This window comes from Coenobita brevimanus, chromosome 51 (genome assembly GCF_032717465.1).
Source record: "Coenobita brevimanus isolate Jiangsu-jjx chromosome 51, ASM3271746v2, whole genome shotgun sequence".
NCBI lineage: Eukaryota > Metazoa > Arthropoda > Malacostraca > Decapoda > Coenobitidae > Coenobita > Coenobita brevimanus.
In genome coordinates, this window is record NC_137004.1 from 38,828,125 (window position 1) to 38,900,213 (window position 72,089).

The 72,089-nt window shown below is 42.6% G+C and overlaps 3 protein-coding genes, 4 non-coding genes and 1 pseudogene across 7 annotated transcripts in view; 5 read left to right on the forward strand and 3 right to left on the reverse strand.

Annotated features, from left to right (window-relative positions):
- Positions 1-11,724: 11,724 nt before the first annotated feature.
- Positions 11,725-11,796, reverse strand: TRNAG-UCC (transfer RNA glycine (anticodon UCC)). The gene has a single exon. It is a non-coding gene; the product is annotated as a tRNA-Gly (tRNA).
- A 15,465-nt stretch (positions 11,797-27,261) lies between these two features.
- On the reverse strand, positions 27,262-27,333 carry TRNAG-UCC (transfer RNA glycine (anticodon UCC)). Its single transcript has one exon. It is a non-coding gene; the product is annotated as a tRNA-Gly (tRNA).
- Positions 27,334-29,518: 2,185 nt separating this feature from the next.
- Positions 29,519-29,590, forward strand: TRNAG-UCC (transfer RNA glycine (anticodon UCC)). The gene has a single exon. It is a non-coding gene; the product is annotated as a tRNA-Gly (tRNA).
- A 1,748-nt stretch (positions 29,591-31,338) lies between these two features.
- Positions 31,339-31,410, forward strand: TRNAG-UCC (transfer RNA glycine (anticodon UCC)). The gene has a single exon. It is a non-coding gene; the product is annotated as a tRNA-Gly (tRNA).
- A 9,707-nt stretch (positions 31,411-41,117) lies between these two features.
- LOC145400225 (uncharacterized) lies at positions 41,118-43,063 on the forward strand (annotated as a pseudogene).
- Positions 43,064-57,506: 14,443 nt separating this feature from the next.
- LOC145400226 (uncharacterized) lies at positions 57,507-61,276 on the reverse strand. Its single transcript, XM_080272740.1, has 6 exons — positions 61,240-61,276; positions 60,716-60,887; positions 59,590-59,700; positions 58,678-58,927; positions 57,726-58,097; positions 57,507-57,587 (listed from the first exon to the last, which is right to left on the reverse strand). Exons 1-6 carry the CDS (start codon positions 61,274-61,276, stop codon positions 57,507-57,509), a joined length of 1,023 nt encoding a protein of 340 aa, XP_080128866.1.
- Positions 61,277-63,754: 2,478 nt separating this feature from the next.
- Positions 63,755-65,353, forward strand: LOC145400227 (uncharacterized). The gene is made up of 3 exons (XM_080272741.1): positions 63,755-63,956; positions 64,511-64,626; positions 64,847-65,353. The coding sequence occupies exons 1-3, from the start codon at positions 63,755-63,757 to the stop codon at positions 65,351-65,353; spliced, it is 825 nt and encodes a 274-aa protein (XP_080128867.1).
- Positions 65,354-68,392: 3,039 nt separating this feature from the next.
- Positions 68,393-72,089, forward strand: part of LOC145400228 (golgin subfamily A member 7) — an 11,121-nt gene continuing 7,424 nt past the window's right edge. The window contains exons 1-2 of the mRNA XM_080272742.1: positions 68,393-68,407; positions 71,681-71,815. Of these exons, the coding sequence (XP_080128868.1) occupies positions 68,393-68,407; positions 71,681-71,815 (150 nt within the window). The remainder of the gene's footprint in view (positions 68,408-71,680; positions 71,816-72,089) is intronic.

Below are 72,089 nucleotides of genomic sequence, written 5' to 3' on the forward strand. Positions count from 1 at the left end.
TTGAGTTGCTTATTTTTTTAAAAGTAAGAGTGTGACTTTTCCACCCATGGCAAAATACACTCAGTTGGCAGAACACCAGATTTCTATTGCTATTGTTATTATTATTATTTTTATTATTATTATTATTATTATTATTACCATTTTGCTACATATAGCAACTGAGGCATTTCTCTTCTGCTCTCATTTTACAAACTGCCACCTCTCCCTGACCATACAGTAAGACCTCACTATAATGGTCTAATTGGGGCCCAAGCCACTCCGAAAAATGCGAAATTCCGATAAAAGCAGCATCCGGACTTCCCCCTGCCCACTCGGACTTTTTCCAATATATCAGACATTAGTCTGGATAGCATGAATGGTTTTTAAACTGTTTTGACTATCATTGTGGTACTGTACTGTGTTATAACTTCACTACATTAGTCAAATAGTATAATATATATTATAATACTGTACTGTACACTGACAAACATGTCTTTTATTTGCCTTATTGTGGTGAACATAGCTGGAGAGGTCAGGCAGTCTGGACTGCTTCTGACTATATCAGACTCTTTCCGATATATAGGAATTTAGTCCGGTAGCTCCTCGATTCTGATAAAAGCGAATTCCGGTCTATCGAAGTCCGTTATATCGACATTTTACTGTATTTTGTAGTTATGCATTACCTCAGTTATGTGGTGCACTGCTGATTGTATACATCAGTCATTTCAAGACCTTGATATAATCCCGTCCTATACTCAAATGTAATCGCACATATCTGTAATCATGAATGTATGTTTAGTGTATGTGAACTGCACTAGTGATTTTAAAAGAACCTTTCTAACTGATGCCTGCTTTGTAAACTAAATAAGATGCAATATTCACCATAGCCCTGTGTGATTATCACAGCAACTGTCACTTGATATCAGACTGGCAGTCATGGATTGTGTTTGAGCTGGTATAGTAGTGAATGTTAATATGAAAAGTTTTTCCCGATTGGTAAAAATGTTTGTGTAGGTAAAATACTGCATATTATTAATGGTAAAGGAAAAAAAAGATCAGTTCCTTGTTATTCCTTGGGTGCCTCGGAGGGCAGGCCATGGGAAGACCTGAGGTGAGACTACTAAATTTTAGGTCATTGAAACTGTAGGAAACTACATACCTGGCAGTGTTTTGCATGTTAGCAAAATATCCAGCCACAGTTTAGATTCAAAACTTGGTGCATTACTGCTGCCTATAATCACATCCATTAAGCAGTAGAATAGATACTGATGCATCACATAGTGGTTTTAAGAGTGCAAGGGAATTCAGCGCATGACATATAGATAAAGCCAAACCTTAGGAGCTTGGGGCTGTCATCCCAGTTTTTTCTTCATAGTATAATGGACCTGAATTAATTCATTAGCCTGTACATAGGTCTAGATAACAGATAATATAAGCAGTATTTTTGTATATTGCGAGCACATAAGTTGTTATAAATATATAACTTAAGTGTCTTTGAGAAATGTGAGGTTTTGTAGCCACAGCAGCTATTTGGCACTGTTTGAGTTGTTTGTGTAGTAAGTATACTGTATGTATCATTTCTTGTTTATTACCATACATCTTTGTTTTGTTTTGGATGTTTTACCAACAGTTGGTGTACATATGTGTGTGCTTTTAGTTTTAATTTAATCCTTAACCCATGTGACCCAGTGATGTATTTTCTTACTGTTTTCATGCCATTACCTGATTATTTTTATCCAGTTTAGGACAGACCTGTCATTCAACAGTGATGGGACTTTTTCAGTTGAAAAGTCTCTCCAGAGCTGAATATAATTGCCTGGTGGTCTCTGTCTCTTTTTGTTTATCATTCAGCCAATCCTGTATTTTCCACCAGAAGCATAGGGCCTGAGGCGTGATGAAGAATACATCACTGGAGTGAAAGGGTTAATGATTTATTTTTTGGTGGGGCTTAAACCTAGGCCCTGCACTCCTCAGGCAAGCAGCCATGAATCCATTTTTTTTTTTTTTTTTTTTTTTTTTTGTTTAAATACTGCAGAGACACTACAGTATATCCATTTGTTTTATGTATGATCATATACAAGATAACTTTGTGCAGTCATGGCCTATTATGTTTATTGGCAGTTTTGAATGTCACTAGCAGATGTAGGCAGGTTTTCTACAATAAATTTATCATCATTAGATATGCATTAGGAATATCAGTCTTCCAGTAATAGCCTGTTATAAGAGTTGATGTTTTAGGCGCCTGGTGGTTTAGTGAGTAATTATGGCGCTCCAGTCGGATTGAACTGGTGAAGGTTTATATCCAAGGGGTGGTTGGAGTTTATTGCTCACGTAATGCCATTCAGGGATGAGTGAAGCTGGTCACTCTCATCTTAAATGTCAGGACCAACTTGCCTAGCCCCGGGCTCCTACGCTCCCCATGAGGCAGCGTAAGATTGGTGATGGATGGTTGGATGGAGATGATAATACTGGTAGTTTTTTTTTTTTTTTTTTTTTTTTTTTTTTTTTAAAGATATGCAGACTTGTATCTTGCAAAGAAAATAGAATTCACATTATATACATTGGCAAAAGTAAATGAATATAAGAAATAGGTGATAGTATAACTGTGATATGATCATGCAGTATTTACAGTTTTCATGTAGCAAAGTGGCCAGTGATGCAGATGTATTGTAGTATTTTAGTATAGGAGAGTGAAAATACTAAAAGGGAATGTATATACTACAGTGACTTGTTTTGCATTGCCTTAATATGTGAAAGGCATTTAGTTGCCATCTGTGTCTTTATGTTGTTAACTGTTCATGTGCATATTAATAAGAAAGCTTTCATGACTTGGCCATTTTTAGATTGTGTGATGAGGAGCAGAGTTCGGAAAAGGTTATAAGAGGACAACTGTAAGAGGGAAGAAGGATAATGTAAGTGCTTTACAGCTGTCAACCATTTTTCATCGTCATTATCTTAATGCAGTTTCCTGTGTGAATTGTAGGGTGGGTAGATTTAGAGCATGAGAATTTCAAGTAAAATTTCCCCTCTTGTGTTGTATGAGCATCCAGGCTGTTTTTAACTCAAGTGCTAGGCAGGAAGGTCACCCTTGTCATGGAGAATACAGTAAGGAAAGGTGTCCAGCCACACTCCATGCTCCCCTCTCCTCAGTGTTAATCCCTTCAGTCTGTTGATGTACAGTATTTGTAATTGCTGATACAGTATATCTCTGGGACTAGACTTTTTTGTCTGTCACTAATGTTTTTCATAAATGAGGTGTGTTTCACTCCTGTAAATTTTAGATACTTGGAGAAAACCCATATTAGGGCCTTGAAGCTCTTGCGTCAGTCTAGTAATTTTGCACTTGTTTCACTTTATCCTTGCTACTTACAGATAGTATTATTCAGCTTAGGAAATGCTTTTTGAAATGGGATTACTTAAGTACAGGATCCAATATCTTTTTCACCTGACGGGCACTCTCCCTAACTGAATAAAATTGCTTGGAAACAAGAAGAACAAAGTACAGTATACAATATGTCATTAGATGGAAGAGGTAAAAACATTCTGTGTACCCTCAGTCCAATCGAGTCATTCCATAGTTTGATGGGTTGGCTGGTGTTTAAACCTGTTCTTTTCAGTTATGCTCAGGTATGCAACACCTGTACAGTTATTGTAGTCCTCTTTTAAACTTGTTTTACTTAAAGTTGTTTCATTATAAAGTTGCCAGTGAAGTAATACTTTATCTTCTCTTCACTTAAGTTGCCAGAGATTCAATATAAAGTGGTTTTGATGTTAGAAATGAGTTTCTTTGTGTCTGTTTGGCTTAATCCCTCATTTGTGAAACAGAAAATTCACTTTAAGTTTTTTGACATAAAGTAATGTTTGGCCTGTCATCAGATATTTTAAGTGAGGACACTGTACGTAGAATGTTTTAGGTTTTGTTGATATTAGTAGCGTTATGATTGTGTGGATTTTATAGTGGAGTACTGTCAGATATGGATGTACTGAAATATATCCTTTTAGAAGTGTTTCCAACTAGCTTGTGGTGGTTGTTGTCCCTCCACGAATGTTCTTTTTTCAGTGCTGCAAGTATGTTATGCATATGTAATTTCCATGCAGTGATAAAATTTTGATATAGTACATGCTTTTAAGTGTTATGATCTTATTATTTTTTCTGATTTATTTGTAAATAAGGTAAAGAGCAGTAATTTGTGTAGTAGCTTATGGTATTCAGCAAGTCCTTTTATGTGATTACACTGTATGGCAACTATTTTTGTAAGACAAACAGAACAGCTGCTAGGTGAGTATTGTATACAATCACCAGAACTTCAGGAGGATGGTTGTGGTTTTAGAATTTTTTTTATGGTTGCCAGAAGATTATTATTTTCATATGATGAGAACACCTTGGCTGTTAAGATAATGTTCTAAAGAATTTCTGTGTTAAGAAATCCTTTTAGGTCTTGGCAATGTATATGGAGTATTTACTGTATAGGTACAACTATTGTACATTTGATTTACATTGGACTTCATTATTTTATAAAATGTCTAGTTGTTTCCCTGGGGATTGGTGAGCAAGAGAGCTACCTGTGTATTCTTATATAATGGGAGTATGGTTAGAAACTCTCATCTTTGTATTGGCATCAGGATGTGGTGACTCAGTTGTGAAGCACCTGTGTTGCAAGGATCTTATGACAGTGACAAAAAGGGATTCACTTGATACTTTCTTCTTTTATGGCATTCTTCCTAACACATGTTAACACAAGAAGATAGGTCAGGATGGTAATGGTGATAATTAAATTGTACCCACCATCTTATTAAGATATAATATTACATATCCCTTCATTGCATTTCTGGCAAATGTAGACAGAGTGAGGTGGAGGGACAGAGTGGAAGAGTGAAGAAGGGAGAATTGGTATATCATGAGAGGGAGAGTCATAATGGAATGGACATATATGCATAGAAATCCATTTGTCAAGGCAACCACTCCCAGAATGCTGTCTATATTTGGCTGTAAAAAGTTATATGAATGGAGCTACTTCCTAATGTATTTTCATCTTACAGATTAGCACTGTACAAAACAGAGATGAAGGAAAATATCACAAAGGAAATGATAAATCTTTTAAATGGAAAAATGAACTCAATAGATTTGAGAAATGTTTATTTAGATTAGGGAAAATGAACACAAAGGAAATGATAAATCTTTTTAGTAAGTTGCCCTATTTTTATATTTAATGTACTTTTATTTGTCTTGCATATATATAAATGTATATATTGAAAATAAATAAATATATATATATATATATATATATATATATAATATACAACATATATCCCACTTGTTAGTAATATTAGAAGTGTGTTTAGCAAGTTTCCCTAATTAAATGGAGTGTGCAGCTATTGTAAATGAAATATTAGGCATTGTATATATTGACAGGAAATAAATATAGTGCAGTGACATGTCATGGCCCATGGTTACAAACATTTTAAGCACTGTATTGATAAAATTTAGTTACAAAGCTACTCCCCAGCTATAGTAAGGTAAAAGTATTAATAAGAAATGCACCACATGGAAGTGATGTATGTATTTTATATTTTTTTGTACTGTTTAATGTATTGTGTCAGTATTTAACAAAACAGAGGACAAGAATCTGCATGCTAAGAGGGCATCGTTCTCCCTCAGTGGGCTCCTGTGTCGGCAGGCCAACTCGCTGTGAATAAGTACCAGACAGTTTATTTATTACTTCAGTTCATCATTGTACCATCATTGTTCTTATCTTGTTTACTTAAATTGTCAGCACTTTTAGTTTTCGTTCTTAATTATATCTTTTACACAGTTTCTTTGAGATCTTGGTTATTATTATTATTATTATTAATGCTCCTCATGGGGCAATGTAGGATTGGATGATGGATGGATGGATTATTATTATTATTATTATTATTATTATTATTATTACAGTATTTTTATTGTTTCTTACAGTCCCAATTCTTCATTTAGCATTTTTTTTTTTTTTTTAAGCACAGTGACATTTTATGCACTACTTAGGAAAAGTCCAGTAATTTGGGTATTTAAATATCATAGTATCTGTTTCATACTTAATTTACTTTATTATGTGATAAACTAGAGATTTATTAGATAAAGGTCATTTGAAGGAGATCACTTTTGGTGTGTAAAGTTTGTAAAGTACTTTGGAAAAAATTACCTGGCACTAAGTAATGTTTCTGATCAGTCCAAATCTTTCCCTCTTGTATTTGATTTTCATATCTCCTTCATATTATCTGTCTGTCAGTCTGTTGCCTGATATCTTAATCTCAAATTTCCTTCACATCATCATGTCCTCTTCCATTTGGCTGCATCTTTTTAAAATTCTTGATTAGTTTGATAGCATTTTCCCTCTTCTCGTCCCATGCTATTTTTTTTTTTTTTTCTTAGTCCCATATGGCTGTAGATGCTCGAAGCTAAGAGTTCATTCTTCAGTTCATTTAACATCTTGCCTAATAGTAGCAAGTGGCCTTTGTTGCTTGGCATTAGGAGCATATTCTTTGATTCAGTCTGGTACTAAGTTGTAGAAGTTGGTCCTGCATTAAATGTTGTGTTATGAGTGATGGTTGTTGTGAAAGAGATGGTTTGGAATCTCTGATGTATATGGGTTTACTTTGGGTAGATATTTTAAATGAGATTTTAAGTTTTTAGTGCTTGTATTGTGTTTTCTATTCAGTAATTTTGTTAGTAGTTATAATATTTTTATTAAATCTTTATATAGTAATTTTAAACTATGATTTATATATACATCTGGCATCATGCAGCAGTGTAGTTTTAATGGTAATTGTATATTCGTTGTCATCACATACCTTACCAGCATGTGTATATGTGATATCAGTTTGGTATTGTGTATCTGTTTCAGGGAATAAACCTGACAATCCATTCCCTAAGACCGAGTAGCCATCTTACATGCTGTACACCTTCACTTGGCACCTGCAAGAAGTATTTTGATTAGACTTGTAATCTATACGAATACAGTAGTGTCCTTCATGATTTTATGGAGTTTCAGTAATGTGTGGTAAAGTATCATATGTTTATGATAGGCTACTGTTAGTACAGTATTGTTCTTATGCTTCTTGGAAGTTGTGGGCATATTCTTGGTTTATGCTAGTGCTGTTGCCTTTATCACTTTGTTGTTGTTGTTGCTTAAAAACCTCAATCTATCTGACTGAGCAGACCCATCAACTGCAGGAAAGCAGCTATCCCTGCAGGGCCATCCCATACAGTGAACCAATGTTTCCTTGTGGTTGACAGTGCCTTGCCACAGTGAGGCACAGGGGAAACTTTGGAGGTTTGGTTCCTGGATGGATGCCACATTTGTGTCCCCATGCATTTAGCAGGGGCACCATAGGAGGCTCCACTTACCCAGGAATGAGGTTAAATTGTTACCATCTAGAGCTGTAATTGGTTTCCTGAGCCACAGGAAATCATGAGGCTTGTCATTTACTGTACAGACACTTGAAGTGGAAAGGAGAGTAATACAGTGACAGGAAGGAAAGAGAGAAGTAGGAAGAGAGGAGGGCAGACACAGAGATATTGTAGAATGAGAAAGGGGAAGTAAGAAGCAGGCAGCACTTCATCAAGTGAGTGGATGATTTTTTGAAAAGTAGCCAAAATGTTAATGCCTTCTGGAAAAAAAAAAAAAAAAAGTTTGGTGGTGTTAAAATGATTGCATAGTCCAACAGGTCTTTGTGTAAAAGGTAATAAAGGTCAATACAGGTGTAGTACTGTATATGCCTGCCTGGTGGTGAATCCACATCATAAATTGTTGATAAATCACACGAATGTGCTTTTTTCTTTACTTCAATAAATGTGTTGAATGCTGCAACAGCCTCAGTTTTTAAAATTAGTTCATTGTACCATTGCATCATTGATATTTTGTTTTTATAATGTTCTTCCTGTCAGAAGTAAAATATTGTACCAGGGTGCCAGTACAAGATAGTTTCAATTCTGGAAGCTTAATCTTTTTAAGTTCTTTGCAGCAACTGTTTTTTTCTTATTCTTTTTATTCAACTCTAGTCATAGACTAGATAGTCCATTCCATAGGGCCCACACACCTGTAATCACTTTGGTGCTAACATGAATAGTCCTTATTGAAGCAAATTAGGGCTATCCTATCCAGGACAGGTGTGATGGAATTAGCAGATTTTTTTTTTAAATCCTCAGGTGAGAAAAAAAGCCAGGATAATGATATTTTTATGACATATTAGTGGGTCCTGTGGAAGGTGGGTAAATATATATTTATATATATTAATAAAAGTTTAAATTCAAGCCCTTGAATTGTTCCATGCCACAGTCGAGGATTGAAATCTGATCTTGCAATCAGCTTTCCATTCCTCTTCCACTTGACCACAAACCTCCCCTTAAGTTGATCTACTGTTGAAGTATTTATATTCTGAGAGTATGAAATCTATTAGTATATGTAGTGTATATACCTGCTTATGCACTTGTAGTGTAAATATAAAACATAAGTACATATACCATGCAATCGTTGAATCTACTGAAGACTACACTCTGTATTATGACATGTAAATATGTTTAATAATAAAAAATAAATAAAATTTAGTAGAGATGAACAGTGGTTTCTTTCTTTGTGCTTTATGAAGTTGTTCCAAAATTTTTATTTCAAAATGAAATTGTGTGCATGTGGAAAGGAGGGAGATGTGGAGTGCAAAGTTTGGAAATCAAATGGTAGTGTGCTAGGAGATCAGGAAGATAAGCCAAGAAATGGAGAAAATATGTTACTGGTAGCAAACAAAAGAAAGGTTGAAATTGTTTTTGGGGGATGTAGAAGAGGGTTACAGTAGGCATACAATGCAGGGACCAGTTGACAAAAAAAGAGGTTGGTCTGCAGTTACTATGCTGGTGACTAAAGCATAGCCAGGATTCTTGTTTAAGTGGCCAATCCAAAGATAATTTAGTTGATACTCATGCCCAGGCGACACAATAGGTGGGATACTAAAGTAAGGCACCTAAGCTATACTGTAGGTATAGAGTGAGTGGTAGCTCCCTACCTAGGTTTCTGGATGGATTCCTGGGCATGGAATGCTTTTAGCATTTAAGAGACATTTCAAACATTCTGAGGCAGTTTACATCTTCATAATACTTTGAACTGTTATCCAATAAGGAAACTTATCTTTTTGCTAACAATAGGTCACAGAACAAGGTCAAATTTGACCTTGACCTTTGACCTATTCTAAAAAACTGCAGGTTTTTATTAGAGGTTTCCCCCTCAACTTTTCCTTTTAATCTGGTTAAACTCGGATAAAAACTATGAGTTATCTCATTCCCGGAATGATTCTCAAGGGTGTTTATCACAGGCGAATCATTATAGGCATGAGATTACTCAAGTTTTTTTTTCCCATTTTAACCAAATTTGTTGCAAGGGTTAAGGAGACCATGACAAAATCAAATATTTTCTCGTACAATAGGCTAAAGGTCAAGGTATCTGAGCAGGGTTAACTTTAACCTTCCTTTGTGACCTTGACCTCTGACGTGTTTTCAAAAGCGAGAGGTATGCCCATTGGATTACCTTCAACTCTTCCATCAAGTTTGGCTGAAATTGTGATAAAAACTTTGAGTTATCTCATGGCTGGTATTACTTTCACGGAAATTCCAGCTGTGAGATAGCTCTTAGTTTTTATCCGATTTTAACCAAACTTGGTGAATGGGTATACGGTCATCCAATGAGAAAACCTGTTGATTTTTAGAAAAATAAAGGACAAGGTCAATATTGACCTTTTCCTGTGACCGTTTCCTGTGATCTTGACGTTTAACCTATTCTTAAAAAAAAAAAAAAAAAGAAAAAAAAGGGAATGGATGTGTCTCAGGTATTCCAACAAATCTGGTTCGAGGTATCTCACCGTTGGAAGTACCGTGAGAATAGATCCAGTAGTGAGATAAACAGTATTTATAAGACTTTAATCAAAATTGGACGAGGGGTTCAGGGGTCACCCAGTGAGGAAGATTTTTTTTTTTTTTTTTTTTAGGTCAAACGAAGGTTACAGGGGCAAGGTTTGAGCCAGTCCGGAGACCTTGACCTTTAACCTATTGCCCAAAAAGAAGCAGTAGCATATTTCAGGGGCTACCATTAACCCTTTGGCCAAATTTGGTTAAAATAAGAGAAAAACTGCTTGAGTATCTCGTGCCTGGAAAGATTTTCAAGGGCGCGCCTCCTGTGAGAATCGTTCTGGACATGAGACGAATAAAGCAATTTTTACCCATTTTTAACCAAATTTGTTGGAAGAGTTGTGGAGCAGAACATGAAACATTTTTTTTTTTTTTTTTTTTTTAACTAGGATAAAGGGCAAGGTCTTTGGACAGGGTTAACTTCGACCTTACCCCATAACCTTGACCTTTAACCTACTTTTCTCAAAAGCGATTAGTTTCCTTATTGGAAGACCCTCAACCCTTTCACCAAGTTTGGTTAAAAGTCAGATAAAAACTGTTCGAGTTTACCTCACAGCCGGAACTGTTCTCAGGGTCTTTCCAACGGCGAGATAGCTAAAAGCCTTTATTCGATCTGAACCGAAGTTGAGGGAATTGTTGAGGGACATCCAGTGAGGTAACATGCCCTTTTGAGAATATTGGGTCAAACGTCAAGGTCACGGGTCAAGGTTAACATTGACCTTACCCTGTGACCTTGACATTTTTTTTTTTCGAAAAATCGACAGGTCTCCTTATTAGATGACCCTCAACCTTACACCAAGCTTGGTTAAAATCGATGAAAACTTCGAATTATCTCTGAACTACCGTGAGAATAGTTCCTGGAGTGAGATAACCCGAACAGTTTTTATTCGATTTTTCTAAACTTTGTGGAAATGTAGAAGGTCATCCAGTAAAGGCACCTTCCATTTTTTAGAACAAAAGGTCAAAGGGAAAGATCAAAGCTGACTGCCCTGTGACCTTGACCTTTAACCTATCCTAAAAAAAAAAAAGTAGGCTCTATTCGAGGCTTTCCCTCAGTACCTCCACTAAATTTGCTTGAATTATTCCCTGAACGATTCTCGTGAGATAGGTCAAACAGTTTTTATGTAGTTTTAACTTACTGAAAACTGTTTTTGAAATAATTAAAGTATTAATGTAAATAATGTATTTTAGGGTAACCCTGAATTTATTTTTGCAGTTCTCCTCGACTGCCCTGACCTGGGGGGGGGGGGAGTGAAAACATAGGACATCCCTTCCGACCCAGGTGGAGGGGGTGATACCCCATCCCTCCCAGATCTACCACCCTGGTGACAACCAACCATCTGTAAGACGGCTGAACTTGCTTATTTGTCTCTCTTAACCTTGTAATGGCTGGTTCTTCCTCCACCACCAACTCAGATAATGTCAAGTAAAGGTAATCTCGCTCTGTTGATGTCCCAGTCCTTAGTTCATGTAACTCATATCATTCTCTACCGCCATTGCCCCACAGTCTGTTTCCTGCCAAGGTCTAATCACGTGTTTCCAACATGGCGGCCAAGCTGACGCATGTTTTGCCTCCCCGTGCGGCATCTAGGTTTCTCTACAGTGCCTCCCTTGACAGGAAATCCTTCATTTTTATTAACAGCAATATATTTACGCACTTTAATTCATATTTCAATATTGCATTATTAGATTGCTTCATGCAGAATTATTATTATCATTATTATTATTATCATCATCTTGAGCATTATTTGAATGGATCGTGAGATCAGCTATTGTTATGTATACAGACTTCACAACTGCTGTAAAAATTGATTTTCTGCGATGGCCGGGAATCGAACCCGGGTCAACTGCTTGGAAGGCAGCTATGCTCACCACTATACCACCATCGCAGAGAATGAACTAGAGTAGCTAATCTCCTTTCTCTTTCACACTACAAGAGTTTGGGAAAGAAGAAAACAGATATTTATTTTATCTATTGACTACACGAGGGTCACTAAGGCATTTTTTTTCCCTATGTCTCAGTCTTCCCCAAGATCATGACACGTAACCGTCAAATGAACAATCCAGGTCCCTATTTCAGTTCTCGGTGCAAACAGTTTGGATGCTTCGCCGTAGCTCCCCTCTGCCAAGGAAGGTGTCATCCTCTCTCACAAGCCTAAAACAGTGACAATGGTTGAATTATGTCAACTGTGATCATCCTGCATATTGATTTAACTATACTTTTCGCAATGTAATTTGGGCCAAAATTGCCATCTCTTCATCTTCAATGCAAGTAACAAAATGGATGGACAACAACAATAACAACAACAGCAACAACAACAACAACAACAACAACAACTACTACTACTACTACTACTTTTTCCTACCTACGGACGATTTTATTGGGTTTGGGAGAGCGTCCCTGCCGCGAAAGAGATAACAGAAGCTATACACAACCTCTACAGTTCAAAAATTCTCTCCTAAGCTGAACAAAGTTGTCTGCGAGGAGCGAGAATAAAGTGGAAAAATGTGTAATTGGTCTGAAGAGGCCAAATTTGAAAATAGTCCAAGGAAGAGGGCTATAATTCGTGATGCATTTTGTACTCTCACCCAAATTCCACATATTAGGCCAAAACACACACACACACACACACACACACACACACACACACACACACACACACACACAGAAACTGCTGGTTATTTTGGATGTTCAGATCTACAGGGGGGGACTTCGATTAGTCAGGACAGATTCTCAAGCTTGCAATAAATTAACTCTCGCAACTAGCATTTGTTTCTGCGAGAAGGACAAAAAAAGGAGAGTTCAGAATCATCTTATGTCTCTTGTTTCTCCTGCCAAAAGCAAGTAATAGTTACGACAGGGATTTAACTAGATAATTGTTCGTGAATCTTAGATCAGATGCGTTGCTCGAGACTCCTGTTCATTTTTGTTTTTACTCACATAGCTACTGAACACTTAACCAAAATGACGTGAATATTAATGTGAAAGATACGGAAAAAACTGACAATAATTAATCTTCACGAAGACCAGCTGGTTTAATATAGGCTCAAATCGTTTATGAAGATTTGCATGAGTTCCACAGATGCCATGACCCCGCTGCGCACCACCGCCATGCGGCCGCAGCTTCACACACTCACACCCCGCTGCTTCTCAGAGCACTTGCACGCGTGCCACCACTTTTCTGCGTTTTGGTGAGAAATTGTTACACTCAGTTCATAGTACCTTTGCCTAAAATTACCATCGCTCCACCCTGAATGCTGAGATTTAAGAGATTATCGTAAAATTAGTTAATGTTACGAAGAGTGCTACAAGTTGAATGTAGATGGTTTTGCCTGTCACCCGTCCTTGACTGTACTGTATATCTGCTAAGCATATTCTAGTGTATGTGTAACTGGTAGTGAATGTCGAGGATGTATGGTGCGCTTCTCCATAATTAACCTGTATTGACTGTCTTAACGTATATCTCTTCTCAGTCCACCGAAAAGTAACTTAAGGATTTCTCACTGGCTCAGCATTCATGTTATTTTCCATTCCTATTCAGAATTTCAAATGTCCTGGGTATACAATAACTTGGTAATTCAGACATCGTATTTTGGTATTTCCTGATATCTTTGAGTTTTATGGTGGGAATGTCAACCATGATGCCGTTGCTTGGGCTTGGCCATGAAATACTCTATTCCTGTTGGATCAATAGCTTTTTACAAAAGTACGGAACCGCATAAACTGTCATAACAATTTGAAATCTCTGGGCCTGCTTGCTTACGAACACTTTGAAATATCATCTATGATTTGCATAGTTAAATCCAGTTTCTTAAAAAAGTAAGGAGCCATCTTTTCCTTAGCGACGAACCTGCATTGTATGATTAACCCGTCAGCCATAGCTTAAACCATTAGCAGGCCGTGTGTGGGATTTTACCGGATGGGCACTTACCGGTACCATACCGCCGCCTGTCGGCTCATAGTTTTTCTGTATTTCTTCCCTATGTGAGAAGCGTTTTGCAATAAAAATATAAATCTGTCTATCCATCTGTCTCTGAGTGTGACCTGATTGTGCTGACCACTTTCTCTACAGGTAAGCTCTTTACTCTTCGCATCGTCTTAACATCATGGTTCTGCAGTATCGCCTTGGGTCATCTCTGAATAACCTCCACAGCGTTGCAGGTGGTGAGTGTTATCTTTTCAGTTCCTTAAATGCCGGAATGTTAGGGCAGCTAGGATGTTGGAAAGAATTTTTTGAACAAATAAAAAACCCTTACTTCTTTGTAGGTTCTTCGCCCCAGACAGGCAGCAGCAGACTTTTGGGTTATTGATCAAGAGGTGAGTTGTTGCAGTGTGTGACGGGTACTTTGAGGTGGAGGGCGAGAGGGGGAGGGTAGGAGTGGGGCAGCGCGAGGTGGAAGTGGTGAGGGAGAGAGGGATGGGACGGTATGATGGAGAGATGGGTGGTGTAGTGGAGGAGAAAGATGGATGGTACGGTACTCGTATGGCGGTGGGGAGATGGATAGTAGCATTAAGAGACAGAGTGAGATATAAAAAGGATATGGTGACGGTGGAAGAGGTGGGGTGATGGAATTAGGAAAAAAAGAAAAAAACTAGGAAACATGAGGGTGGAGGGAGGTAAAAGTTGGGAAGGGACAGGACGGGGATGGCAGAGTGAAAAGGACAGGGAAGGTGGAGGGAGTGGAGGAAGAATCGGGGAGAGGAAAGGATGGGGATGGAAGGGGAGCACGGGGAGAGTTGTGGATGGGGAAGAGGAGGACAGGGAGAGTTGAGAATGGGGAGAGGGGAACGAGGATAGATGGGGATAGGGATGGGGGAGAGGGAGGACGGAGAGAGTCGGGGAAGGGAGGATGACGGGGAGAGTCGGGGGAGGGAGAAGGGCAGAGGCTGGGGAAAGAGAACAGGAAGAGTTGGAGAAAAAGGAGGAGTGGGGGAAAAAGGAGGACAGGAAGAGTGAGATAAGGAGGAGGACAGGAAGAGTGGGGAAAAGGAACAGAAGAGTCAGGGAAGGAGAACAGTAAGAAACAGGATAACAGGAAGAGTGGGGGAAGGAGGATGGCAGGAAGAGTGGGGGAGGGAGGATGGCAGGAAGAGCGGGGGAGGTGAGGACAGTAAATGTTGGGGATGGCGGAGGGGAAGGAAGAGGAGGAAGAGTCAGAGAAGGTGGAGGACGGGGATCGTTGGAGAGGGGAAATTGGAGAAGTATCCCACACTCCGGCAGGACAGAGGAAGGGCAAGATAGAATAGGAGGGAATGGACAAAATGAAATGATAAGATGTAGTTGCGGTAATTACTCTACGGAGCTTCAAGTAATGCATTTCTGTTTGAAGGGCAAAAGTATATCTCTGTTTAGAAAATTTTTGACGTGTAAGGTTTTTGCGATCGGATACTCTTCTTAGCGTCAAGTAATTATCCTTCGGTGCTATCATATGCCAAATCCCTCAGTCGACAGCAAGAGTTCTAACCCACTAGGCCCGACAGTTACAAAAATATGATTGATTTTTGTTTTTTGTTTTGATTTGTTTTGTTTAGGTTACAGTATATAAGCATCTTTGTTGCGGAGTTTCATTGCGTATAATGTAAGCATGATAGAAAGCTTAACTACAGTATAGAAAACTAAAGCGGAAAACGGCGTGGTTGAGCGTGACAAACTGTAGGTAAAGAAAATCTGATAATTATGCCAGTCTGCAGTCTGGTGTGAGGGCCAATGCAGCACCGTATCTTCTCGGGGGAAGCGATAGCCAGAATTACTGTATTCACCAAATACAGACCAGTAAGAGACTTTGTAGTGAGAATGCATACGAAAGTAGAAGAGTTACATTTCATATCTATAACAGCTATTAAGTGGAAATGAACACATTATTGCATCCTTCACAGCATTACTTTATTGTCTTTACATCAGGGCAGGGAAGGGCGGACAAAGCTACATTCGCTCTTCTCAGAAACACCTTCATTTGCAATCTGTAGGGAGAGTTGATTGAATTACTACATATATCTAGTTAATAGTAGCTAGAGTATACATATTTGATATAGGGAGCTACGTAGAATAAGAGTAACAATTCTAGCGAAATGCGTGAGCTCAGATCTATAGACTTCAAATTCTAAATCTGCATTCAGGACAACCTATGCAGTAAATTAATACCGTATTATGTAAGTTATTACTTTTTTCCGCTAAGGTATTAACTGTTATATTTCACGGTTAAAATATGCTCTACTGATGGGTGCTTTATTTATTAGTCTGTGAAACAGTGGAGCTTCATAGCTTGTGTAATGCACAATTTTCTAAAGTAACTGGCCTGATAAAATGTTGTAGAATAGAACTGAATTACTGATATTCATCTTACCGGAAAAATAGCTGAAGGAACGATTTCAGGCCGCGATAGTGTCCGTGAGGGGTGCGGCAGAGGAGGGCCGTGAGGTAAGGCTCGAGGACAGGAACAGGCGGGGATCTCCGTCTGCGGTGGCGGGGACGACACTCGCATACCAAACTCTTGCCCTGTACGCCTGACTGAGCTGCTGAATGAGTCTGATTGGAGAGATTGTGTGTTGCTGCAGTGTTCTTTTGTAGCGATGGTGCTGAATCAGTGAGTGGAGGTCCTATAGTGTTGGTACTGTGATTAAATGTTTGATATACACGCTCACTTCCATGCTTTGGTATTTTGCTGTACCCACTGTCTTCAGTGATAGGTTTCCTGTGGACTGCGTAAATGTGAGTGATGTTTTGATTCGTTGGTGTTTCATTGACGGTCTTACTCTCATTTACTAGAATCATGCTGTAAATACTTGGATCACGGAGTATTTTGTGGACTGGGTGTGCGTGTGCGTCTCGGCGTGAATATAGGTGCCTTCTCTCTCTGACATAGGGTTGGTGGTGATGGGTAAGGCGCCTTCCTGTCATCACCATTATGTTGCCCATCCCTCCAGCGTTGTTCTCCTGGTTGTTCATGGTCACGATGTCATTGGTGTTCACGTTGTTGTTGTTATTGTTATTATCATTGTTGTTGTTATTATTGTTGTTGTTATTATTATTGTTGTTGATGATAGTGACGACGTTGACTATACCCTGGGCGACAAGGATGACGAAGGAAGCGAAGGTGAAGGCGGTGGATTCAGGGGTGGAGGTGGTAGGGCAGGAAGAGGGAGAGCGAGGTGTTCTGTTGCCGGAATTAAATCTGTTATAAGCGGTCTCTCCAAACAAGGTGTCTCCATACACGGTCACTCCACCCGTGATCTCTCCATACGTATTGCTTGTGACTTCTTGGGTAGTATTATCTCCACTAAAGCAGCCGTGGTACCCTTTACAGTCAGGGTTAGGAAGCGGTGCAGGACGTGTCTTGCGATTAGAGTGCAGTATTTTCCTTAGACTGTCATTGTTTTTGTGAGGACGGTTTGTGGTGAGATGTGGACGTGATGATGGAGTGTGAGGTGAACTGGTGTGAGGCGCTTGGTGGGGTATAGTGAGATCTAAGGCTGGTGAAAGAGTGTGAGGTGCTTGGAGTCCGGGCCAGGAGGGATGCGTGACGAGCGAGAGATGAGGGGCGGGTGAGAGATCAGATAGGTGAGAAAGGGATGAAGGGTGAGGGGGTGAGAGGAGAGGGAGAGATGAAGGGTAGGGGGATGGGTGGTGAGGGCGAGGTGATGAATGAAGCAGCATCACGATGGGAGAAACCAATCATAACATCCGCAGCTGTAAACACTGTAGGTGTCACCCAGTTACTGATGGCATCTCACTACGGACCTTAAATTAGGGGCTTTAATGTATGAAACGCCTATTTTTAGACCGGTGACTAGCCTGTGTAGCTTCAGTAGCATCTGTCTCTGCCACTGGATGGTCAATAGTGCCTTCCCTCCCTCTCACCTGCCGTGGTACAATACTTCCAAATATTCTGTCTACCTACACCTGAAGATGCCTAAGGTTGGACCGAAACTGTTGTATTCACATGATGACTCAAATTTATCTATTGTGGATGTTCTTATTACTTTTCACCATGAACCTTGTTTAGTTTTTTTTCCCTTGATGAATCCCTGTAGGTTGTAGATGGCTTGCTACCATCGACCAAGGAAGGTACTGCCTTGAATGAAATGTGATTCCTAGCGAGACATCATATTTCTTAGTCAGGAAACTTTGCCAGAAATATAGCCAAAATCCAAGCCGAGAGTCTAGCACTTTATAAATCTTATTGCACGTTTGAGCTTTATTTTTCCTGACAGTTTGCAACAAGTGTCGGAAGTATTTTAGCTGGTTTTAGCATTTAGTTAGGCTTAAAATCAAGAGAAATCGTCTGTACCAAGACTAACTCCAGAAAGGGGGTTCTGGAAAGGAAACACGGCATTATCTGATCTAATCTGATTTAATGAATACTGAAAAAAAGTGCCGTAAAGTGACGTGATATTTTAACTTATGGTTGCTCTATCTCTAATGCTTACCCTGGACGATTTCACTGAACTGAGTCATAGGTGCGAGTGTTGATACTGTCACTATTAATCTCATGGTCTCATACAACACTCAGAGCAGGTGAACTGCAGAAAATACTGACTTACTGGAACATTCGTGTCTTCTAGTGGAGTAGAGCAGGTTCGAATCCTCCTCAGACAATATTTTTTCACGGTTTTACGGAATAATTTTACACAACATGGAGATTAAGTGCGCTGCATTTTGATACATTATGGGGATCGTTCTTGTCGCTGAAAATAATTTGGAGTGACAAAGATCGTACAGACTTCTTTCAGGGTTGGCGATGAAGATGAGAATGTGATAACTGCTGCATCAGAGTTGTCACAGAATGCAAACTATGATTTGAAAGCTCAGTATCGGTGTATTTAAAATGATGTGCACGTATACATTTATGCTATTTTAATTACACCATCTAAAGCCTTGCAGATATTTAATTTTTCCTCACTGAAAAATCTTGAAGGGTTACATTGGCACATCTAGAAGTGTACAGTGAATTACGGTATAGAAATGGAAGATACGAACACCCAGGCAAGGTTGGGAGCGGCTGAGACAAGAGACCCCAACGAGTAAGCACCGCAGCCTGGAGCGGCGTGGTTCTGGTGGTGGTGGTGGTGGTGGCGGTGAGAGGTGTGTGGGGGGGTTCAAACAGTTCCCGCCTGGTGGCTCCACAGGCGCCACTCAGCCACTTGCACTCAGCGCCCCACTGACGAGGCCTCGCCACTGACCCCATCCTCCGACCCCTCCCCCCCCCCCACCGCCACCACCACACATGCCGCTGTGCTGGTCTGGTGTAGTTCTGGTGTAGGTCTGTGCTGGTCTGGTGTAGGCCTGTGCTGGTCTGGTGTAGGTACTACTTTAATGTAGTACTTGAGGGTTATTTTCTTTCTCTGCTCCACCGATAATACGGCTTCATAATCTATCCTGAGACATGTGCGTAACGGGGGCGTCCGGGATTGTATAGGTTCACAGATTTTTTTTTTTTTTTTTATGCGAGGAAGAAGGAACCAAAGGCCATGAGCCCGCAGTAACAGTTCCCTCCAAGAGAAAAACAAATACAATAGAGAGCCAAATTCAAGATCCGATCATTTTGAGATGCCTGGACACACTGCGTTTGAAAGACTGGAGATCATAGGCAGCAGGAAATACAGATAGAGGGAGACAGTTCCAGAGCTGACCTGTTGCATAAATGAAAGACTGGGAGTAACGGTTAACTCTTGCATTAGAGAGTTGGACAAAAAAGGGATGAGAGTTTGCTGCCAGACGGGTGCTACGCGCCCGTCGTAGAGGTGGAGGAATGCAAGCAGACAGTTCAGAGGAGCAGTGACCATTAAAGTAGCGATAGAAAAGAGATAAAGATGCAACAGTGCGGCGAAGAGACAGAGGTTGAAGGGAGTCAGTAAGAGGAGGAGAGTTAATGAGACGAAAAGCCTTTGACTCCACCCTATTGAGAAGAGCTGTATGTGGGGAGCCTCCCCACACATGAGAGTTGTACTCCACACAGGGGAGGATAAAACCCCCGTATAGAGTCAACAATTGTGCAGGGGTAAAGAAAGAGCGGAGTCGGCTTAGCACACCCAATCTCTTGGAAGCAGATTTTACAAGAGATGTAATATGATCTTTCCAAGATAAGTCCCGAGTAAATGAAACCCCAAGCATGTTCAAGGATGATGCAGGATTAAGCTGAATATTATTAAACATTAATGGGTATACCTGTGGAAGATTTTGTCGGGTTGATAGGTGTAAGAACTGAGTCTTAGATGCATTAAAGACAACCATATTATTTTTACCCCAGTCAGAGATACGAGCCAAGTCAGACATTAGGTGTGGCATAGCCTCATCCCTTGTTTCTTGAAGTAACTGTTGAGATGTGATCTGTTCTTATGCAGGTCAGCGCCTCTCCTAAGTACCGTAATAGTAGTACTTGTGGATTATTTTCTTTCTCGGTTCCAACGAAACTACGACTCCACAATCTAACCAGGGATGCGTGAGTTAGTGTGTGTGGAGGTCTTGTATCTGTACCGTACGCGAAAACTATGTCATCTTTGCGTACTGTACATAGGTCACCGTCCTTCCTGAGTACCGTAAATCTTTGCAACAGTATTTGAGTTTTAATTTTCAGTCTCTGGTCAATGGTACGGTACTTCCAGATTACAGTAAGTTAACTCTTCATACTCGTTGCCTCTTGATGGTGTACTGCGTCTGTGTTATTGTAACTGTATGGAGTCGTGTGTATCAGCCAGGAACCAGGACACGCAAAATGAGCACCAGTGGAAAGCATCATCACCAGTGAGCCCCTAATATTCCCACCGATAAAAATGGGGTGAAGTAAAATATGGAAATAGAGGAGGAGGAGGAGGAGGAGGAGGAGGACTATCAACAGCATGCTTAGTGACTTGGGCCACACATTTATTTACACATCACTCAAGCCTTTGGAATCCTGTCACTTCACAAACATCATGGTCTGCGCATTTTTTCTCCCTAAATGCTTCACATGCATCTGTCGGTTAGTAATTACACAGACTACGAAGGTAAAAGCAGGGGTGTCAAACGTTTGTCATGTGATTTTCGGTAATACCCTCGTTTTCGATCTATAGTCAATACCTTGGTTTCATTAACTTCCATACCTCACCTTCTCAACCACACAGCAATAGAATATAGCAAATTATGGAAACACAAAAACACATATAACTTCATCACTTTACTGGAAACTAGATAATTATAGTACACGCACTTAACTTGGCCCAGATGTTCATCGTTTTGCCGCTGATTTCATTCAGCTCAGTGACAGAAAAGGACAATACTGTGGCTCTAAATCATTTCTGTTGCACGTCATTGTGACTAGCATAACATCCCAGTACTAAATCTTTTGTTATAACACAGCATTCGTGATGAAGGAATGGCAGTTTTGGGCCAAGGTAAAGTGAACACGGTATTCCTTTCCCCATCCGTAATGAGTATGATTGTGCCATGAATTGCTGATGTTGAATAACGATACCCACGTGCTAAATTGTCCTCACAGTAAAGACGTTCAATCTGTGGGAATATTTTTGTAAATATAGCTTATTTCAGCCGAAGCAATGTTCTTACATTTTTTTCCCAGCAGCTAATTGCCTAGAACTATATCTCATAGTTCAAAGTCATACTGATTGCATTAAAGTACTTCCAAAACTCTCCTAGACCATTTCTCCTCCGAGTCTAAGTGTTGCCCCATTGTTCTGAAAATTTCATAACCTGGAACTATATCATACACCGCTGTGCAAAATCTTATCACGACAGTTCTTCGAGTAGGCCTATGTCTCCAGCACTCTCCACTGTTATTAAGTTCAGGATATTTTTAGCACGTGTATTGCTGTCAGTGTGAAGGGTCGCCTGTCATCCGTATCAAAACCGTTCTTGATTAGTTTCAGCACTTGATTACCTGGATAAAGCTGATATTATTAGCACTAGCATTCACAGTTCAAGATGGTGTTAAATTCAAAGCGTTTTTCTTTTTTCTCACTACTTGATTGCGTAAAACTACCTCATATACTGTAGTTTGAGATTAGATTGCTCGCACAGCTGTTCATGTATCTCCAACATTCCCCGTTCTCATTGTAATGGGTTCCTTCTTCCCCGAGTGCGAGGTGGAGTTGCAGGGATGCCACGGAGACCGCCAGCCTGGAGATCAAAAAGTCCAGTTCGTCCTTGGCTCTTTTGGTCTCCCGGGCAGCCTCACATAGCACCCAGGAGAGGCATGGAGAGGAGGTGGACGAGGAGGGGGAAGTGAATACTGGTGCTGGTGCTGCTGCTGATGATGATGATGATGATGCACGGGAGGGAGGAGATGCTGAAAAGAAAGGGGACGAGGAGGGGGGAGGGAAAGAGGATGGAGAAGCTGATGAGGAGGAGGACGAGGAAGTAAGGAACGAGGAGGAGGAGGAGGAGGAGGAGGAAAGAGAAGCTGAGGAGAAGGACGAGGAAGAAGAAAGAGAAACTGATGATAAAGAAGACGACGAAAAAGAAACTGATGAAGATAGGGACGTGAACGGATAACCAAACAAAGGCTGGTGTGACGACGGTGAAGAAAGCCCGAACAAAGAGAAGATACGGGAGGAAATTGACGAGAAAACCGACGGAAACTGAAATAACGATGGGAGATCATGCGAGGAAGCTGAACAAGTACAGAGGGACGAATTTGAAACTGGCGGGGAGGAGGAGGAGGAGGAGGAGGAGGAGGCAGGGTTTTGAGAAATTACAGTACTTCGTGGCTGACTATGGGTCTCAAAATTAGTATGAGACGAGGCAGAGGGGGAGACGGAGACTCTGAGAGGATGATGAGAGGTTTCATATGGAAAATCAGTAGGGGAAGAAAATACCGCCAAAATTGAAGGTAGAGGAGAGAGAGACTTCGAATTGTACTTCATCTTCCTTCCTCCCATCGGCGTACCTATTCCGGTTACCGTGTTCTCCACCACATTTTCGTTGTTCACAGAGTTGTCGTTCTGGTTGTCGTTGTTATTGTTATTGTTGCGGTTGTTGTTATTGTTGTTGTTATTATTGCTGTTGTTGTTGACAGCCAGATTGACGATGAGCTGCATGAGGAGGACGGTGAAGGAGAGGAAGGGGAAGATGGCGAAGTCCCCGGGTGCTTGTGTGGAAGGGCACATTGTCTTCATCCCACGACCCTCTGTTGCTCCTGTGATTCCCGCCTTCCCACTTACATTTTCTCCCCAATTTTCCTTGCGATCTTTTTGCCAAATATTTCTGTATATCTGCTGAGTATTCCTGTCTGATCTTTTCATCTGATCGTCACCGTCTGTCTGCCTAGTATTAATGTGTGTCTGCTGAGTATTCCCTTCTGCTAGGTCTGCTTTCGTTCGCATTCCTTCGTTGTCGTCCTCATTTTCCCTGCCTCCTTCTCGCTCCCTTCGCAGTACCTCATCCTTTTCCTTTCGATTCCCGTTGATCTCCGTACGGTGTTTTAGCTTCAGGGCCACTGCGTCATGCGGCCCCTTGGTAGAGCATAGCGTGGTGTGGGGTGGGAGGGGCACAGATGGAGTCACGATGGTGGTGGTGGGGGCACAGAAACCCGGCAGGAGCAGCAGCACCACCAACAGGCCGGGGGACATGATGCTGAATCTGTCCAGGGGAAAACATGAAATTGTCTGTTGGGGTAACTCGTACTCATAGTCTCGTGGAACAGTTCGAAATTAATATCTTCTCTCCGATGACTTTTTATAGTTTCTTGTTACCTCCAAAGGTTTTATTTACTTTTAGAAAATTTTTGAACTAGGAAAGCTAGGTTTATTTTTCACTGACCCCGTTCTCAGTAAAAGGTCTCCCCTGATGTGTATATTTAGTCTAGAAGTACCGGACATAAACTAGCAACACGTCATCGGATTGAAGAGTCTAGTAATCAGCATCAGGTTAGTAATTATCAACAATATAATTTACTCTTTGGAAAGGTAATTAATATGGTGCTGGTTTAAGTGCATAGCTTTGTAAAGATCATGTGTATTTTTTTTCATCTTCCCTCTTTTCCCACTTTGTACTACATATTAAAAAATTTGCACGTAAACACAACAGTTTTGTAAATGTGATATGAAAACAAATTGACTGTAGCTTCTGTACAAATTGTTTTCATATTCGAAGCTCTCCCTAATAATCTCCCTCCAGTAAAAATCCTAACTCCTAAGTTTAATAAATTCGTTTGTAGTTTATCAAGAATGTAATAATAGAAAAAGGGTTCCTGTACTGAGAAAGTTAGAGATGACTGCACAGGACGATGGCCGCGTGTGGTGTGTGGACAGCGGCAGTGGTGATCAGAATGGTGATAACCTTGCCTCTTCCATTTCACCCCGTCCGTCTCACCCCACCACCCACACACCACTCATCTCATCCCGTCACACCTGCCTCACCCCTTACCGCTTCACCTGATTTAATTCACCCTGTCTCATTCAGCGTACTAACACGAATGACCTTTACGTATGTATGTATGTAAGGATGTATATGTTGCTCATCTCACAGCTAAAGGTCTTTCACATATGACACTTCCTATTTTCAATGCATCTCGGATATGAAAAAAGTAAATGAATAAATAAAAACTTAGCCTTATAAGCCTTCTCTTTAATGTAGAATAGGAGTGACGTCATTGTCGGCCTTGCGCTCTGATTGGTTATAATTTCTCTTTAGCGATGCGTGTACAGATTCAAGATATACTCGTATCTCCCTCCGCACTGGCCTGTCTGCTGTCTCACTCGCCCTTACCACATCACTCACTGGCCTTACCACCATCATGAGAGAGAGAGAGAGGGAGAGAGAGAGAGAGAGAGACCCATTATTCGCACCCACGTATACATCCTGCGTGACACTCGTGTATATAATCACTATTCCCACCCATGAGTCAGCGTTAGTGGCGCAATATTCCACGCATTACACCTCCTTCCTCCCAGCTTAGGTGAGACCCTGCAGAGTTCCCCTTCACGCCTCTCATAATTACGTTTTTTAGGGACGTTTCTTGAGGCATCTAAGTCTGCGTTAAAAGATATAATGTGAAGTGTTCATACGGTGCAGTCATGTTGTTTTGGGAGTGTTGCACTGTAATATTTGCTCTTTAACTTGTTTTAATGAGCATTTCTTTATTTCAGCTCTCCCCATATGCATATGAGAGATATTTCGAGCTAAAGGAGTCGAATGTAGCCTATCTTTCATTAACCTCCTTACTACTAGAGAGCTCTCCTTGGCTGATTAAAATAGTCTAAGCTAAGAAGTACGTTTCCAGATTCAGGAGGATTAACTTTAAGATCTCTAACTCCATATAATGTCAGTAAGTATTTCATACCCACATGCACATTCCCCACCTACACGAATCTTCACATCCACACTTACACTCACGTCCACATCCCCACCTATACTCATATACCCTCACCTTTTCCAGGGTTCACATCTCCACCTACTTCCATTTTCCCACTTTTCCACCTCTAACATCTCCCATCTTTTTCCTCCTCATCGCTTACTTGCATCCAATTTCATATCTTTCACTTACCTCCTCATCTCCACTCGACACCTGACTAAATTTCTGTCTGCTGTCACATCACCTACAGCAGGTGGTGGACAAGGTGATGGCCGACCACCAGGGCATCCTCACTCGCCTCAACATCCACCACCTGTACCCACGTCCGCGTCTCCCACGTACACCCATCAACACATACGAGCACCACACCCACAACCACCAACACATAACACACCAAAACCCACCAACATACAACACATCAACACCTACCAACACACAACACATCAACACCCACCAACACACAGCACAACACCCACCAACACATACCATATCTACTCCCACAGACATAACCCTAACTTAGACTTGCATGCCACGCCTTTTTAAGCCTTCATATCTTAACCTTCGTGAGTGGAGCCTGTAGAAATCTCGACAAGAGTGTGGCATTGCAAGATACCTCGTACTTGACATATTATCACTCTCTTCGGTAATTTCTCTTCTTTCTGTAGCCTAACTGCATCTGACACATACACACAGAAAAAATGCTGTAAATTGTACCTGAGTATTAAAAGGCTAGAGATGGAGGTTTGAGTTACACCACGCCAGCATGAGACATCCCGCGGGAATACATTACATCCATGAGCATTTGGAGAAAAAAATTTTGCCTTCGTCATGCACAGGGCGCGTGATGACTCCACTTAGTTAATAATCTTCATTTTTCTTCTGTTTCCCCGTGATTTATTGCTCGTCATCACCTTGTCTTAAAAAAAAAAAAAAAGTGATGTAGTTGAGGTTTTGTTCTCTTCATTTTGATCGTGTTCATTTTGAATTCTTCATTTTGATAACTTTATTTTGGTTGGTTTATATTGATATGTTTATTTTGTTTTTTCATGTTGAACTCTACATTTTGACTTCTTCATTTTGATCTCCCCATCTGGGTCTCCTCATTTTGGTTTCCTCATTTTGATATCCTCTTTATGGTCTCCTAATTTTGGTTTCCCCATTTTAGCCTCTTCATTTGGTCTCTTCATTGTGGTCTCCTCGTTTTTGGTCTCATTTTGGTCTCTTCAGTTTTGGTCTCTTCAGTTTTGGTCACCTCATTTTGGTCTCTTCACACTGGTCCATAAATCCTTGATGTCATGCTTTTGTCATTACCAGTCTGTCTCTCTGAGGGTTGATATGGCTTAATTATCTTGAGTACTTTTCTTGTTCTTCCTCCCGCCAAACTACTCTAGCCGAACTAATATATAGTATTCTTGTTGACCCCAGACATATATTTTAGCTCAAGAATATCCTCTCGTTGAATAAGAGTTAAAACATTCCTCACCAGTTCTCTGAAGACGAAAAAGAATGAATTATAGCGGCTGCCTTGCACACGCGTGACATGAATAGGTCACAACTCCACAACTGGCAGCGGAATATGTGTGGTCGGTCTAACGTTGCTTTTGTATCAGTATACAGCGTGAATATTGAAACAACCTAAATAAGAACTGATAAGATGGTCAGTAACGAGCTAGATACAGTGTGAAGCCGGTGGTGGTCGTACATGGGTGAGGGGGAGGGATGACTGGCAGAAATGGTTCCTGATCCCTCACCCCTCCCCTCCCTATCTCTACTTTCCCACCCACCCCCCTCCCCCGGCCAGGCTTCCTCATATCACATCAACATATGGAGGCTTGAAGCATGCATCCCACACCACCTCATTACTTCATGTTCTCAGTGTGTCTTCCGTGAAGGGTACACTTCCTTCATTTTCATTAACATCACAATACTTCACCATTTACAACTAACTTCATACAGTAAGCTTGCTTGTATACCTCATTCACGGTTTATAATCTTAAGTACTTGATAACACTGTGGGAGGGACTATTGATAAGCGTACATTCATTGTGCATTAAAATTTCACTGTCTGCGATGGCCGGGAATCGAACCCGGGTCAACTGCTTGGAAGGCAGCTATGCTCACCACTATACCACCATCGCATGAGAGTTTACTGTAGTTTGACGGGTGTGGTATTATCATATTTGCCAAGGACCACTACCACGAAGGCAGGGTGTGGGTCGTGGAATTTTTCCCTCCTAAAGTAGTGGTTATGTCTTAATGACCACAGTGCATTCACAATCTATCAATCTCTATCTATCTATACTTTTTCCTGCTTACTGTCCAGTCGGTCTTATCGTCCAAGTTTTGGGATAACCAGAGGAGAGGTATCAGTGTCCTTAGAATGTGTCGTTGAATGCGATCTGGTGATCTGGGCTGAAGCAACATTTATTATCTCTTCTACCCATCATCCACCGCAGCCCGTGAATGGTGGCACTATCTATAATAAGGTACAAAGTGTAGTTCCTATCTATGGCGAATCACTTCCACACTGTCTGCCCTTCAGTCACCTTCAGTTGCAGTGGCCACACAAGCATCAGCGAATCCTGTCCTGACAGACAGGATCGAACCAATACCTACTGTAGCCAGATTCCCACTTCTTCCGGTGTCTTATGCACCAATATTATTCATGCAGAAAGTTTCTTATTACCTCCGCCAAGGAGGTTATGTTTTCACCCCTCTCCGTTTGTTTGTTGGTTGGTTAGTTTGTGAACAAGATTACACAAAAACTACTGGACGGATTTCCACGAAACTTGGTAGAAGAATGGGCCTTGGCCCAGAACAGACTCCAATAAATTTTGGTGCGGATCCGGATAAACGTGCGGATCCAGGATTTTTTTTTTTTTTTTTTCTCACTAACATTGTGAGATAGGGCGTTTTTCGACATTTTCGTAAATTTTTCAGTGAATATTGCATGGATCTTGATGAAAAAAATCATGCATATTTAGGATGTTGGTATCTACGAATGTGTACAGTTTGGTGAGGATCCATGTAAAATTCCGGATCTGACGAATTTAAATAAGCTTTAATAGGGGGGGCAGTCTTTTTGCAGATCCCGTACAGTAACAAATAGGACTTGATTGAATTAAAAGGAACTGCATGTTGGGCCTTGGCGGAGGTATGTGCTCTGCTGAGTGCAATTCTAGTTGTTATATAGAAAGTACTCTATACCACATTCCTGTTGATGGGCGTGCTGTATACTACTAAATAGGCGATTTCCTTTGATAGATAGAGGGGCATTACTGTATGTGCAGAAATAAAATTTCCCTATGCCTATCATAGGAAATCACCTATTTAGGATTATAGGCCCAGAGGTCAGGGATGCGGTATAGGGTACTTCAGTGCATATGACAGCGGGCCTCATACTCAGATGACACCAAGGTTTACTGCTGATGCACCTAGCCCAGCTTGACCATCATCACAACCAACTTCGTTAGTTCCTGCTGCACCAGCACCACAGCTGTCTGCTGATATCATTATGTTTGGTGTATTTTCATGTCTGTAAATCTTCTCGAAATTGGGGCTAAAAATGTAGGCGATTAGTATTTGATGGTCTCATGACGAGAGGTGTTGTGGGATGTTAAGAGGCTAGAGATCAACCATGGCTTGATCTTGACCATGAGGTGTGTGTGCTGGGGAGGGGGGAGAGTGCAGTGTGTTGGTGGTGGGTACGGGCGGAGGCCAGGAGCTGGGTAGATAACAGGCTGTGTGTGAGCGACTACCCACTGGCCTCACGCATTCCTTTCATTCCTCTGACATTCCTCTCATCCCCCTCCCACCTCTCATCCCTTTCGCGTGCGCAGATGATGTACACCAAAAGTTTTAATTAATGAATGTATTTGTAAGTACAGGATAATATTCACTGTGGGTTATAAGTGTACGCTATTCTAGGGGTTTAATTTCTTACATGATCCCACGTATGGCCTTAACTGAGTCAGATAAGAATTAACACCCACCTCATCCTTTGGGCTTAAATGACTGATACATAGATTGCCCAAGTAAATTCTACAGTGTAGTCTCCCTCTGTACCACCCAGCCACCTTACCGTTAAGAGGGGTATTTCTCTAACCTGTCTATACTCTCCAATAATAATAATAATGATAATAATAATAATAATAACAATAATAATAATAATTACCCTCTTTCATACCATAAATCCAACACATCGGATTCTGACAACTCCTCTGCTCCCTCTTTTCATCCCACGCAGAACTTAAATCTTTTGAGAAGACTTCCTAAACATGATCTCGGGCTTTCAAAAGGTAAAAGAACACTTACATCCATCATGCGATGGTGGTATAGTGGTGAGCATAGCTGCCTTCCAAGCAGTTGACCCGGGTTCGATTCCCGGCCATCGCAGACAGGAATTTTTAATGAATGAGTGATCTTAGACCTTAGCAGCATCGTGGGAGATGAAGATGTATATGACCCATTGGGTGGTGTTATCCCACTCCTCATCACTTTTAGGTTCGATGATGAATGAAAATATATGTATAAATTTGTGTTTAACCTTTTCAAAGCATGTGATATGACACAGATTGCTGATTCTCTACAGTTCACATAGCTTTATGCATGACTATGAATATTTATGCGTCAGAATCTTCATTAAACAGCAGTTACATGGATAAATCCGTGTGTGTGGGTGCACTGAGTGTGCGCGAGCAGTTAGGCTGCCACGTGTATGGACAGCCGGTGTGGCAGTCAGGGCTGCCTTTATCGCCATAACCATCACTACCACCACCCTGCCTAGCACCTCTACACCTCACCAGCACTCCTGAAACCCCACTTCATACGAATGCCTCCCTTTCCACTTCTCCGGGCCCCACCACCACCACCACATTATATAACAACACCCCGCCACCACCACCACCACCACCACCACCACCACCACCACATTATATATCAACACCCTACCACATACCACCACCGCCACATAATGTAACAATATTCCACCACCACAACCACCACATTATATAACAGCATCCCACCACCACCACCATCACCACACTGTGTAACAACACATTACATAACATCCCACCATATGCCACCACTACCACATTATCAAACAACACTCACCACCACCACCACCACCACCACCACCATCACCATCATATTATATAACACCCCATCACGTACCCCATCCCTAGTAACAACCCCTCACCGCTCTTCATCACGCCGCCACTTGCCGCAACCTCCACACCCCACCACCATCACCTTGCTCTCCATTCCCCTGCAATCCCATCTCATTCAACCACCACCCTCACTACTTCCACACCATCACCACCAGTACCACAGCCCTTTCCAACCTTATATCCCTTCCAGTTCTCATTTACCCTTCAAAACCACTCTTTCCTATCTCCCCACCACCATCGTCTAAACAATCACTACCTACACCACCACCTCCATCAACCTCATCTCCTTCTACCCTCTGCCAGCATCCTCTCCCAGTACCAACGCCACCATTTTTTTTTTTTTTTTTAACACTCGGACCAGAGTTTTGGATTAAATATGTTTTCTTCCTTGCCCCTTTTCACCCATTAAAACAACCGGGGACCTGGGCGTAAAATTGTCTTTTGTGGGTCGTGTTCAAGGGGAAGATTGAGACTTGGCAAAGACTGACTGCCTGCCTCAGTGACCCTCGTGCAATCTGAACTTCTCTCACCCGACCACCTCTCACATATCCCCACCACCACCACCACCACCACCTCTGTCCTTTCTGTCCTCCCTTTGCTATTCTCATCCCCACCACAGATCCCACCCTGGCTCTTATAACCAGCACCTTTCGCCTTTCCCTCCTTGGTCCATCTCTTCCTGTCGTCCTTTTCCATGAAGCATTAATTTCAGTTTTGTTTTCTGCTGGTACTTCCTTTTAACTTTTCCTGCCAGTTACACTCAGTGGGTTTGGCTGCTGGAGGGGGTGGTGAGCTTTCATATATGTTATAAACGTACCTGTCTCGTTATCTTCTTGCGTTGTTTTGTTACCCCCTAGATAAGAGTTGCACCCCTAGATAAGCCCTGTCTATAGGGTCAACCTGCCGCTCATGTAAAACCTGAAGGAGCGCGATCTCTTTCTCATATGTTGTACAAAATATTACATTAAGATTCAAGCGATGGTGGTATAGTGGTGAGCATAGCTGCCTTCCAAGCAGTTGACCCGGGTTCGATTCCCGGCCATCGCAGTGGTGTCTTTTGGGTGCTGACAAATCAAGTTGATTCCCTAGTCAGGTGGTGTGGAAATAACAGGATAGCGTGTCCTGCAGCAGTAATGGGAGCTGAATCATGAAGAGTGTGATGTGATGTGGTGTATGTGCGTGCCGCCTGGCAGTGTCTACTTCACACACACTGCAACCCTGGCAAGAACATATATCTGACATATAATACACTGAAGAAGATATACAGCTTCCATACCCGGGAATTTTTATTGATAGTTTGTGATAAGCTGATGTGTAGTCCAGGATATGTTATTTGAAAAGTGCAGGGCGTTCATTCTGCCCTTAATACAAACACCATCGTGTGTGAAGGAAAAACCACAACTTCAGATCGTGAGTCGATTTCCTTCCTCCACTTTCGCTTCCCTTCATTCCCCCGCCCCTCCTTCTCCAGACTCCCACCATTTCTCCCCTTCCCCTCCACCCCCCCCTCCCAAGGACTTCACCACCACTCCTCCCTGCCGTGGCTGGCTCCGTCACACCGCCACCAGAGGGCCGTCTGTAAGCGCAACTCAGGCCACGCTGCGAAATATTACCGCGTACGCTCTTCGGAATGTTGACGATAGAAAACTTCTTGTTAGTAATATTTTCTCTCACTCTGGTTAAACGTCAAGAGTCGGTGAAGTACCCGTGGAGGCAGACTTTTCATAGGTCAGACTTTCTTCATGACATCAAGGATGGTAACAGTAGAGAACGATCTGAATTTTATGAACTGAGGACGGGGGACTTTCACAGGCCGATGTTACGTTCAAATGGCACTGTCTGGAGAGAGAATGCGTGGTGGAGGAAGAACAGGCCACTACAAGGTCACGAAGGAGAGGCAATGAAGATGCAGCCGTCTTATGGACAGTTGGGTAAGTCACAACACTTCTACTGGTTACGATTAAAGTCCTGGAAAACCGAAACCCTGTAAAAATCATTGTCATCATGCTTCAGATAACATCACAATAGGACGCGGGTTGATCACTGGCCGCAACAACAGACCCATCCAGGATATGACACAACGTGACGACCCCAGAACCTCCGGCTTCCCGCTTGGTTCACTGGTGGCACGCCGTGACTTCCGACGACCCCACCAACTTTATATGGGTGCTGGGAGACACGACACAGGAGGCATCACGCCCCACCCACACTCAAGATTGAACCTCCCAAGGGGCAACAGAGGCCATACTCTACCAAAGGTATGGTAAACAAACTTATATACTGCCAAATACTGCAATGTATATTTCTGTAATTGGAGTGCTGTTTATGCTTCAACTGATTTAAGTTTCAGAACAACGATCAAACAGTGCGTGTAGCTGTAACCAGAGGGGGCCCTGGATCCATCCCACTGGATGTGATGCAGCTGCTGCCGAAGGCGGTGAAGGGAGTGTATTCACAATACACCACAGCCGCCACCGCAACAACCACGGCCAAACCCCCTGTTATTTGGTTCCCCGACCTCAGCTCAGGTGAGTTGATAACGGTGCCACAGGGGAACTCATGGGGCCTTCCTGGATCCTGTATTCTCTGGTTGAACATCACAAAAACTCCAATATTTGTTGCCTCATGTATCCAGTTTATATTTATTTATAATGAAACTGTCCCTATTGGATTGAAAAAAAAAAAAAAAAAAAAAAATCGTTCATGGTTCAAGAGAGTTTCCATGCACAAAGTGTGGTAACAGGGAATTTTAACAGACAAATGGGTAAATGTAATGTGGTGTTGCTAACATGAGCATCTCTTAATCAAAGAAGTCAACAGCGTCCCGTATAGGTTTCAGTCACAGGCATAACTTGTCCAGATAACGTAAACTGTGTTTGCTGTTGGTGTCAGAGTGTGAGGGCGCGGGGGATGGTGGCGGAGGCGGAAGTGGCTTCAGCGCCTTCAGTTTCCTGGCCATGGTTGTGTCTGTGGCCAACTTGGTCTCACTTCTCGACTCCAACGCCAACAACAACCTCAACAACAATAATGACAACAACAACATCAACAACGATAATATACAGGTGCACTTCCGTTTATTCTTTACTCCTCTGTTTTCTCGTCCCCAGTAATAATGATTTGCTAGCAAAATATTGTCTCAGAAGTATATTTTAATGTTAGTTATATAATAAGACACTGAAAATCAAACTCGCAGAAAACTGTTAAGCTTCTTTATTTCCACTGACTTAATACCTGTATATGATGTTTCTACGGTAACCAGAGAAACGCAGTGCATGCCAGTGAATGTGGTGGTCACTGTGGTCAACATGAATATATTTACACTCCACCACGGTGGGCAGTGAGAGATTAGCACTTAAGCGGGTGGATGATCTCCTCTTCAAAAGTGTCCCCACTGACACCCTAATGTGATTCTCGTGAACGCGCAAAAGTAACTAGTTATATATAAATGTAATGACTAGAAATGAGATGCTTTAACTGAGCTGTTGGGGCAGGATTTTTATTCTCAGATAAATGATCTCCTGCTTAATGTACCCTAGAATTAGCAATAGTATTAACAGTCGTTGCCGCTGTTTTCTAGGCCGGCAATGAGAACAACAACAACAACAATTTGGATTTGCTGACCATGGTGACATTTGCCGGCCGCCGCCGCCGCCATCTTGGAGCCTCCACCGGCACTCCTCTCACTCCCCCTCCCTCCACTGCCACTCACACTCAACCCATCACTCCCGGGCCTGGCCATGTTGCTGCCGCTGTGGGTGTGATCTTCCTAAGGGTGTGGCGCCAGGCGATCTTAGAGGCTGCACGGAATGACATCCTGCTATCTACCTCGTCTTCCTCGAATCTGACTGATCAAGACCAGATCGTGACTTTGATGTCACCCGTATTGAAGTCGATCTTAGCTCCTAACTCCACACTGACATCCATACTAGCGGTCAGTCACACCTCAAACCACTCCGCTCTCATTCCTAGGCTCGTGTCAAGGCTGCCCTTCCGACAAAGTCTTCGTCGGGGTCCGCCTGGGTGCTTGAAGAAAACCCTTTGTGAGGCCAATCAGAGGAGTGTAGAGCTAGGACGGCTGGGAGCAGACTTGGCAGAGGTACTCAGGTTGGTGAAATGATGAAATATATTCCTGTTAGCACATTGTAGCTTATCAGTGAGTAAGTCCATCAGTCCGATTACTCCTTTTCTTTCCAATCAAGCCAGCACTAGATGATGTCATACAGTATTAGGAGAAATCTCGAATAGTTAAGTGGTTAATGAAGAGTCGTGAAAGTCGATCTAACTCCTCCAGTCCGGAAAATCTCTCCTGACCAGAATACAGTTGTCTAGAGGTAGCTAAAATAAAATGAAAAATACACCAGACTGAACAGATTACATATATTTCTGCCGTGTATGGAACTATCTCCGTGATTGTCGTTAATATCTTCTTACTACTATGAGATATCAGTATGCATCCACATCAACTTCCTATCATTACATACCTCACATATGCAGCTGATCAATATCCACACGTGGTTCCCTGACAGTTTGAGTTTGGTGGAGTTGGTGCCTGGGTTGGAGTCAAGCTGGAGGGCGGGGCTGCTTCGTGCCGCCAGCCGTGGAAGGGCCGGATGGCACTGTGGCAACACGTACACCTGTCACACCCTTCAGTGCCATCATCTTCCAGTCTAGCCACTTCTGACCTGCGAATTTCAAGTGTTGGTGCGGCCTTCTGCTCTGCCTATGCTCGCCTCCTGTTTGCCACCAGTGCCTCATGTTTCAGTCAAGGCACTTCTGACCTGCGAGTTTCAAGTGTCGATGAGTCTTTCTTGTGTTCATGTGCTGCCTATGTTCTTGCCTATCATAGCTCTTTCTGTCCCTTATTTACATGAAATCCAAAGGCGGCCAAAGGATAGTGGCAACAGGAATCGATTTTTTTTTTTCTCACAAATCTTCAAGTGCTTCTCCTTAAGTAATTACCGTTAAGTATGCCAACCAGGATTTTTCATATGGTAGCCACTTGTTGGTCTCCCTGCCTATCAGTCATTTAATGAACTGTAGAAAACTGACGTATCCTACTTCCTTTATCTCATAACGCGTGCAGGGAACAGCGATATATTTCTCTCTGGTTCAGAAATATGCTCAGACATGTGGAACAAGTATAGAGGACGTGATCAGAGGAAAACTGATGTCTGAAATATATTTGCTAAAATTCCTATAAAATCTCATGATTCGTATGTGTGCATAACTTTATGCACTTTATACATAGTTCCTACGTAAGATAAGAGCCATATAAATATTTCAGGTTCTGTATTATACGTACCCATCATTGCATGACAAACTTTGATCATTCATTGTTATCAGCATTTGCCTCGATTCATTGATGGTAAAAGTATCATCAACACTGCTGATATACACCTAATGTCATGAATATGTAACCAAACCAGTGGACATGGATAGCCCTTCTTTAGAGAGTGGTGAGTTAGAAACCTTTAGATCCTTCTTTGTACCCGTGACTTCATTTCTCCTGCGATTCATGTCCTCAAAGAGATCAAAGAACCGTGCTTCAGTTCTCCATGTCCAGTGTAGCCTATATGAATATGGGAAACTAGGTTATGATGATGGTGATAACACTGACAAATTTAAACAGGATTTTCCCCTCAAAATAATGTTGTGGTGTTCTTCAGCAAATGTTTCGGTGAAAAGTTTAACAGATTTAGAAACTTTACATTAAAAACGCTACTAAAAAAAAAAAAAAAAAGTGGAAGCCATTATACCATGTTCAGATCTTTATGGTGGATAGTGTATTGTCCTGTGAAGAAAGCAGTTTTTCATCTGACCACCGTGTCCCATTTCTTGGATCCAACCAGCATGTCTTGGAGTCATTGTCAAAAAAGGACTGCCACTTGATCCCAGTCAGCCACCATCTTTTGTAACGGCAAGGAATGTTTTGTATGCGTGAGTGACGGTGCGAATAGGGGAGATGTAGTGTGTGTCGAGGCCTATTCTCTCTCTCTCTCTCTCTCTCTCTCTCTCTCTCTCTCTCTCTCTCTCTCTCTCTCGTGCGTGCGTGCGTGTGTGTGTGTGTGTGTGTGTGTGTGTGTGTGTGTGTGTGTGTGTGCGTGTGCGTGCGTGTGCGTGTGCGTGTGCGTGTGCGTGCGTGCGTGCGTGCGTGCAGCGTGGAGGTGTATGGATACGTGGTTCGTGGTTCTCCCGTGACCCTACCTGTAAGTCCCCCAGCCATGACGACCAGATACACCCGAGAGAGCTGGATCAGAGAACACTGCGCCTTCCGCAGCTGCCTTGATTATAACTCAAGTGGGCAATGAGCGTTACTTAGCCCGCCTGTCTCACACACGCCAGTGCTCGGTTGGGCCCTCCTCAAAGACTCATGACACTAGGTGATCACTGTAGTTGCACGGGACATCTGACAGGCGCTGGTGAATGCAAGACACTACTCTGAGCAACCATGATAACTCTGGTGCTGGTCATTATATCCGAGTTGTGCTGTTGCCAGATGACCCATGCTGGGACTGGCAACGTCAGCATGCTTGTTCCACGTAGGAATACTAAAGGACATCCCATAAACCATAACTCGGAGCATAAGCCCACTAGACTAGAGCGTCGATCTTTGCTGAGACCTGCTCCTTGGCCAAACGTTATCCGGTCCCCCATAAATTTCCACGGCCGTCATCCAGCGTACAGACATCTCCCTGATCTTCCGCAATTTCCTCGTCAAGTCAAAGGCCCGCCAGTTGGACGAAAGATTGCGGTGCTACCCCACGACGTGATGGAGGCGCTACCTGGTGCCATCTCCAGGGTCATGCATGATTACGGTCGCTTTAGCACCCCGCCCACCACCACCACCACCACAACTGAACCGCCTGTCATATGGTTCCCAAATCAGCAGGAAGAATGTGAGGTAAAATTCTAGTCGATTACGTCAGCACATCACCTATTTGTTGTAACATCAGTGCCGTAACTTGCTTAAATAAAAGAATTAGCATGTATAATCTCAACAAATAATATTCTATTTTGGTACAGTACTTTCACATGAGAGATAGTCTTAACAGGATGAATAAGGCAGTGTGATAATAAAAGTGATTATGTGAAGACCTCAAAATAGTAATACTATTAACTGCGTAGCTCAAGCTGTAGTTCGTTTACCTTAACTTGGCTATTTTCGTTCTTTTGTAGCTTATGTCCCGTTCCTTAATGGCAGGATATAACAACAGTACGCCTCTACAGCCTTTTCATAGCACTTCTTTATGATTAGCACTTTCTTCTAGTTTTCATCTTGTTGCAGCTTAACATTCAAGATGGAGAGTTGATAAATTTAGGCCAAGTTAAAATGACGAGAGTATAGTCATGATTGCTCCCTGCACTTCCTTCCAGGACCTTCCGTGATGTTTTTTGCCTTGCCAGAACTCTGAGGGCGGGGGCGGAGGTTTCAGCACCTTCAGCCTCCTGGCGCTGCTTATGTCCGGCGTCAACTTAGTGGGCATCCTGGCAGCCAACGCCAACAACAACCTCAACAACAACAACAATGACAACAACATCAATAACAACGTCGTGCAGGTCAGATCAACATCCAGTTAAGTCAGATGTTCTCCATGATTACAATACATACTGGCTAATGTCAGAATTATGTTCCACTATTACGACCATATGCCAGCTTAGAGTGAGTAGAAGACCTCGAGAGTGCTGATATTGCCCTCAGCTACCCTCTTGTGCTCATATGTTCTCCATTATTTTTTTCCCTGGTAATGTTAGACAAATCTGTTTAACGTAAGATTGATTCTGAGGAGCCTGAGTGTTAATCTAGACACAAAATTTGCAAGGCTATGCTCTGACAGCGTTTTGGCTGCTCGTGGTGGTTGTTCACTAATTGTTGTTGGTGATGACTGAAGTAATGTAGGATCAGTAAGGGACATGGAAGGAGCAGGGGAGAAAAATGTGAGAGGGGGAATGGAAGAGAACAGAACGACAAAGATAAAAATATAAAAGCTGAAACTGAATGATCAGCCACGGTGAATCGAAATAGGTATTTATGTATATGTATGCATGCATGTATCTATGTATGTATGTAATAATGCATTGCAAGACGTCTTAATCCTGTAAGGCGTGACCACAAACGAATCACCTTCATGTAACCATGTCCTGACGTCTTGCTGCCCTTTCTCCAACTTCCTGACATAAAAACTGAAAAGGAAAGCATATGACAAACTACTTCAGAACCTAATTCTTTTTAGAGACAGTTTCCAAAGTATGGTATAGTTATGACAAAGGCATTTCTTATACCTCAGGACGGCAACGAGAATAATGCCAACAACAACGCTAACGTCTTCACCATGATCACTACCGGTATGGGGAAGAAGAGGAGGAGGAGGAGGTGGGAGGGGGAAGTAGAAGAGGAGAAGGAGAAGAATGAGTCTGGAGAAATAGTGTGCTGGAAGGAGGATGAAAACGAGATAATCACAGGTGAGATATATCTGAATGAGACAGCTATGTTTTCAGGGTTTATGGCTAAGTTTTAAACCGCATAATTTTGTGTATGAATGATTCTAACAATTCCTATATTTGTAGGTCATCCACTTTTATGTGAATGTTTATAACGCTGCTTTCTGTTTCCATGTTTCGAATAGTGCCATGGAGCATTAACCTCTGTCTGCATCAGGTATTTGTAAATCTGTTTTCAGTCTCGTCTGTGATGGTAGGCTTTAGGGGTACTGTACTGATAGCAGGTGTGCGCTGGAGAGTAATTGTTAAATCTTTTGTTTCATTTGGTCTGTTCTCTATCATTAACTTTTCCTTGACGCTTCCTTTCTGCAGTTGTTGCTTCCCTTGTCTGTGTCCCATTCCTTCCTTCCCCTGTACCATGTGTACCTCTCACACTAACTCTTCCCCCTGCATGTGCACCTCCCACTCATAAACTAGCGCTGAAGCCTAACAAGTGGTATCTTCCTGATGGTGGTGATGCAGGTGAGGAGGTGGCCAGCGTGGTGAGTCTAGCGTTCCTTAAAGCTTACCTGCAGGCGGGGGTGACGGGGGACGTCCGCTGCCTTGCCAGGAGTCTCTGCTTGGCTAACCAAGAGGCTGCTGACTGGGGAGACCTTGCTGTGACTATTGCTGAGGTGCTGAGGTTAGTGGCAAATAGTGGATCAGCTTGGTATTCAAAAAGAAGAGAAGTTAAGCCAACTTTAAAGGTTAAGTGGAGAATGTTTATACTGAATGCCGAACCTTTTGATAGTTAGAGCATTGTTCTTCTTTTAATAAAAGCTGTAAAATTAATGCATCTTGGAGTACCACCTATAGATGCAGTTCTCCAGTAGTATGCATACTAATTTTTTTTTTCCAGTTAATTTAATTAATGTGTTGATGAGATGCTGTAATCAACAGTGATACGTGACTGAAACTGGTCTCTTATTCTTTGCTATATCAAAATATCTCCTTGTGTCAGCGTGAGTCACATGGAATGGGTGTCCCGCCTGTGGCCCGGGGTGTCCCTGAAGGAGCTGGAGGAGGCGGGGCAGGCGGGGCGGAGTGAGATCGGTAGTAGGCGGTATTGTGGGCGGCGCTACAGGTGTACAGAGGGAGTGTGGGCCAGACTCACACACCATCACGCCCTCATGGCCGCCTTCATACAAGCCGCTGGTGACACTCATGCAGGGACAGCTGCAACATTCCCAACTTCTTGATTTTGCTCATTAATTCTCCCATGATACACCAGTGGCAGAAATTTAGGAGTAGATTTTTTTTTTTTTAAGATAAATGAGCTGTGTCAGTTTAACTGTAAACAAATTTTTATGAAAACTGTAACGAAGTTTTGTGCATGCATGCATGCGTGTGTGTGTGTGTGTGTGTGTGTGTGTGTGTGTGTGTGTGTTTGCGTGTGCGTGCGTGCGTGCGTGCGCATGCGCGTGTGCCTGTGCATGCGCGTATGAGTGTGCGTGCGTGCTTGCCTGTGTACTCACTAATGTGTGCGCGTGTGAGTGTGCATGTTCTTACTGTTCCAGCAACAGTACTGTACCATAAGCCTGTAATCATTCACCTAGCGGCCTACTATGCACCTGGTCATGGTAGGGTGATTAACCAAGTGGGAACGAAGTACAGTGAGCGTCACTGTTTTCACTGAACCTCGTCCCCGTCCTCGTCCAGAAAGTACCAGGGACTTCAACACGTGTAGTCAGACCAATCACTCCTGGCACCATCACACCACGCTCTGCTCACCTCTGCCTCGCCTTGTTCACACGCCACAGCGTTACCCCAACGGTAACGGGGCACGATTAGGGCTACATTAAAGTTTTACAACTGAAAAGAATATTTTCTGCAGGATAAACAAAGCGAAAAAATTCCACAACCAATAATTTCTATAAAGTAAGCGTGCTCGTATACATGAACACTTAACAAAAAAACAATTCATGAGTCAAGAGACAAAGAATTACATGTATGTGAGAGTGCTGCCTTGCCTGTGGGTGTGGGTGGGGACGATTGCCCTACTGTGTGTGACGTCAGGCGAGGCAGGGAGGCTACAACTCGTTTCTCTTCCACCCTGGCGCTCCACCCACCTGTCCCAGATTCAGGTTCTCTCTAGGCCACCTTCAGGGCCCCCTTGGACAGCACCACCTCCAGCTCGCCCTCCGTGGCCTCCGTTTCGTACCCCACCTACCACTCCGGCACCCAGTCTCCTCTCTTCCCTTACCTCCCTCATCGATCCCTTCGGTATCTTCTGGAGGAGGGAGAAAAACGGTGTGAGACGGGATGGAGGAGTGGTGATGAAGGGGTTAAGGCGGGGCGAGACTATCGCCACCACCACCACCACTATCACCACTACCACCACCACAGAAGCCCCCCCGCCCCTCCTCTACTTCCCAGACGGTGGCAACGGGGAGTGTCAGGACTTCGCACCCTCGGGCTTCAACACCTACAGCTTCCTCTCCTTCCTCTTCTCCGTCGCCAACCTCGTCGGCCTTGTAAGAACTTAGACTCTGTTGTGCTGAAATACATTGTGATAAACTCTGTAATTCTGTTCGGCTGAAATACATTATGGTTAACTCTGTAATTCTACATGAAAATATAAGGTATTATTCTGTTTTAGTTTTATAATCGAGGTGGGATAGAATACTTCGTAGCACCTCTTCCTTAGCTACTTATTTTGCACTGCATTCCTTCACATTGTCTTGAAAGCTGTTTATATCCTTTTACTAACGACATAGTTTACATCACTAACACATGAGAGGATACTGAGATGTAATGTGCAGAATGAATCTCGAAGAAAGATGGGTTACATAATCTTCAAAGCAGCTTACAAGCCTAGCATCACCACCAACCCAATGACCCATCCCTCAGGTGGCCAACAACGTGAACGACAACCTGAATAACAACAACAACAACAACAACGACAACAACAACAACTTGAACAACATCAACACCGCCAGCAGCAACTCGAACATCAACAACGACAACACCGTCACCATCCCGCCCGGCATGGGAGGAAGACGACGACGGCACGAGCATAATACGTCACTACCTGGGTCAGTATATTAGTAAATCAGTATTATCAGTACAACAGAGTCAGTATACATGCTACTGCACTTTTTTTTTACACTGAACTAGCCCATATATTCGTCCTTTTGCATCGTATTTCACTTTGACCCGATCTTAGTCCTTCTGCAGCTTATTTCATGTTGGCCCAGATTTTCGTTCACGTAGCGCAGAGGGAGAAAAGGACAATACAACAGCCCTACATCCTTCCCATGGCGCTTTTTCAAGACTAGCATCATACTGTATTGTTAATCTGTTGCTACATTACAGTATGCACTCAAGATGGAGAGATGGTAATTTTAGACAAGGTTAGAATAAAAGGAGTAGGCTACCAACAATTTGTATAATTCCAGATACGAGAAACAGTTCCATGTGTATTTAAAGCGTCACAGTTTCCCGACCTCCCATCACCCACAGTCAGTCAGTACTATACCACTAGCTTTGTCGTATGATATTATTTGTCATGTCACGTAGCACCATTTACTATGCTTTATGCTTTCAATTTATCATTTAAGCTTATAATCAGTACTAGTTGTTATGTACAGGGTTGGTGAGGCTGTGGCTGCCCTGGTGTCAGCGGATTTCCTGAGGGCGCTGAAGACGGCCCTGGTGACTAATGACCCCGCCTGCGCTCTCAGGAACATGTGCGAGGTCAACAGTGCGGCCGTGAAGCGAGGTCACTTAGCGGACGTGTTGGCTGAGGTGTTGAGGTAAGTGTGTATTAACAGAGTGGATGTGGTCAACACAGGTACTGACTAGGGTAGCACATTAAGTGGTTTCGTTGTTGTAGGCTAGTCGTAAAGGGGACACATCGGTCTTAAAGTTGTTAAAGCCATTATTATTATTATTATTATTATTATTATTTTTATTATTATTGTTATTATTCCGACTTTCACTTCATATTACTCCCTGCCATCTGTTGTATCCCTGGTCACTCTTATGTGGTGCTTCTGTTGTTGCTGTCCCCCGTGGAGTCAGTGAGGCCCTGGTGGAATGGTACCCCCGCCAGCCGCGGCCGGTGGAGGGGGCGATGCTTCTCACTGCCGCGGCGAAGGGCAGGCGAGATGACCTTAACTGCAGCTCTACCCACCCGTCCTGCCCTGACCCGGCCTGGATCACCCTCATTTCTACCTTGACCTCACCGCAAACTTCAGCGTCCAGGGGTCTGTATTCATAAAGCATCTTCACCAATATTTACCATACACGAGTCTCAGTAGCAGTGAAAATGGTAGGACATAATTTTGTTTTGCATTTTTCATTTTGATATTCACTCTCGCCTCATACTTCTACCTAACCCAAAACATCAGTGCCCACGGACAGCATTCACGAAGAATCTGAAGCAAATATTACGATAAAATAGTCTCATTGGAAATGAATTATTATCAGAAGTCGGTCTTTTTGGTCATATTTCTCGCATTAATATTCACACTAGTTTATTGTGAAGAGATTTGTAACAATTTGGATAAAAATGAGTGTATGTGTGTGTATATATATATATATATATATATATATATATATATATATATATATATATCTATATATATATATATATATATATATATATAAACATTCAGTACATGAGTTCAAGCAAGAGTATAAACACTGCTCTATAGCTCGTGTCCACATCCCAGACAGAGGACCCTGACTCTGCCCTCTCTGACTTGACCTTGTGCCTTGAACATGACCTCGCTGACCTAGTGCTGTTTCGCTTGAGCCTGAACTGCTAACGAACTGACCATATCGTAATAACAACCACCTTCACCTGATACACAGACTACTAGTTAAGGATCAGATACCTGCAATAATTACTCAGTTTCGTTCCTGCGCTATGTACTGTATCTCAAAAATAATATTAAAGAAAATAATGATTAATGCGTTGTATAAATAATCCAAGTAAATTCTGCTGAAGTACTGTATGAGTTCTTTCATTAGGCCAAACCACCTTACCTCTGATATAATCTAACCTGAATAAAAAAAAAAATGATTGCCATACATCTAGTAAATGGAGTCTGATGGTTCAGTAAGTTCAGTGCGATTCATAGAGGGTTTTAATCCAAGGAATGGTTAGATTATTTTGATCGCATAATGGTAGTCAGACAATTTTTTCCTTAAACGTCTGGACTGAGCAGCATTACATCGGGCCACTACTCTTCGAATGGGGAAAGAAATAAAGACAGCACCTTGTCTGTAGCGTTCTGGTTATGTACAGCGGGCTCCGTACCACTGTAGAGGAACTACATTGCTGGTAGATCTAAATTCATCGGGTCGCCACACGTCGTAGAATTTACTTATTGGGAGAAGAGGACGCCCATACTCACGGACTCGTCAGTCGGAGCAGCCAGGCGGTAATGAGGGCAGAAGGTAGCCATGTTTGACTCCAAGTTGGGTTGTGACTGAATGATTGTGTCAGTTTTGCTGTGTGGCTGGACGGGGAGGGCAGCCATCCACCTCCTCCTACCTGTACGCACCTCTGATCCCGCTATCAACTGATAAACAGACACACACAGCGACCCCTGCATTGTGCTGTGCTGTGCTGTGCTGTGCTGGCTCCCGACACACCCCGCTGACCTCAAACCCGTCTCACCGTCACACCGCCTCATCTTCTGAACACGTAGCACACAGTTTATGTTAGTGGATCTGAATACTGTAATTACCAGGTGTACGAGCCGCCCGTTGAAATACATACATACCTTCTTGTTGATTGCACCCAATCTACTTCCAGCATTATCGTCACTAAAGACTCTTGCAGCCCTGAACATCAGAGGCACGCATGTAAAAAATAATTACCATCAGTAATGCTTCTGAGATTCCACCTACAAAGTACCTCGATCCCTTTCCTTCTAGGCTTTTTAGGGATTGGAAAGTCAGGTACTAGTGACGGTATTGCCCGGTATTTAGGGAGTACAGACACCGGACCTGACTCCTCTGTATGGCATTACGATCTGATAACTTTAGACGATGTCCCAACGAAGAAAACAAGAGCCAGGGAAGTGGTGGCTAAGGGAGAAGAAGAAGAAGAAGCAAATATACAGCACAAGTTGGCTGAAGATGAAAGAAAAACTAACTTAGGTGAATTAGGAACAGAACTTTCCCTCGTAAATGAAAACAGTACCAGAGGTATAAGAGAGAGGGGTAAACGAGAGCGACAGAGAAATGTTGGAACACTGCAAGAAAAGCATCAACAAAAGATCTTAAGGAGAAATTTACTAACTCAAATTCACCATGAACGTGAGGACGTAAAGAGTGAAAATATATCCCTTGAAATTCGAGGCGGCAGAGAACGGCGAACAAGTAAAAAGAAGTGTGGTTCTCCGGGCTCGGGCGTCAACGTTCTGGCCGTGATGAGCGCTACCATCCTCACGGTGCAACTCATAATCAACATCGTCGTCAACACCAATAACAACAATAACAACAACAATAACAATAATAACAATAACAATGACAACAACCGCAACGAGAACATGAACATGGTGATGACGATGAACGACAACATGAACAACGTGGGAGGGCGAAGACGGAGAAGAAAACGGCGATCACTAGGCGGGCTGGCTGGATCAACATCCAGAGAAATTGAATCTTTAACTGGGGTTCCTCAGGATCTTTCAAAACTCTCATCTGCCAACAAAAACAACACTAAACAGAAGTGGGCCCAAGAAGCCATGTTTGCCGCCGCCATCACTGACACCAGTATGGCTACCAACACCAGACGCTGCTTGTGTTTCGGGAGTAAAAATATTCATAAAGGATCGTAACTATTTTTTTTAACAAGCACGACTTACATTTGCGAATTTTTATCAAAAAGCTTGTTGTTTGATGGTATTTTTAAACAAGGCCTGACCGCACGAAAACTATTTTTTTTTTTTTTTTGCTGGTTTTGTATTGATAATACTTATGAAAAAAACTCCTGTTAGCATAAAAAGAGATCATATTAACAGCATAGGAAAAGATGATGATAGTAGCGGGTCGATTGGTTAAGACTTGAATGCTTTTCTGTACTGTATATTTTACTTCACTTTAAACATTTTTCTGTGGTATTGTGCTGTATCATTATCCTTACCTACATTTTCATGATGCAGATAATATCGTTCTATTGCCGACATTCATCAGTGCTTGAGTGTATGTGAATCAAAAATAGTTTCAATGGCTACTGATTTCAAAGATCATCTTTTTCTGTCTCAAACAATGGGCCTGCAAGTATAGGAAAATAAACAAGATATTTCTAAATTAGATTTATTATGAAGCCTGAAGCAAATGCCTGTACTTATTCGTTTGTTTACCAGTGATGAGACTATAATAGCCATACATCCTCCATCCTCGAATTCTCTGTAACCCCATGAAGATCGGTAGGGGCCAGGAGCTAGGGTATTCAGTAAAAAACAAAAAAAAATAGGATACCATAATCAAAATTAAGTTCCGAAGTGACACAGCCCCCCGAAAAATATGACTATTGTGTGCTACGATGGTACGGTCATAAGAGGAGAATGAATGAAGATAGGATGATGAAAAGTGTATGTGTGAATGAGTCTGGAGGTGGATGAGGGTGTGTAGGCCAAGAAGTTAGATGGAGACATTGATGAGGCTATGGAACTGAGAGGCAATCGGGACAGGTGAGCTGAATGAGCTGTGTCCGGAGAGACATACGATAAGGGCTTGAACATCTTATTTGGTGTTATATCTTGCCCTGTTTTCTGCGCCCGACCAGAGCCTATGCTTGGGTGGGAAAGAGAGGTCAGAAATGATGATGCTCATGAAGCACACGTAATGCAGATAATATGCACCATGAATAAAGGTCATAGTATTAGTCAGTCATCCATCATCATGTGTACACTTTTGTGAGAAGGTGTGGCAGTAGGTGGAGTACCTGCCTCTGAAGATGGCCTGGTGGAGTCGGTCCCGCTGGTCCTGGCATAGCACCTGGGCCAGCTCCACTTCCAGTACGGAAATGGCCAGGTTCTCGCTCACCCAGGACACTGCTGAGGTCCTGGCTGCCGCACCTACCCTCCCGCACACAGCCCAGGACACACACGCCAGGACACGCTCACTCATCAAGGCCTGGGACACAGATGAGCTCCAGTCAGACTCTTCATCTGAACTATCTGCTGTAAATTTCATCCTGCTGTTGTACTGGCTGTCCTGAAGTTCACCGTTTGTAGCTGATAAGCTGCCATGCGAATTCATGTCGCTAGTTTTATTAAATATTGGTAATTTATTCCACGGAGCGACTAAATGGGTGGAAATAGCGTTTTGAATTCCATGAATTTCTGTCTTTGTGTCTGGGTATGTAGTGGATGAAGGCTGAGTGTGAGACTGAGAAACATGTAGGGCAGACTGGTGGCTCAGACCAAGATCCTGCGTCAGACAAGAGCAGGAGATAACGGGATTTTTTGGGTCAGGACCGGACTCTTGAAGCCTCCTTGGTCGCCATGGCAACTCCCGCCTTCTGATGTTGGCTTGGTTCATGTTCATGTTCACCACGTTCACTGTCAGGTCGTTGTCGTTGAAGTTATTGTCGTTGTTGTTATTGTTATTATCGTTGTTATTGTTATTGTTGTCGTTGATGCTGGTGATGATGTTGATGACCAGGTTGGTGACGAGGACAGAGGTGCTGAGGAAGTTGAGGATGGAACTGGCGGGATCTGATTTTTGATCGGAGGAACACTTGGATCTTTTTGTCCTCATTCTCACTCTTTCGTCCCATACATATTGTTTACTTTCATTTTCTTGCTTTGTCTTGGTATGGGCATGAGAAGTGGAATGGTGGGTAGTGCTGATGTTGGTGGTCTGGATGTTGTGGTTGGTGTGGTGGCTGTTGACACGGGGAAGAGAGTGGAGAGCATTGTGGTGGTTGCGGTGAAACTGGGCATAAAGAGTGGAGAGGTGGGTAGCGGGAAGTCTGGTAGTGTGAGGACCTGCCGCCATTCCCTTTGCAACCACCCACAATACGGGAAGTTTCAGAGGGAACATTTAGCCTGGAAAACAAAATAGAGAGTTTGTCAGAAAGCATGCGAATAATGCCGATATCGAAGTTAGACTGAGGCCTTCACATGCTAAACATTTAAATAAGACAGTCATGACTGTGTGTGTGTGTGTGTGTGTGTGTGTGTGCGTGTGTGTGCGTGTGTGTGTGTGTGTGTGTGTGTGTGTGTGTGTGTGTGTGTGTGTGTGTGTGTGTGTGTGTGTGTGTGTGAGCGTGTGCTTGCGTGCGTCCGTGCGTGTATATTATCGTAAATTTTAAAGTGAAGAACACCGAAAATAATTTTCAGTACAGGTAATTGCTTCAGTAAAGCAGGCACCCCAAATTAACCTCGTCATTGCGATGACGATCTCTGCTTTAATTATTACTGCCACCAGACGATTATGTTTAATCTAGGAAAGATCACTATTAGCAAAGAAATTGATGAAACGTCCCTCCAAAGCCGAATAAAATCACTGAGGAGTAATAAAAAGTGAAATATCATTATTTATTAGGCACCCCGTAACTCACCTAAGTCACCTTCGAGGCAGTGCTAATGTGTCCTACAGACGGGTTAGAGTTCTCGCAGCCCGGGAAGAGCCGCCCACACTTCCTCACGTCCTCCCGGCCACGTCCCACCGCCCACGTCAGGTAGCGTGGATTAAGACCCCTGGCTTGGGCTAGGAGGTGGACGGCAGCCTTCACGCCCACTCCGCCCACAACCGCAGCCACGCCCCCTGCCTGTTGGTGGTGACCCGCCGCGCTACACAGCCTGGGCAGAGACGGACACAAGAGGAAACAATAACCACGAAGAAGATATACGAAGATTATTTCCAATATGTGGAGTGAACGATGAACTATATTGAAGAAAGAAATGTTTTAAACCTCTGTTGCCGTCTCCGTAATTTTATTTTGTATAGGGTGGTGTTATATATGGTCTCCATTGACCCCTCTGCTAAAAGACATCTTCCCAAAGTTAAATGAAATAATCCGGTAATAATAAGAATTCAAAACTACGTCATCGGAGTGAAGGGGTAAAAGAAAGGACCCTGGTGAGATATAATTTTGAGTTACACAGACTTCCCTTCCTCCCCAGCTACCAGTGCTGTACCTGTGGGCGACGCAGAAGGGTGACGGGTGAGGCAGTGCTTGGCGCCACATGTCCAGGAGGGCTATTACCGCCAGTAGACCTCGCCCCTTCACGCTGGCCCCGTCCTCAGCCCCACCACACCACGTCCCCTGCAACCCTTCTCTCATACCCTGGGTAAGAGAAGGGAATAAGCCAACTGCGAAAGTCGAAGAGAGGGGAGGTAGATAGATGGGCGGAGAAGTAGAGAACTGTTGGGGAATGTGGGGAAGGGAAGAAAACAGTGGGGAAACAGTCTTGGTGATGATGACCCCGCACTGAAATGGTCCAGCATCTATTATCGCCATTTACATGTTGAATGATCGTCACACCTCATGCTCCACTGCTGAGTAACCTCCTGCATCTGCTATGTGTCACAGTATGCACAGATTCAAGTGCAGAGTATAATATAATGAACGAAAATCGCAGTGATCACTATGAATGCGGTAATCACACGTGCACGCTCTCACCTGCAGGGGAGCCACAGCTGACTTCTCTGATCTGCCCAAGGTGTCCCTGCTGCTTCTCCCACGGCCCCATCCACCAGTACCTGACACGCTACCGCTGTTTCTCTTTCTTCTCATTCCACGTCTAATGGTATTGTTATTACCACTGTAGTTCCCGTCAACAGTATTGGCAATGTTATTGGTACTGGCGATGTCTCTGATAGTGGCGGTGTTACTGGAACTGTGTATGGTGGTGAAGGTGGCACGGTGTGAGAGCTGTTGGCGGAGCTGCAGGAGGCGCTGGAGACGACGACCCACCATCACCTGCGCAGACAGTCTTTCGTTATAACTACTGATGTCTGTACCAAAAAATTCTCATTTACCTGTCCACCTAATGATGAGTTGATTTCGTTAAGGATGACTGTCGATAATAATTACACAGAACATTGCACGGTACGCTGGAAAATTGTATAATAAGGTCTCCGGAGTATTAGACCTACTGTTCATAAAAGACTCATAAAAATGAACGGTACACAAATATGTGCATTTAAATTCCGTAGATATATATGTAACAATCTATTATGTATTTACAAGAAAACACTTTTTTTATATAAGTAATCCACTAGTTCCTTGTAATTGTAAAAAAACATTGATAGCGACATTCACATAAATGGAAACACATATCAGCATCAGCCTAAACAAACATCATGATGTTGGTAAACAGACAAACGAACTGCACCTCATTAGCACTGTTGACATTGTTGTTGTTGTTGGCGATGTTGACGTTGTTGTCGTTGTTATTGTTATTGTTATCATTGTTGTTGTTATTGTTGTTATTGTTATTGACATTATTGGCGATGTTGATGACGACATTGGCGACGGCGAGGGCGAAGGAGAGGAAGCCAAAGGAGGACATACCGGCCTTCTTGACACAGGGACGGTCCTCCTCAGGCACGAAGATCACCGGTGGAGTCTTCTTTTTCTGCTTCTCTTCCTTCCTATTAGACCCAGATTTTATCTTCTTAAACAAACTGTGGTGGGAAAAGAGAGAACAGCGTCATCTTAATGTTACAGGGTCAGATTTAGGTCTTCTCTTCTTCAACAAAAACTAGTGGAATGAAAACGTAGTCAAATGTCTTCTTCCTTTTCTCCCTACTCTCCCAGCCAGACGTGGGTTTATTCATCTCCAACAAACTGTAATGGAATCATCTTAATGCGACTGTGTAAATACTGATATAATGTACTACACTCTGGCACTGGAAATATGGGAAGGATATATACTACTCCGTACCTCAACAAACTGTAGTGGAATGAGATCATATAATCATTTTAATATGGCTGAATAAACAGTAACAGTGATTCTTAGTATGGCGTACCTAACTTTGCAGAAATAAAGTAATATGGAATAAGTTAATATTTTCTTCGATAAATGTTGGTTGAGTGAAGCAAATTTGAGCTGACCTTTGTGTTGGATGCCTGGTGGAGGGTCGGCCTGTTCTCATCATCAGCATCTGACCCATCATACTGCCCGGTAGGAATGCGTGACCTTGAGGTGACCTGATCTCTCGTGACCTGACTCGTGAGTGATTTCTTCGTAGACTGGCTCTCGCTGACTCTTGTCCATCCCCTGGGAGGTCAGCAGCTTCATCCCCGCTGACAGGAGTTTCGGTTAGAGGTCCGTGTTGGGCTGCAGTCAGAGTTTCATGTTGTGTCGCGTCAGGCCAAGTTAAACCACCTAACTCCTCTGACACTCTCATAATGACCTCCCGTACCATGGTGGGGTCGAGGGGGTCATCTTCTACATGTACGAGGTCAACAATCTGATTCCATGAGCCGGGAAGTGAGGTCACCAGGTACTGCGAGCCCTCCAGGTAAGTGCGGGTCAGGTTGGCGAGGTCACTCCTGAAGGCGGCGTGAGAAGAGAGGTCCCAGGGCATGGAGAGGTCAGAAAAGGTCAAAATGTAGGCCAAGTCAGCCATGGAGCTCAGAGAGGGCTGTGTTCTTTAGTGGTGGTGGTGGCGATGGTGGAGATAGTGGGTGTTCTCTGATGCTCGTGGTGTTGTAGGTGATGTGTTACTTATTGGCGGTGGTGGTGGTGGTGATGATAGATGTCATGAGTGTTCCCGGATGATGGTGGTAGTGGTGGTAGATGCCTGGTGGTGTGGCGGTAGTACGGTATCTAAGGGCGGGGCTGACTCCTACACAGATGGGGCGTAGACTGACTGCTGGGTTGACTGTGACAGCTTAGATAGTTGTCTGGCTGTGAGTGGCTGATTGGATGGCTAGGTAACCGACTGGCTGAAGGCTAGCTGGCTAGGTGGGTGGGTGGCTGGCTGAAAAATGTGTGACCTGCGAAATGGGTGCTATAAGACACGGGTAAAAAAAACAGTGAAGGTACAGTTAGTAACAGATCATCAAAACCACTTCTTTTCATATCCCGTTCCATAGAGCTTCTCGGCACACTCATCGCCGCTTTGGGGCTAAAGAAGATGCTAATGATTTTACAACCTTGATTCGTGCCTTTTATAAATTAATGGCAAAGGTAATGTATTGCTAGTACAAGTAAAATATATTATTTTTTTATGTATCCAGATTTTCAACTACTTACAGTACACGATCATAGTAGAATCTGGAGAATTCATGAAAACGTTTTTCATTCAGAACACAAAGAATTGCAATCTCAAATTTTTCTGTATTGTAAACTCTCCTGTTCTTAATTAGTCACAGCGTCTGATGACAAAAGTTTTCCAGTACCCTCTAAGCTTCTCTCTGCCGTATCTTTACACACGGCTCTGCTGCACCAGGACCTAAATGATGTGCAGACTATGGGAAGACTGCTTTCGTGTTGAAGCTACCCGACGTCATGACACAAATGAAAGCGGATACAAAGAGAACAAAACCCACTGTATGCAATCTTATCATCGCCGTGACGCCTTGCTCTTTTCATGATAGAGTAGACTATTATGCTACTGGTGCGCGCGCGCGCGTACACACACACACACACACACACACACACACACACACACACACACACACACACACACACACACACACACACACACACACACACACACACACACACGCACGCACGCACGCACGCACGCACGCACGCACGCACGCACGCACGCGCGCGCGCGCACACGCGCACACGCGCACACGCGCACACGCGCACACGCGCGCGCACACACACACACACACACACACACACACACACACACACACACACACACACACACACACACACACACACACACACACACACACACACACACACACACACACACACACACACACACACACACACCCACACACACACACACACACACACACACACACACACACACACACACACACACACACACACACACACACACACACACACACACACACACACACACACACACACACACACACACACACACACACACACACACACACACACACACACACACACACACACACACACACACACACACACACACACACACACACACACACACACACACACACACACACAGAGAGAGAGATTAACGGCTCCACGGCACTAGCATCACCTGGGCGTAGAGGGCGCCGGTGAGGAACCCCTGGCCTCGCGTCGCAGTCACCAGGCCGCTGTCACGGTGACGTTGATAGTCCGGGAGTAGACCGTCATTATAACCTTTTCGCCTTAGCCTGGCCCAGATTTTAGTCCTTTTGTAACTTATTTCACGAAGCTTATTGGCAGAAACAGCCAATATTGCGGCTCTAAATCCTTTTCATATCAGTTTTTTCGTGGCTAGCATCCAGTAACATCCAATTCTAGTTCTAATATCTTGTTAAAACTCAGCATTCAAGATGGAGATATGGTAATTTTAAGTAAAGGTAGAATAAAAAGAGTATAGTAACGTAACTTTTTCTTCATGGCTCAGTCCTAGTTCATATGATTATTCTTGACTTTGGTGTACTTATGTAAAACTTTCATTTCAGTGCAGCGGCTACAGGTTACTTCTTTCTTAAGCTTTGACTCAGAACAGTACAAGTAACAATAATTGGTCTCTGGTTTATTCAAGCGAGCAAGACTTGTTCACCATGTTTCATCTACCTGTCAGCCTTACCTCCCAGCCTACCCTCTCCTCACGCTCCCTACCCCCACCATACCTGTTCCATGGCCAATCCAGCCCCTTCCAGCGCCGTCCCCTGCCACCCCTATCAATTTTACCACCCCACACGCTACGCCGGCCTCCCAAGCCCTCCCAACATACGTCCTTCTCCTTCCTGAGCTTCCCCGATCCTTTTGGATGGTTCTCCCGGCCCCCTGCGCTGGCCAGGAGGACGAGCAACGACCCTACGACCACCACAACGACCACCACCACGACAGCGCCTCCCATCGTATACTTTCCTGACGGCGATGCGGGCCAGTGCGGGGACACGGCTGCAACGGGATTTAATACCTATAGTTTTATTGGCTTCCTGCTGGGGGTGGTGAATATTGTGGCACAGGTGAGAGGGAGAAAGAGAATATATCTTTTTTACTATAACTTAAGTGTTGTATTCTCTATAATTATACTCTAGTAACAAGAACATATCCTTGTGCTTAACGATCTGATCTCACCCACGTTGTTGAAAATTTGATGATGATGATGATGATGATGATGATGATGGACTCCAAATAATTACTAACCTTTATGTAAAAATATTGCTGTTTTTGCAGGTGTCAAACAACGTGAACAACAATTTGAACAACAACAATAACAACAACAATAACAACAACAACAACCTGGACAACATCAACACAGCCAACAGCAACTCCAACCAACAGAATATGAATACTGTCACCATCCCCCCTGGCATGGGTGCGTATGATAATAATAATAATAATAATAATAATAATAATATAAAAATTAAATACTGTATCGCTGAGTTCACCTTTAAGCAATATTTATGGTCGATGTTCATTTGTAAACGGGGTTAAATTTTTGCTTATGTATTTAATGTGCCCGTCTCTATAAGTAGCCTTTTTATTTATTTATTTATTTTTTGTTAGTTACGTGCATTTTTTCTTTCAATGTATCAGACCATCATCAATTAATCACGTAGGACCTTCACGCCCCCTGCCATTACACAAGCTAATTTTCTGTCCCATCATCTTTCCTCAGGTGGGAGACGAAGGCGAGAGGCAGGGGATACGACAGGGAGGGAGAGGGAGGAACTGCGGAGAGGAAATGAGAAATGGAAGGAACAAAAGATGGAAGAGGAGAACGGAGGAAAGAATTATAATAAGCAAGAGGATGAGGACATAGGGAAGGAGCAGCAAGAGGAAGAAGAGGAATTAGTGGCCGCCTCCGTCGCCCTTATTTTCCTTAGGTGAGTAACAACCTGTGTGAGGCGACAGGAGGGAAGGAGGTCAGGTACGATACTGGTTACGTTCCTTTATCCTAAGTTGTGCATAATACTGCATATTGTTACTTTTACCGTCACTCATACACATACAACACATACCAAACATTTCACCACCAAGATAGAATGATTACTGAATTGATGTATGCGACCACATACATATATTTTTTACTAGTTGACTGCTATACGGAGATTTGTACTTGTTTATCGTAAAGATGAGATAAGATCTTTTATGAATGCTTCCTCAGAAGGATATGTTCAGGATGGTTGAGGGATGGATGAGTAGGGTAGCATATATTATGAGACAGACAGGTAGCTCATACAAAACTGTACAGTTTAAAAATTATTAAAAAGTTATGCAAAACTATAAAATCATAAGTAGGTAAATCAACACAATCGATTCATTCTCTACTTACATGCAAAGATCCAAGCCTTTACTATAAACTGCAAAGGAATATATTATAATCTCATACACACAACAACAGAGAGCACGCTTAAAAATCTGGCTACAGAGGGTTTTCAAAGACAAAATGATATTGTATAATGTTAGTCATGATAAGTTCTTCGTATTTCATGTTCATAGAGCCAACTCAAGCAAGAATGCAGTAGAGTATACCCACACATGTATGTTGCATAATACTTGTCCAACTCAGGATAAGCGAGTGTGGCTGCATGTTAAAGTAACTGATTGGTGTTTGATGGAGGCAATTTTCTTCCGATTGCCCTGGATGAACTCCAGAATTAAGGTTCAAATAATAAACAGAGCATGCGTAGATGTGTAATGCATCGCTGTTCCTCTACAGAGCCTATCAACTTCTGTTCGTCGGCCCCTCAGAGTGCGTGGATAGAGTGATGTGTAAGGCGAACCTCCAAGCTACTCACCCTCACCCTGCCTTCAACACTACCGCCGAAGACTCTCTTGCCGCCCACGCCCACAGCACCCTGGCCGCCCACACAACAAAACACAGCCTCAAACACGTATTTGCCGAGACGTTCACGTGAGTAGAATGTGCAATAGTTTGTGAGAACAGAGACAACATGAGTATATAAAGAAGCGTTGCGTTCTGTTGTCAGGTGTGTGAATTCATGCATTTAGGTAAATAGTAATATAGCAGATTTTTTAAAGTGTATCCTAACTGCTCAACATCTTTAGAACTGGAAGAAATTATATCCACGCTGTCTACTGAGCTTATTTTATGTAAGATACACCAACACAAGAAGCAGGTATAAGAACGGCACTCTGAAACCAAGACCCAATACTGTATATTCATTGTCCTTTCCTTTCTTTCTTGTCTCCTTACCTCCTCCCCACTACCCTTGCCTTCCTTTTTCCTCTCTTCTGCGTGTCTGCCCTACTGATAGTTTGACGTGGCAGGGAGGCGGTGGTGACGTGGCCCCCGACCCCCTCCGTGCTGAGCCCCTTACTGGTGTGGGCGGGACAGTGGGGTCGCGAGGGCGGGGACTGCGACTCCGTCAGTCCCACTTGCCCCGAAGAGGTGTGGAGGGCGATGGAGCGGGATCTTGAGACCGCAAATAGTGTGGATCTCACCCTTCTACAGGATGGCGAGGATGACCTGCCGGGATACCTGGTGAAACACGCACAGGAACTGATCGACTTAGGACTGCCTCACTTCGCTGTCCTGCCACACATAGGCTCCTCACTATACTGGCAAACCACTCGGCAGTGATTACAGTTCCCAACATCTTACAAGTAGACAAGTAGATGATGCAGGAGAAGATCCATAATAATTAGAAGGGTTGTTAACCCTTTCACGTCTAGTATTTAGGCACTTTCTTTTAACACAAGGCGATTTTTATTTAGCTGTGGGGATATCCTTCCAGTTACTCGTATGTAAATTTGTTCATTGATTAGTAAAATTCATTGTTTATCCGTATGTTTTACTTGGCCTATTTCTATAGCACAGTACAGACTTCTCACCTGCAAATGACCCTCTCGTAATCGGGACAACTCTACAATAGTTAACTCCTGATGATTTTATTCATCTGAGAGTGAGTTATGGCAGGCTGAAGCTGTTGTTTAGGGAGCGTATTGTCAGCTTACATAATCATCATCATTATTTATCATCATCATCATCATTGTCGTCGTCATTCCAATCCTTCTTCCTGCCTAAAAAATGAGATGAGGTGTCTAGTACAACACGATTATCCCTATGGCTAATTCAAAGTAACTAGTGGGTACAATGTGTAAGAAAACACAGAAAAATGTTCAAGTTCTGTATTTCTGTCCGGCTGCACAGAGCCTATCTTCAGAAAGACTGTATTCATCATTATCGTCCCACCTCTTTTGCCCATGTGCATTCAGGGTGAGGTGGGTTACAGAAAGCAAAGAATAGGAAAAATGATGATACGGGGAGAATTAATGAATATCCTTTCTAGTGTAATCGGCCACACACCCATTCATTCAACATTCAAGCCCTGAAATCCACCTCATTGGTACTATTATTATTATCATTATTATTATTATTATTATTATTATTGTTTTAATGTTACTGTTGTTGTTGCTGCTATAATTATTACACACAAACTAGAGCAATACTGGTCTTAGCTTCTGTAGCAATATCAGCCAAATTCCTATTGTAATTTTTGTACTTTTCAGCAACAGCGCACTATGAGGCTGCCACCACTCAAATCACCTTTGTTCTGTTGATATGCATTAGACCCGAGTCAGCTTCCTGTTCTGTTGGAGGTGGTAGTAGAGTCAGCAGTGATACTCCTGATTGCAGTCCACGCCCTCAGCACCCAGCTCAGCGGCCTCTATCAGGAAGTCAGGATTCACACCCTGACAAGAATAATAATAATAATAATGATAGTAATAATAATAATAATAATAATAATAATAATAATAATAATGAACCTGGGAATTGCTTAGGAAATGTAATGTGCATATAAAACATGAAATGAGAATAACGTTTAATACCTGAAAGTTGACGAGGGTGTGAGCAGCTGCGGCGGCCCCCACTTGGCCCATCATGGCGGCCATGCGGGAGGTCTTGGCCAGGGCTGCGGCAGTGCGGCAGACGCGGCGGGCCATCGCCATCGGATCCACCTCCACCAACAACTCCCTCCACATGTCCACCAGTACCATTCCGGCCAACACTGCTTCATCCACTAGGTCGGCCTTATCTTCGTCACTGCAAGAGGGGGTAAAAGAAGAACTACTGCTGCGGCGGCGACGGGTGGTGACGTGGTGGCGGAGGCGTTGGAGGTTGAGCTGGACGGAGGCACGCATCTGCTTGAGGTACTCCAGCCGCCTCCCCATTGCCATGGCGGTGTTGGTGTTTGTCGCAGTCTGAGTGATCGCCGCCTGCAATACAACACTCGGCTCCAAACTACCTCTCACATGGTCAGCACAAGTTTATAGTATTTTATTTCGTATAACGCCGGACGACTTTATTTTCATTTGTTTAGCCATAAGAGCCTGAGTGTTGATACTAGGCAGCATAATTATCCTTTCGTCGGGACATCTCGAGAAGGCCTATTTTATCCTAACCAACACCAGGCGATTTTAATCAGCTGAAAATGAGTCTCTAGGGCCCAAGAGTTAAAGAAGAAAGGGGGGAGGGGACAAAATATCATCCACTAACCCTCTGATTTTCCATATTCTATAATTCCTGCCGCCCTCTGCATCCCCACACCTTAGCCTTCTCTTTGGCACTGACCTCACCCCACCACACGCCATTCGCAGGAAGCACTTCAGTCCGAGGATACATATTTCACTTCATTTTTGCTACCTCCAGGCCATTTTATTCAGGTTAGGGATGATTTTTCAAACTGGGGGATTCGCTATAGACTTTCTTAACGCTATTCACTACGAGGGATTTTCATTAGAAGCAAAATCGTCTGGAGATTGAAAGACTAAAACAAACCACCATATTCACATTTACCTGGTTGATATTAAGATCGTTGTTATTATTGTTGTTGTTGTTGTCGTTGTTGGTGTTGTCGTTGTTCCTGATGTTGTTGGCGACGTTGATGACGGCGTTGATGATGTTGAGGACGAAGCCGAGGAACCCGAAGGTGGAGAGGTGTGGGGACGCGACGCACTGGCCAGGGTCCTCCTCCGGTACCAGAACCACCGGCAGGTCCTCGCCTCCTCCGTCACTGCCACCGCCACCTCCCCTGACGGAACATACAGTAAATATTTGGTGTTACTTAATACCTCCTTTAATTTTTCAGAGTTATATGGGTAATTTTTGGACACTTTGCAGCTTACTCATCGTCGTTTAGGCCTACTTGAAAAATAAGCTTAGGCCCATGCCCGTTTTACTCTAACTTGACCTAAAATTGTCATGTCTCCTTGAATACAGAGTTGTAACAATAGATTAAAATATCATGCTAGCCACAGGATTGTCTTTCCATTGAGCTACGTGAAATAAGCTGCAAAAGGAGACAAATCTGGGTCAAGTTAAGGTAAAAGGAGTATAGTTTAGTTTTATAAGATTTAACTTATTGGATTACATGATAAGATTCTTCGAGTATAATATAGGTTACAAATATTTTACAAACTTCTGGATCCGAATATTCTCGTCAGTAAAGGACGCTCCCTAACACCTCTTCCTATGCGGATTGTTTTTGGTTATGGTTGGCTAATATTTTTTGTACGCTATTTATGCAGAGTATGGCGATATTGGAAGGATTTATGTAACAGAAGAGGTGAGGAAGGTGACATAAACAAATGATTTCCAAAGCGAATGAAGCAAAATAAATCGCCTTGGAAAATGTTTTAGGGAACTTTCTCAACCGACGAGACTACGGGCCCTGATCTTCTAGTCACTACCTACTTTTTCCTGTTGTATCGCCTGGTGTGGGGGGTTCGGGAGCCTGGTGTGAAGAAGCTGGTGTAGGCATTCTGTAGCCCCGCCATGTCTGGGGTGACCATTTGCCGCCGCGCCCTGCACCAAGGTCCAATGAATACACTATATCAAGCCACACCACCATCACTCACATTGTACTTACTCTACACTCCTGCCAACTATTTCTTGTCTTGTCTTCCTTAATTCTATGATGTATTTTCTCAGTTTATTTTTCTTATCTGACGGTACTTTATTCAGTAAAAGAATAGTATGTTGCAATGCAAGGGTTAATTGCCTCCGCCAACGAAGTTGGAAGAGGGTATGTGTTCACCCCTGTTTGTCTTTTTTGTTTGTTTGTGTGTTTGTCCACAAGCTATATAAAAACGTTAGTAATGGATTTCAAAGTACAGCTGATTAAATTTTGGTCGATATAGGAGTTCGAGTCCGGCTTCAGGATTGTTTTTTTGTTTCTTTGTCCACAAGATATTTAAAAAAAATTATTGCCGGATTTCAATGAAATATTGTACTTATGTGCGTTATGGGCCAAGGAAGAGTTGATTATATGTTGCTGGTAACCTGGAGCTCTCTGGTATAGGCGTTTGCAGAGGTATGCGCTCTCCGAGTACGCTTAACTTGTTATGGATGAATCAAACACCTCTAGCCGAAAGGTTTCCCTTAACGTTTATTAAAAGAGAAGGAGAGAGAGAGAGAGAGAGAGAGAGAGAGAGAGTGAGTCACTCGGTTGAAAGAAGCAATATCAAGGTTATCAACCTTAGTAGTTTGAAGTTCAAATAATTTTAAACATGATATAATAAAGAACAACCTGAGTTTAAAATTACAGCATTATGGCACGTCTATGAAACTACTGACGTGAAGTTCTTGGGGGTCTGTGTGAGTGAATCCAGTCTCCATCCCTCTTTGTACGCCGAAACTCTAGCCACGTGAACACACACACACACACACACACACACTCACACACAGTTCTGCCCCATTTGTTCTGGTATGCGTCTTCACATCGCAATACACAGACTCCCTTCCCCCTCCATGAATTTTAATAAATGACAGTACACGAGTTCAAACCATCCATCTGCAATTTTGATACCATAATGCTTACCTTCTGGAGGACCCCGAGGTTAAGGAGGGGGATGCGTTAATGTCAGCTGCCTCAAGAGCAAGTGCGTCCAGCGTGTATGCCTGCAGGAAGGTGTTGGTGAAGGCCGCCACCTCCGCCATGAGAGGGTCGGGCACAGAGGGTAAAGGCACACTGGTCTGGTTCTTCGGCCAGCCTGGGTGAGGATGGGTCATAGGAGACGCTGGCATACTGGTTTCGTTTTGAGGCCAGTGAGGATTAGGTTCAAGGAACATGGCAAAGAGCTCTGGGTGTTTCTAGTAAACCTCTCTGAGCGTAACTGAAAAGGAAAACACCAAAATGTTGTGGAAGCTGGAGAGGAGGAGACAGAGGGAAACTTAAATGAAAAAGAAGTAATTAGAAATCAAACAGGGATCTGGATTGTAAATTCGAACGTAGTGTGTCGTAATCGATGGGAATTTTGGTTGTGTGCTTTCCTTGCAAGTCACGCTCAATGACGAACTGGTGCTGAACACCCGCACGCACAAGGTATCCGTCCCTCCACTAACGTGCTCTCAGCCTCACTGGCCTCATGTGGGTGTTCATGTTGAGGCAGGTGGTCTTCTTGTGTGCCCTGGTTCAGAATGAGTCACGAATTAGCTTTATCTATGAAGAATAATACGCAAACTAGTTAATGAAAATGATGTAGAGGAAATTTGTATTAAGTTATCGCAAATTCCGGTTTTATACTAAGGCAAGGTTTGTATTTTTTAATGAACACTTCACAAGAAACGACAATAAGCCTGGAAGAATTATAGCCTAGGCTGGCAAGATACAGTAGTTCCGGTCCAATAAACAGCTTTTCTAAATGCGAGAATAATTCTTGTATTGAAAAATCCACAGCAAAGTGGTAGCAAGACATAATTGTGATTTTCTTGTCGTTCCGGGGGTCATGATGGGAGGACGGGAGGTTGGCGGAGTCCCATTGGAGCCACGCCTCCCTTCCCGCCCTCCCTGCCGCTCTGGCCTTACACTCTACCACAGACACCTTGCCAACCAACCCTGACTACTAAGCTTCCCTGCTGCGATATTATCAACACACACAACTAGTGAGGTGAGCATTAATGGTGAGAAAGAGTTGTGTGTAACTGAGACTATAGTTCATTTACTTTATCTTAACGGAGATCAATATTAAGGCCTTGCATCCTTTCCACAGCATTTCTTCGTAACTTTAAACATATTTAAGTCTTAATTTCTTGTTACAGATCAGCATTCAATAATGGGAGATGGAAATTTCCCACCTAGTTTTAAAGTGAACAATGTTACTGTGGTTATATTACACGTGATTCATGCTGAGCAAACAATACCCAAGGGATTGTATGCCTTGCCGTAATGCCCTTACAGATATGGTGATGAGGCCGGGTCTGGTGGGGATGCACCTAGTCCTTCGGGTCGCAGCTTCCTTCACTGCTTTTGAGGCACAGCTTGAGGCGGGCGTGGCTGATTTGTCCTTCCCAGGGATCTCAGATGCTCCAGGCAGAGGTCTTTTGCAGGCGGAGGAAGAGGAGGTGAGACGGAAGATGCGTGAAGTGATGGCCAGGGCAGGTTTGGTAGACGAGGAGATCTTTAACGAACATAAGGCTCCGATAAAGAGTAAAGAAGACTTGAAGGGCTTTGCGTTGCATAACAAAACTGAAGTGCAGCCAGTTACCGACTTGAGGCGCAAAGAACAGGACGACTCATTGTTACGACCTGGCAACGGGAAGGAAGCTGGGAGCCGAGAGAAACGAGAGACAGGTGGACTTGACAGAGCAAGGCGTGGCTCATGTCCGGGAGGGATGGGTTCCTATGGGTTCAACTCGTATAATTTCCTGACCTTCATGTTGCAGGTGTTCAACGGCGTCATCAATGCCATCAACCGCATCAACAACAACAATAACAACAACAACGACAACAGCCAGAATAACATCCAGGTGAATACGGATCAGATTTCCAGCAACTCTAACAGTGCCAACTCTGTGCTGGTAATAATTCCCCCACAACGTAGACGACGCCACCTGCTGTCTTGCCGCCTACACCACACCTCCACCGTCGCCCTGAACACGGCGTCAGCTCTCGTGCCTCTCCTCCGTCACTTTGCCGACACACACGGGAGGCTGAACGAGGCATGTCAGCCCTTGTACGTGTGCGACAGCGTCAGGAGGGTCGCTGGCACGGTGGGTTTCCATGCAGTCATCTGGAAGTCAACAGGTCTCACATTCAACATGACCGAGGCTCCGTGTGAGATGCTGTTCCCACACTGTACCTCGGCCATCAGTAATCATACCTCGCATATCTGATATCAAATAAAGAGTCAAAACTTATCAGAATAATATGGCAATTTCTTTTTCAATAACCGGACAAATATCTTGATACCGTTTCAACTTAGTTTACGGTCAAATGTAGTAAAACTGAAGGATCCGCTTGGAGGGTGACCAGAGACCCATTTCAACCTTATAAGTACAGCTCATCGGACTTCATACAGCTGCAACGTAGTATTTCAAGTTGTGTGAGTGGCCCAGATTTGGCAGGGAAAAGCAAGCCGACTATAGTTATCATGTCGACCATCACACATTACGGAATATGGAAGGGGGGAGGGGAGGCACTAACTGTATCGCCGGGTGACTTTACGGTGTCTGCCCCTCAGCCTGGATATACCATTATCTTTTACTTGAAGTGTGACGAGCACGCGACCACATCACCCATTCAAACCGCTCCGCATCTTTGCCCTCATCATCACCATCACCACCGACCGGATTAAACAGTTACAATCGTCTTCCACTAACTCGCTCACTCACAGCCCATTCTTCACCTTCATCCGCCAGACTTGTCACTTAGCACTCACCCTCTCACACACAAGGTTCTAGAGCAAGACTGGGACTTGGCAGATACAGAAAGTTTGCCTTAATAAGAACACCTAACTTTGTACTAACTCACCCGGTTGTAGAATCTAGGGGAACACTAGGACTTAGCAATATAAGATTTCTTTCCTCAGTGTCTCACATACAATTGCTAAGAATAAACCCAAGACCTGATCTTCTTCACATGGCCACACTCAGTCTTGTCTGTGCTCAATTTGTCGTGCTAACATTCATTGACGGAGCCTGGTGTCAGTATGATGAAGCCATGTTGCAGAGAATACGACACGAGATACGAGGAATGTCCCAAGTGTTCCTGGAAGAATCTGGCAGACGGAAGATGAAGGCAGCGGTCAAGGGCGTCACTGAGGCTCCGGCAGAAGGATTAGGTACCATTCCTTAAGCTTTCTTGAGATTTTAAGTTTGTATAAGAGTGTCTGTTTATAATCAATCTTTACTCATTCAGCTAAACTAGAACACATGCAGCCAAACAGAAGTATTTCCGACAATAATTCACTGCTATGAAGACTACTGTAAAAACTACAGGCTCTTGGGTCATACGTTCGTTAACTTGAACAGATTTGCAATATTTCCTCCTCACCGATGATTTCTGCACATCACAGTTTGCTATCCGTTTTTATGTTACCGATGCAAGCTATGCCAATAATAAAAGACATAAATAACATGCAAAATAATTAGCTAAGAAACACGGGTGTTGTGGAGTCTCCTAAACCATCTGAAATAGTTTATCTGGTGTATAAGAATGGCTTATCAAATTGCATAATATTAAGAATACGGCCGAACAAATTAATTCCTGATAATAATTCAGCGATACGAAGACTAAAAATCCTATCGACTACGTAGCGTCATGTAGGCAGGCACTCTATCTAAGCATAGTCTCAATCTTCCTAGGCTTAAACGTAATATTCTTTTTCTTCTGTAGACTCTCATGGTTGGGGAGAGACGAATGGTAATGGAAGGTGGCGGAGAGCTAGCTGCCCTGGTGGAATTGGCAACTTCGGCTTCAATTCCTTCAACCTCCTGACCTTTGCACTCCAGGTTTGATTTTTAATTATGACAAGGGTGAGATTTTATGGTTTAATGTAATTTTGATCTACTTTGTTATCCTTTTATATGTTTTACTTTTATTACATGGTTTTTCAGAGGCAATGACCTTTGAATATTACACTGCCAAGCTGATTTACTCTAACCGATACCTAACGTAACTTAACCAACCTCAGCATAGCCTAACCCATAGTAAATCAACCAATCATTCCAGGTTTTCAACGGCGTTATCAACACCATCAACAACCTCAACAATAACAACAACAACGACAACATCAACTCTGAGAACAACGCCAACAGCAACTTCAATGAGCAAAATTCGAATGTCAACTCCATGTCGATGCTAACAGTTGTGGTACCTGGAAAGAAGAAGAAAAGGGAAGTTTGGGAGAGCACACGCCATCAAAAGTGCGAACCAAATTTAGATGACGCAGAGATACGATATGTAATTCAAGGCACGTACTCGGCAATATCTGACTTCATAAATTTGTCCAGGGATAATGTCCGATGTGGCCAGTACGCAATATGTTTGAATGTCCAGCACAGTTACTCTCGCTACGGCATGAAGGTTCTCAACGAAATATCCCGCCAGAATGATGAGTGGAAATACATTGTAAATCCTATGCTTGAGGCTGGTGACTGCTCCTCATTGTTTCCTGAATGCACGGCTGCTGTCAGTAATTCTTCCACACCGTCTCAAAATCATGTCAAAACCCAGTGAAGTATTCTCAGTGAAATATCTCCATCTCACTAGCTTCGTCCATGCCTTTGCCTGCTCCAAATCATGGTGGTCCGATCTCATGTCTGTTGTGTCCTTCCGCATACCCAGTTCTCTCATATCTAGCTTTCCCTAGGCCACCCTTACCTCCCTATTTATAAAAGGGAATATTTCATGTGTATCTGTATGTCAAAAGGGTCCAGGATGGGACGAAACTGTAGTACTTCACAATAAACACAGCTTTAGTATCTGGGCATAATATCTTCCATTTGAACACCTCAAGACTAAGATTAAGGTACGGTACTAAGGGCTCTATTATAAGTGGCATTGTAGGTCTTGTTGCACCTTTTACTCAGCGATTTGTTTTGCATCTTATACCTCAGTATCCTCCTGCATGTCACTGACGCAAACTATGTCGATATTATATTTATTTAAACAGCACAAAGGAGACTGTTCGGGTGTAATACGAAGAATTAATCGCGTCGTAAAAGGTGCTACGAAGCTTCCTGTGCGACTTAAAGACAAACGTAATTATCACCATCTTAGGATTCTTTTTAGCACCTCTTCCCTAGCGAATTATTTTGCTTGTTACGGCTTATTATTTCTTTGCATGTTAGTATCTCTTTCATTCCGGCGTTGACTGGAAAAAAAAAAAAATACAAGAAAATGTTTACGAATCAGACGCAAAGTTATATTGGTAAGGAGAGCAAGACTTTGGTCCGTATTCCCGTCGGTTAAGGAAGCTTAATTCCTAACACCTTCTCCTAAGATATTTATTTTACTTTTTACACCTTATTGTCCAAATCTGTGATACATAAATCCTTGGAACATTGCCATCCTTCCCATATATAACGTACAAAAGAATACTGACCAGCCATATCCAAAAATAACTAACTAACGAAGAGGTGTTAGGGGGTTTGCTGTATCGACGAGAATACAAGCCTTTGGGATCCAAACCGTCGTGATGTATTCCCGGTTGGCCTCTGAGTGGACGAAACAGAGTATACTTTTGGTAGAAAGTTACAACAGAAGCGTATAGGGTGCAAAGTCAACTGAAACTGGGGATGAAAACAGGGGCATAGATAGAATTTTAAAGATGGGGTGACCAAACCTAGTTATGGGGTGATCCAAAGAGAGTTACGTAAGAGGGTGGTCAGGCATATTTTAGGGGCTGCCAATGTCACCCCAACCACCTCTCTGGTTACGCCATTGTGTGAGAAGACAGCCTTTCTGACGACAGTGTACAAACATGGACCATTAATCGCTCCAGCTTTTAGTCGTGCAACTGTGAAACTCTTCCATGATATTCAAAAACGGTTGCTGGGTTCAGAAGATTGCAGCACTGTGTTTCGAAAGTCACTGTTCACTCACGTTGTTAACTTCCCATTATTATGAGTTAAACTATAAGGACAGATTATCGAGTCTTAAGGGAGCTCAGATATGCAGGTAGGCTATACGCCAATCACAATATAGAGACGTGAACTATTTGTATACCCTCAGCAGGTCTTGATGCGAGAGAAAGACAGCACTACAGAAAATATATATTCAGTAAATTCATAAACAACAGTTCTTAGTGGTTCTCGTGAGTGGCGATGGCAGTTACATTTTATGACTGAGTCCACAACAACATTATCAGGTACTGTAGTGCCTTTATATAACATCGTACTGAGAAGACTTTACAGTATGTTCGGAACTGTACAAGGCATTAGATTAGGATTAAATAAACATAAAAAGAAGACATTAATAAGAGGCAGAACAGTAGGATTAAATAAACAGATGTTAATAAGAGGAAGAGGAATAACAGTAGGATTAAATAAACAAAAAAAGATGTTCATAAGAAAGAGGCATTAGAGTAGGATTAAATAAACGTAAAGAGAAGACGCTGACAGGAGTAAGAGGCATAAGAGTAGGATTAAATAAACATAAAACATTAATAAGAGTAAGATGTTTAGGAGTTGGATTAAATACAGAAGACGTTCAACAGAGAACAATAAGAGACATAGCACTAGGATTAACTATAGAGATGATGTTAATAAGAGTAAGAAACACCAGAACCTTAAAATACAACATTCAAGAGTAGTGTGGCCTGCCCAGTGCTTAGAGCTCCTTTAGGGGGCAGCTATAGAGCGTTCCCTTCCTCTTGGTGCTGCTCTACTGAATATATATTTTTGGTTATTTCATGTCTGCCACCCATTCAGATCCAGTCATGTCAACCGAGTCATTTAGCTTCATGTACTCTCTTTGTTAATGTCGCACTCTTTACAATATATGGCGCGAGAAAACACGGATTAGGAAACTAAACGAGGAAATGCCTCCATGATGAACGAGAAAATGAATTATATTTTAGATTATTATCATTCAGTAAACGTCCCAGCACTCTGAATAAAGATGCCGCTGAAGGCCAAGCAGCAATGTGCAGAATATGGCAAGTAAATATAAACTAGGATACATATTATGAAGCACAGTACTGTAACAGAGTACGTATACTTAGCCTACCCAGGAAAGCGATAACCTATGGGTCGAGGCCTAGGCGATTGCGAGTGAAGGCAGGAGAGAGTGGGATGCTTGGCATAGATGTGTCCTACCCTGAGGTAAATTAGCTCTTGTAGTATCGGATGGACATGCATTCCACTCAATCTTTTGGCATCATTACCTAGTTACAAGTACTATCAGGCCTCCTTCCCATGGATCTGCCATGCCTTCGCTCTGGAAGCTAACAGCAGCTCTGGCGAAATAAACTTACTTTTACAATATATGCACTGCCAATCTATAAATATAATGATTTTCTACCATTTGAACTAATAACGGCACAGTGAAATCTACTCCTTTCGTCGATGTGCATACACTAACTGTCGTCCGTCCTACTAGAACTGTGCTGAGGAGGCAACATTCCTAGGGACCATAAACTAAAAAAAAAAGAAAAATGTGTTGTTATTAATAAATGAGCCTATTTTTAAGTTTTATCTTAAATATTACCTTTTAGTTAATACATCTATACATAGCAATAATACTTGCACAAGGGATCTCTTAATAATATTCAAGATGGCGACGAACGCGGTAAACAAACACCAACTTCCGTCATATTTCTGCCAATTATAAAGTGATACAGTATCTTCTTTAGATGTTAATGTCCCAGAACTTCCGTGCATAGTTCATTCATGTGTGAAGTGGGCTATTATAAAGCTTGTGTGGAAGAAGTGTGCGGTACTAATGATGATAATATTTACTTTGGGATGGTAGATACTAGAAATTTAATGATCTAGCCCACTTTTGATGGTATCCTGTAATGGTGTTCTTTCTCAGAATAAGTCTAGAGTCTCATCCGAATGAAGTACTGTTGCACTTTTGACAGGGTTTATGGCAGCACTTCAGAAATGAATATTATAATTTCACTTGTAGGGTTGTAAGTTAGCGTAGGGTAAATCACTTTGACGCAACATCTCTGCATTTTTCTAATTGATAGGAAGTTACTCTGGAAGCTACTGATCTCTGCCTCGCACAAACGATTTCATTGTATTTTTTCCATCATTGATGACTAATGATCATTCTAGAAACATTTCCACTGTGCAGTTAATTATCTTTTTATGGCAACTGTGCCAAAAGTAATTCATGGCACAGTAGGCATGTTGCTACGGTAGCTAGCGACCTTTCACAGGCTGATTAGGATGAGTTAGGTTAAATAGAAGTTTTGGTAAATTTTTACTTTTGCACCAAATTCATCCCAAGAAAAGCTACCAGTAATGGCCCCAGGTCTATAATATACCTATAAATCTGAAATAAGCAAATTTTCTTCTTTAAGGATTCTGGAGAATTTAACCATTTCTGAGGTATTAACTGAATTAGCATCTGTACAGTAGGTTGGTACAGCAGCTACCATTTATTGGAAGTCAGTGAAACATTCAGTTAATCTGTAGCTTAATGTAGTTTAGTTTAAGCAACAGACAAACGTTACCAGTTCTCTTCTTATCCTTACAGTTTGTTTTCCATATTTTTCTGATTGTTATTATGGTGGTAATTGCTTTGTTGTGATTTTAGTTTCTCTGATGTTTTTTTCCATGGTTTGTTCTCTCAGTGCGTGTTGTTTCTGGAGCATAATGGTGGATACTTACTGATGTTACTCAGGTGTACCAAAATTCATTTTGTTTTCCATTTTGGTGTGTTTGGTTAAGTTACTGTTGGTTAGGTTAGGTTAGGTTGTGGTTAGTGTACAGTATATGAGGTTAGTTTAGACTGGATTAGGTTATATTAGGTTAGTAGGTTATATTTTGTTAGGTTAGGTTAGGCTAGGCCATGAAAATATAAAGTTAGACGAATGATAAATTTCAGTAGATTTGAAAGGGTTTTAGAAAGCCTGCCATTATGGATGAGAAACATGCATGAGTGAATCAGAATGAAAATTGATGAAAATGTCATGGGAAACAAAATCACCAGTAAACATTTACCACCATAAGAATTATTAGAAAAAATATACCTTTATAGAAAACAACCAGGGAGATGACAAAGTGAATCGGTAAGATGTTTCTCCGGCTTAAAGGAAACTGTATGTTTATGGTACCACTAATCTGACCAAAATTCATTGTGGTAGAGAAGCTGTGTTTGGACATTAAACTGCACTGATGTTTTCAGTGTGTAGACACACTGCTGTGGCATCCGAGGCAGACAGGTTATCAGTAACAACTGTTGCTGCCAAAGTTAATGTTCAAGGGATGTTTTACTTTTGTAAAATGCCTGTAATTATCGAGAAAATCACCTGTGATATAGAACAGTGTGTTTTCATTTGAGGAAAAATTATTACTTTGCGGTTACTGACCTGCCTATTGGGCATTTTTTATTTTTTTATTTTTTACTTACCAGCACCAGTTATATAAGTTACAGAATTCATGTTGTATGGAAATTTAGTTCAGTAAAGCTTTGGCCAATTTCCAGGTGCTTCCTTTTTAATGTTTTTCAGTGTTGTCCAGACTGAGGGAGTCTTCTCCATGAATTTTTTTCATTTTATTTTATTTATTTATTTATTTTTTTGCAGATGTTACCCATAGTAGCTATTTAGTGGATAAGGAAGGGAGGGATCTCCAGCTCATAGCATCGTCATCTATGGCATCTATGCTACTCTTAAATTTAGGTACCTGGGAGCTAAGTTAGGTTAGGTAAAATTAAGCTAGGTTAGGATAGGTTGGGTTAAGCAAGCTCATTGCAGGTTGATTATCTGTAGTGCAATAATTCCCTCCCTATTACCTGTTGTAATATAAAAAAGAAAAATAAGGATTATAAATAAAGAACATGGAAATATGGTAATTCCATCTGAATCTCCAGCTCAAAGTCCCCCATTTGACTCCTCAGCCTACTACGGTGCATCAGGCCTACAGCCAGGCCAGAGTGCCCATGCTATGCTTGCAGCTGGGATAAAATGAAAAAATTTCCCTCTCGGGAAATCCTTTGGGTACCAGTAGCTATTTCTTACAAACTTACCCAGCCTCACTTTCCATTCTGTCACACTTGTTCCATACAGCCACTTGCTGATTAGGTCATGCCCTCACTCTATAGCAATAAAGTAACAGCAGCTTATTAATGCATGAATCAGATTGTGAAATAATAAAACAAACTAACAGATGCAGGTCTCTTCTAAATTTAGGGAGAGGGTGGCCACTGTCACCTGCTGTCTAAATTAGAATGTGCAGTGTAGATTGAGATGGGGTGCACATTACCCTCGGAAATCAGATTTTGTGGATTTTAGTGCAAGACTTCTCAGGTTTTTGCAAGTCATAAGCTGTACAGTACTCTAGGCAAATGTGCTTTCTCAAAGCAATGCATGATAGGCAACCAGCCTGTATAATGTAGATGGGATAATGGATAGTACAAGTTGATAGAGACTTCCTTGGCCCCCACTCTGTCTTTTTTTAACGTGGTGCTATATGAAGCATTTACAGCAGAAAAGTCATAGAGAAGAATCGCAGTATTTCATTTAGACATCAAAAACATTTTATAAATTGTATTTGATTATGGACTGCAACTTTAATGTTTTGGTGTATTTGATGGCTTTATTAGATTATATACATTATCAGTTCTTAGTAAGATTTCCATCACAAATGAACTTTAAGCCCGTTCCACATGGAGGCCGCCATTTTGGTCCCCTGTAAAGATGGTAGGGTAAGTTAGCTGAAAACTGTAGGTTTAAGACTGGCAAACAAAACATCACTCAGCTCTTTATGTTCTGTGCCCAGCCCCGGAGTGAATTCACATCCATCTGAACAGCAAACCACATCTTTTACAACTTGATATTTCCCTTTCTTAAAACCTGGAACTATGTGAGGCACCGTACTGTGCTTACAGAACCACGGGACGCAGTTAGAGGACTTGGCCAGTTCCCGGCCCCCTGGCTGTCTCAAGGTCTTCATCCAGCGTGACTACTCTGAAGGAACGTCAGTCAAATTCCAGACAAAGTTCCCACCAGAGCTAGAAGGAAAAGTGAGTAAAATCATGGGAAATTGTTTATAAAGGATCCTAACCAGTCTTTATTAATATATAGCTTGGCAGGTTTAACAGTTACAGCAGCCAAATCATCAATATTTCAGACTACATCATTTTTGTGTCGTAAGTAAGCTTGATATCCCATAGTTAGATTATGTTGTTTCATTCTCAAAGAAATTGGTTGAATTACAGAAGTACCACAACCAAGATATTTTTCTTTATAATCTTGTTTGAAATGCCAGTTTCATTGTAGTGGGTCAAAGTGCTTCTG

What these genes read in the sequence shown, in the direction of transcription:
- LOC145400226 (XM_080272740.1), bottom strand. Translation starts at nt 61,276, where the DNA reads ATGAACACCCACATGAGGCCAGTGAGGCTGAGAGCAC. An exon ending in GCCAGTGAGGCTGAGAGCAC is followed by an intron (nt 60,888 to 61,239) that starts GTTAGTGGAGGG and finishes ATCCTCACCCAG; the next exon opens with GCTGGCCGAAGAACCAGACC. An exon ending in ACACCCTCGTCAACTTTCAG is followed by an intron (nt 57,588 to 57,725) that starts GTATTAAACGTT and finishes TATTCTTGTCAG; the next exon opens with GGTGTGAATCCTGACTTCCT.
- LOC145400227 (XM_080272741.1), top strand. Translation starts at nt 63,755, where the DNA reads ATGGCCACACTCAGTCTTGTCTGTGCTCAATTTGTCGTGCTAACATTC. An exon ending in GGCTCCGGCAGAAGGATTAG is followed by an intron (nt 63,957 to 64,510) that starts GTACCATTCCTT and finishes TTTCTTCTGTAG; the next exon opens with ACTCTCATGGTTGGGGAGAG. An exon ending in TCCTGACCTTTGCACTCCAG is followed by an intron (nt 64,627 to 64,846) that starts GTTTGATTTTTA and finishes CAATCATTCCAG; the next exon opens with GTTTTCAACGGCGTTATCAA.